The sequence below is a fragment of the Coregonus clupeaformis genome, chromosome 3 (assembly GCF_020615455.1).
Source record: "Coregonus clupeaformis isolate EN_2021a chromosome 3, ASM2061545v1, whole genome shotgun sequence".
Taxonomy (NCBI): Eukaryota; Metazoa; Chordata; class Actinopteri; order Salmoniformes; family Salmonidae; genus Coregonus; species Coregonus clupeaformis.
The window spans coordinates 24497562-24561187 of NC_059194.1; the positions used below are offsets into that span (position 1 = coordinate 24497562).

The window sequence follows — 63626 nt, forward strand, 5'->3', positions numbered from 1 at the left end:
AAAAAAGGCTTTTCATTGATGATCAGATACTTCAGTTACTGGTTCTGTTGTGCAACATTTTTACAGTTAATAGACAACTTTAGCACTCTTCCAAACTCAGACTATCCTCTTTTTTAACAATAGCCTGTATAGAAATCAAAACCTCTCTGGTGCTACATCATATGCTCATTCGTTGTTATGCTCTGTTGTGGTATAAAAAAATATTCTGCTTGTCTGCAGTCATGTAAAATGACGTAGAATTGCATGGAAAGCGTTCATAAAAGGCTATTTTTCTCGGAGCGGAAATAAGATGATAGATTCATGCAGTGCTTTTATTATAATGGTGAGGGGAGGGTCACTTTTTCTTTTAAGTGTTCAGTGAGGGTCGGTAAAAATATTTTTTACTGAAGGGAGGACCATCCATTTGTATTTCAGAGTGGTCAGATTGTTTCCAGGTATCCCTCATTATAAATAACATACAGTCCCTTACCTACCAGTCCATGAGAAAGGTGGCCATTTAGACTTCACTCTTCCACCTTTCAAAATGGATTCCAATGTTTATCTGGTTTCTGGATTGGTCATTAGTAGTCTTTTTCTTGCTACTTTTTCCCTTTTGGGGTCGAGTTGATTCAGATCCAAGAACCGAGAATGACGCTTGATAATCTTGTCCCCGCTACCAGGACACTGACAGTATCTGCAAATAAGTTAGCAAGCTAGCTAGCTTTTTGGCTTCGTCTGCTCTGTGTTTGTTTCTGGTGGCTGTAACTTTAGCTTGTAAGTACCTTTCACTTCCTTTCTAGCTCCAGGGCAGCAGGCAGCAGGGTCATTAGAGTAGGAGGGATTAGCACAAAGACATACACCTTGCCTAGAAGGCCAGCCCAAGGCGGCTCAGGGCTCAACCCCCTTGTTTTGTTCAAAGTGAAAACACTTCACAAGAAGTGGGGCGGTATAGGGGTGCCCACGACCTGCGGATTCATGCTTTAAATAAAAACAGAAAGAACAAGCGCTGCCATGTGCTTAAGGGCACTCTTCTCCATTCTCCTCCTCTTCTCTCATCACTCCCACCCCTCGCTTTTTTACTGTACACTTCAGTCCACTCCACTCTCACTTCCAGTAAAAAAAAATGAAAGATGATATAAAAAGAGTAAGGTTATGGCTCTCTCTCCCGCTCTCTCTCTTTACCTCTCTCTTGGGCCCTGAGGGATCAATGCAATTCACTTACCTTTGAACCGCTCTTTTGTTACATCAAAAACAACACCAAATGTAAAAGCTCTTGGTTTTATACAAGTGTTAGACGAGTGGGATCGATGTTTACAGAAGAGAAACCTGTGATTAGACCTGGGTATTTTACTTAAGCCTCTGATTTCGCTGGACTATATCTGCAGGCCCAAGTAGGGATATGGCTGGATTCAATATCATAGCAGGCGCTCTCATCCACAGAACTACAACCAGCAACCCCAAGGGTAGATTAGAAGTGGATAAAACTAAACAAATATGGGAAATACTATTTGTTTTCTTTTTCCTTTTGGCTTTTCCGGTTTCAATTGTGAGTGCTACAATTGTGAGTGTGTGGAAGAATATATTTGAAGAAGGCAAAGCCTCTGTCAACATCACATTAGCTTGCACAGGGGTTAAAGCAACTAATAAAATCCCATCACTGAAACTTAAGTCGATCTCAGATCGGTTGTCTTGGGCCAAGTTTATTTCACCTTTATTTAACCAGGTAAGCCAGTTGAGAACAAGTTCTCATTTACAACTGCGACCTGGCCAAGATAAAGCAAAGCAGTGCAATAAAAGCAACAACAACACAGAGTTACATATGGAATAAACAAAAACGTACAGTCAATAACACAATAGAAAATAGAAAATATATATACAGTGTGTGCAAATGTAGTAAGTTATGGAGGTAAGGCAATAAATAGGCCATAGTGCAAAATAATTACAATTTAGTATTAACACTGGAGTGATAGATGTGCAGAATATGATGTGCAAATAGAGATATTGGGGTGCAAATGAGCAAAATAAATAACAATGTAAATAACAATATGGGGATGAGGTAGTTGGGTGGGCTAATTACAGATGGGCTGTGTACAGGTACAGCGATCGTTAAGCTGCTCTGACAACTGATGCTTAAAGTTAATGAGGGAGATAAGTGTCTCTAGCTTCAGAGATTTTTGCAGTTCGTTCCAGTCATTTGCAGCAGAGAACTGGAAGGAATGGTGGCCAAAGGAGGTGTTGGCTTTGGGGATGACCAGTGAGATATACCTGCTGGCGCACATACTACGGGTGGGTGTTGCTATGGTGACCAATGAGCTAAGATAAGGTGGGGATTTGCCTAGAAGTGATTTATAGATGACCTGGAGCCAGTGGGTTTGGCAACGAATATGTAGTGAGGGCCAGCCAACGAGAGCGTACAGGTCACAATGGTGGGTAGTATATGGGGCTTTGGTGACAAAACGGATGGCACTGTGATAGACTACATCCAATTTGCTGAGTTGAGTGTTGGAAGCTATTTTGTAAATGACATCGCCGAAGTCAAGGATCGGTAGGATAGTCAGTTTTACGAGAGCATGTTTAGCAGCATGAGTGAAGGAGGCTTTGTTGCGAAATAGGAAGCCGATTCTAGATTTAACTTTGGATTGGAGATGCTTAATGTGAGTCTGGAAGGAGAGTTTATGGTCTAACCAGGCACCTAGGTATTTGTAGTTGTCCATATATTCTAAGTCAGACCCGCCGAGAGTAGTGATTCTAGTCGGGTGGGCGGGTGCAAGCAGTGTTCGATTGAATAGCATGCAGTTAGTTTTACTAGCGTTTAAGAGCAGTTGGAGGCCACAGAAGGAGTGTTGTATGGCATTGAAGCTCGTTTGGAGGTTTGTTAACACAGTGACCAATGAAGGGCCAGATGTATACAAAATGGTGTCATCTGCATAGAGGTGGATTTGAGAGTCACCAGCAGCAAGAGCGACATCATTGATATACACAGAGAATAGAGTCGGCCCGAGAATTGAACCTTGTGGCACCCCCATAGAGACTGCCAGAGGTCCAGACAACAAGCCCTCCAATTTGACACATTGAACTCTATCTGAAAAGTAGTTGGTGAACCAGGCGAGGAAGTCAGTTGAGAAACCAAGGCTATTTACATTTTAGTCATTTAGCAGACGCTCTTATCCAGAGTGACTTACAGTTAGTGAGTGCATACATTTTCATACTGGCACCCCGTGGGAATCGAACCCACAACCCTGGCATTGCAAGCGCCATACTCTACCAACTGAGCTACACAGGGCCATTTAGTCTGCCAATAAGAATGCGGTGATTGACAGAGTCAAAAGCCTTGGCCATGTCGATGAAGACGGCTGCACAGTACTGTCTATTATCAATCACGGTTATTATATCGTTTAGGACCTTGAGCGTGGCTGAGGTGCACCCATGACCAGCTCGGAAACCAGATTGCATAGCGGAGAAGGTACAGTGGGATTCGAAGTGGTCGGTGATCTGTTTGTGAACTTGGCCTTCAAATACTTTCGAAAGGCAGGGTAGGATGGATATAGGTCTGTAACAGTTTGGATCTAGAGTGTCACCCCCTTTGAAGAGGGGGATGACCGCGGCAGCTTTCCAATCTCTGGGGATCTCAGACGATACGAAAGAGAGGTTGAACAGGGGGGCATGGGCAAGTTGCAGCGGAGGGTGCAGAGCTGGTGGCCGGGGTAGGGGTAGCCAGGTGGAAAGCATGGCCAGCCGTAGCAAAATGCTTATTGAAACTCTCGATTATCATAGATTTATCGGTGGTGACAGTGTTTCCTAGCCTCAGTGCAGTGGGTAGCTGGGAGGAGGTGCTTTTATTGTCCATGGACTTTACAATGTCCCAAAACTGTTTGGAGTTAGTGCTACAGGATGCACATTTCTGTCGACACTAGGAGGTCCCGTCCGGTTGACAGAGAGGTGGATAGCCGGGAGATGGGCCTGGCTCGAGGCTAGCTCAAGGCTAACTGGTGCTAGCTTTGGGACAAGTGGTGATTAGTGGTGATTAGCCAACAACATCATCCATTCGGTTGCAGCTAGCTAGTTGTGATGATCCGGTGTTAAGGTCCAGTGATTCAGTGATTCCGGCAGAAATCCGAAATGCTCTGGGTCGATTGCACGCTTTGCAGACTGGCCGATAATTGTCCAGGCTAGAGCTGGCTGGTAGATAGTGCAGGCCACGGACAGTGGTGAAGACCGCTAACGGTGGCTAATAGCAATAGCTAATAGCAAGTAGCTAGTTAGCTTGCTAGCTGGCTAGTTTAAGCCGTGGGTTTTTGATAAAAGGTATGAAGAAATAATAGAATACGTTCCACATTGGGTGAGGCGGGTTGCAGGAAAGTATATTTAGTTAAGGATGGAACGTGAGATAGAGAAATATATACAAAAAAATACAAAGAAACAGGCTATTTACACGAGGACATAATCCACGACCACATTGCTATGCCATCTTGGAATCAAAGTTAACCTCCCCTTTCATTTAAAAAAGTCATGACCATCATGCTTTTAGGGAAAGAGAATAATTTTGTACATGTATTAAACTGAGAGTTTGACCAATTCCAGTCCCTTTCGTTAGGGGGTCCGGGGTCCTCCCCGGGATCATTTTTATGTAGAAGGACTGAGAAGCTCAGTTCTGGTAACTTTTTAAAAAGCCATTCTACTAAATGTAAGAAAACAAAATGATGCTAACACCATCTAAAACATAATTTCCACTTCCAGAAATGGGCCCAATAACATATTAGTAAAAATTCTGTTAAAATGATTTTAACATATTGGACCATGCATATAGCCTATGCAGAGTAGTAATACGAATTATCATCTGTAGCCCAACTGATGAAGCATAGTGACTATAAAATGTACATAGGCTGAAGCATGGGGTTTGTCCATCTGCATTTACCCCATTGGACACAAAATCCTGATTGTTATTATTATTTATAATAATAATAATTGTATTATAAATATGAATATATAAATAATGTGTTCCTATTACAAAGTATGTCATTGCCCTTTTAAGATGACATTGCCCCTTTAATAGCTCTGTTGAGCAGATTTGCCTAAACCATGGTTGAAACTCTGGTTGTAAAACTGCATTTGTAAAATGATGACGTGAGCAATTAAAGGAGTAGAGAAATAAATGTGGTAGCAATGTAAAACTAGGATCCCCCTCTTATTTTTAACAAACTAATTTCAAAACAAATTTGTCAAAACTGCTTTCAAAAATGTTTTCCCCTGATTGCATGAAGAATTGTTGTGCATTGACTGCTTGTCAGAATACATGTTTCCTTCCTATGGCTCTCGCAACTTCAATGTGCCTCGAGAGAAATATTTATGTTGCATAGAACACATAACAACGAGCTGACTAGGTAAATAGGTAAACTATTCCACTATGGGATTGTCTGATTTTGTTTTAATAACAACGTTACATGGAAAATATTTGTAGCACTGGAAAGTTCCATCCTGAGCGATAAAGTATAGGCTTTGAATTACTTTACCAGCAGCTACAGTAGGCTACACACCACTGTCTGAGTTGGGTGCTGCTGTAGTGTGTATTTCATTCCTTTTATCTGAACATCAGAGTGTCATCAACAATCACGCATGTCAGTTCAGTGCACACAGCATAACAGAGAAAATAAAATATTTGAGAATACATTTATTTGGGAATATATTTTGTAGAACAGACATGCTTCTGTCTGTATTAGGCTGTGTCATTGCCAAACCATCCCACCAAGATTTTAATTTCAGATCTCAAAAATGACCTTTCCAGAATCCATATTAAGGAAATCCGTCGCAGTGATTGAGAACTTTAACCTCTGCTTCCATCTTCCATCTGATGTTTTTGCCTTCCAGAGGGTTGATAATAAATGTTTAGAGATCCCCGCGTCTGTGCTTATTCTACAAAACATGAACGAGAAGACATTATGATGGAAAGCTATTTTCCCGGATTGTAACGCCTTGCAGATACGAATATATTCACCAATATACTGGAAAGCCGTTCCTCTCTTTTTTCCAGCACACAGATCCTAATCTCGGAGGAATGGTTCTGCAAACGCTTTATTCACGTTGTGTCTACCGCTGGAAGACGAGCTTGGCCAGCCCGGCCTGCAGCGGTCGATAACAGGGTGGTAACGCGATTCGGCTGCCCTCGTCTCTCCTTGTGCCGCCCCCCTGTACCCCTCCTGTGCGTTATTCGAGAACACATCAATTTTTATAAGACATAATACCCCAGCAGCTGGGAGCTGGCATCAGGAGGGCCCCTGGGGGACGAGGAGCCGACACAACAGGGTTCTACTGGCCGTCCATAATGAAACTGTAGACCAATCATCTGAGTTCACAGTAGGCCAATCATCCAATTGTCTGTGTTCACTAGAGGGCAACTGTGGGCGGTGTGGGTAACTTGATTTAGGAGTGGTACCAGGCAATGACACAGATAGTAGTTTTGGATTAATTCCGACATGGACCTTAAAACCGGTACTTACCTGTGCCTAAAGGTAGTAAGACATTAGTTAATGTGGTGTCTAACGACCTACTACAAAATCTGATGCTGTAGACTCGAGGTCTTTGAGTTCAACACATCAATCACAAGGACTACATACACACACACAGTCTCTCTATATCTTTTACTCTCACACTCTCTCACAAACACTGTCTCGCACACACACACACACTCACGCAAATGCAAGTCAATTACCCTAGCGTCTCTCTCTCAGAGTGGGGCAGTGTGGGTGTACTCCTGTAATCACACTCCTGAAAAAAGTTAGAACCTTAAGATTTACTATGCCACCAAATCACATTTTGTGTATGCTCTTTCTTTATTTTCAGCATTTTTCTCTCTCCTTTTGTATAGAAAACTTCAAGAAGTGAGAACTCTTTCAGTGAAAGATCGTTGTCTATCACGGAAAATATGACATAATTCTCTGTAATCTAAGGGGGTAAAAAAACATTCAAAATTCTTGTAAAATCACAAATTGCCTTTCCTTTATTTTGATATTGTCAGATGGGTGAGCATGAGAAGAGAACTATTCATAGACGTCAGTGTTCTGAATGAAGGAGCCGAAGGACACCCGTCTGATAGAAATAATGTTTGCATGGATAAAACAAAAACATGATGAGAAGGAAGGAGAGAAAGACCAGTTGAAGAGAGAGGGAGAGAAGGGATTGAGAAGGAGGGAGAGAGAAAGAGAGAGAGGGAGAAAGAGAGAAAAAAATAGATTTAGAAATTGCCTCTGCTTATTATATTTCACATCTTATTATGCGCCAAGGTTTTTGGAGAAGGCTGTTTGTCAACGAATGTGCCCGGAATAGTAATGATGCCTTTCCTCAGTCAGTCATTCATGTTCATTTGCAGGGCTTAGAAGAAAGAAACAGTGTATTGTTACAACAGTTGTACATCCATGCATACTGTAGAAACCGACACAGACACAAGGCCTCATGGCTCAGTATGAGCTTAAATAATATTACTTTATTACCTTTATTTAATTTCCATATTTATTAATGTGTCCCATGATCATTCCTTTCCTTTCCCTAAACATGCTGTTCTGTATCTTAACATCATGTCTGTATGTTGGTGTGTGATAAACAGTGATAAACATCAGATCCATCTCTCTACAGATGGTGACTTCTTCCTGTCTGAACCACAGGTCAACTGAATAACCTGGAGGTGAGTGATTGACAGGTGCACCTGAGTGACAGGTGTACAAAAGAAGAGCGGAGCGTCAAGGTGAAGAGAGGCGGGGTGTTTCCATGGTAACAGGATCGGTTGAGTGAATGAAGTTGAGTTATGAACTTTTATGTAATGTGGGAGGGAGTCTAGCAGCTGTCATTCATTGACTGATGAAAGTAGAACACTATGGGGGCGTTTTTACTTTCCTCTGCCAAGCATTCTGGTTTAGGATTGAAGTCACTGACCATATGAACTTATTGCCAGTGGCTTGTATTCATGGTTGCCAAGGGAAGCCAGGCTTCCCAAAAATATTCATAATTTTCCTTCAATTCGCAAGAGACTGAATGTATCTCACCGGAGAAAGCATACGATCGAGCGAAACAGCACCCCTCTGTCCCTGTACGTGTAGACCATCTATCTGATGCTGTCTGGTCCAAAAGAGTATGACATTGTTGCTGCCCATAGCATTGAATGCGAGGGAAGCAAGCAAGCATTTGGCCTCTCTTGATAAAAAAATTATAAAATAATAGCCAATCAGCAATGAGCTAAACTGAGCGAGCTCAACTGTAAATGGTCCTGGCAAATCAAAAAAATGTGTCACGGGAAGCCAGTTTTGATTTAGCTTCTCTCCAATCACATTGCATCGGGAGCATAAGTCATTGACAGAAACAACTTGAATTGTTACATCTCATTATGTTGTTGTCCACCGGTGGTTAGCTAGCTAGCTAAAATTGTCCCTTTCCTAAATTAGCCATGGATGGAGATAGGGATTTGGACTTGTGGTTTTACTTAATTCTCCGTACTGGACAATGATTATAACACTGATTCTGATCCAACCATAAATGTATACATTGTGCCCCTGGCCTAAGAGGATGGAAGTTAAATATGTAGCTAGATGTAGAAGGCTAATGTTAACTAGCTTACGTTGCCCATGAAATGAAGATAGGCTAGTGAGCAAGTATTTTAGCCAGGTAGCAGGACAACAAAAAATAAAAGCGTGTACTGTATGATGGAGTGATAGACCGTTTTGTCAACATGAAAGAGAGGACGATCATGGCATTGGCTTTTCTCTACAAGTAGGGTGAGTCAACATATTTTTTCTACTTGCACACACGCACACGCACGCAGGCACATACACACATACACACATACACACACGCAGAAATCAGAACCATGGACAGCCACATCATATTTAGCTTACGTTGATTGTACTAAATCGTTTTTGGTATCTTTTAGTTGTCACTGTATTACACTAAGCAGAGGTGATTTAATGATGTTTCAATGTTGAAGTTGAAATGATGCTGGAATAGTAGAGGCAGCTCCTGTTTTCTTTACGACTTGCCGTAACTCTCCATGGTTCTAAAACAATAGTTGTTTATTGGCCTGAAAATATCGGAAAAATTAACTTGCTTGACCATGCTGTAGGTCATGTAACTGTTTGTGAAAATGTATGCACTCACTAACTGTAAGTCGCTCTGGATAAGAGTGTCTGCTAAATGACAAACATTTAAATGTAAAATGTTACATGCAATATGCTTTGTGGACTTCACCGGACATCGGTTTCTCTCTGGTTTTGTGATCAAACAAATGTGTGGTTTAATTTATTCTGCCATTGTGTCTTCTTATTGTCTCGGCCTTAGGCCTATATATCACGGTCACAAGGCATATGAACTAACAGGTTATAGAGCAAACAACGCAATTATCACAACACATAGGTTGTAATATGGCTTTTTTTTTCTGGCTTGGCTTCCTCTGTGATTTTACCCACGCACCGCTACTGCTTATTGCATTGTCAAATGCGAGCCTCCTTTCACGCCTCGTTGCTCTCTAATTTGACGAAGACTCACTGAATCGTCCTCGCAGCCTCAAGTTACTACGGTTCAAAGAACTGTTCTGGATGTGGTTGTCAGTGCAGCTTAGTTTCCCAAAGTAAAACTTCACAGAAACCTTCTGTGATTACCGTAATAACCTGACATCCTTACAGTGACAAATAGCCCTGTATTGTCAACTTTACTGGTTCTTCCCTGTCAGACAAACTGCCAGCAAAACCAGCCCCAATTCTAACCATACATCTACTGCAGCAGTAATCACCAAATCACCTTATGGAGCTGCAGTCTTCCATCGTTGAGATTCAGGCAGAATGGTTGACAGCCACAGGTAGACCTATGACACAGTACTGCAGCACTGTAATAGACCTGGTCTGAAGCACTGTGGTTCAACTGTGTAGAGACCAGCACATTATAACAGGAGAAAATAGCATCCCAGATGTTCCCTTTTCACTTTCAACCCTAGGCTCAGCACTTTTTCATTGAGTTATGAGCGACCAACGACCAACCCATTGCATAGAGAGGCAAATGCAAGCTAGCCCCCACCACCACCCCCTTCTGCTCAAGTAGGACATTATAGAGAGCCATAACAATAGGGAGGAGGGGTAGCCATTTTGAAAAGTGCTTACAGTCCAAAGCCCAGAATCATAATCCAGAGTGTTGTAGCTCTCTACCCTGAGGAGTGGACGATTGTCTGAGAGAGAGTCTCTCCGAAGCTGTGAGGAGATTTTTTCTCTCTCTACAACGCTGAACTATCCCACTTGGCACAAACTGGTTGAATCAACATTGTTTCAACGTAATTTGTCAACATATTGTGATGTGAAATACATATGTGGAAAATATATTGGATTTGAAAAAATACATTTCAACCACAAGATTATGACATCATGGTAACCAAATTTCAACATAGACAAACCTTGTATAAAATATGTTGAATTTGTACCTTTAGATCAATGTCAGATCTTCAACATTATATGCAATATCAGAAAAAAAAGCAATAGGCTGGGCAGCACCTCCTACTGGAGAATGTATCTATCTATAGCTATCCTTTAGAGATCTCCCATTCAGGGTTTTTTACCAAGCCCTGCTTAGCTGTGATGTTTGTCACTGACTATTACCAATGTGCTATCGTGAGAATGATTGTTGAGAGATCTCCACTTAAATAGATTCACTGTTGCTATCAAGGTCATTCCAAAGGGTAGGTTTAACAGAGTAAATGAAATGTGACCATACTTTATCAATCATTTATCATCAGTGATGCTATTTAGGCATATACAGCATTTGCAAAGTCATCAACAGCTATTGTATCAATTCAACCCAGAATTCAACTAAAAATAGACAATACAAGAGGGTTTTAAGCACTGATTGATTTCAAATGTAAAGTTATTTAGTGATACTGAATTGTGTTTGGTTGTCAACACAACCAAATATCAACATTTGAAGGAGATGTATCTTCTGTTTGGATAGTTCTATCTGTGCCACCAACTTAGTCTGTCTTTAATTCTAGTTTGTCTACAAATTAATAATTGATATGTTGGATTCACATCTCCATCTCAACCAAAGATCTAAGTTAAAGAATAGGACTAAATCAAATCAAACTAGATTTAAAGTGCATTTAAAATTTGATTTGACTTGATGTAGTAATATTCTTTAATCTCAACTGCAATACAGGTTATTTGGTTCTGCTGTTAGATTAGTGATATACACATTATTCTGTTGTATAAACGCACAAAATATCTAACATTGTATTCCCATTTGAACTTTGCTGTGCTTTTAAATAGTTGAAAGCGCAGTGATATACATTTGGGTGACAACTAAACCAAAAATCAGACATAGGATCAAGGATTTATTTTCCATTGGAAATTGGTTGTGCTTTTTGATGGTCGAAATCACAGCGACAACACATTGGAAATTCAACACATTTTTGGCTGTCTTTTTGAGTGGGTGAATAAAGGATGTAATCTCATTGATCAGTGTCTCAACTAAATATTACCCAACCATCCACTTTGAAATTACATTGTGCGCCCAGTGGGACTTTAGTCTCTGCAGTAGCATTCATTAATCACCACTATAGCCATTTACTGCCAGAGAAGGAGGGAGGAAGGAGGGAGGGAGGGAGGAGGGAGGAGGGAGGAGGGAGGAGGGAGGAGGGAGGGAGGGAGGGAGGGAGGGAGGGAGGGAGGGAGGGAGGGAGGAAGGAAGGAGGGAGGAAGGAGGGAGGGAGGAGGGAGGAAGGAGGGAGGAAGGAGTAAAGTAGGGAAGAGGAGGGGAGGGTCTGTCCCTGTCCCAAAATATGCCAGGATTGATCATAGGGGACTGAGGAGGCTATTCTATTAGGGCGAGGAGATGTGTAAAGCATTAAGCCCTCATAATGCTTAACAATATCAAGGATTTATTTTCCTGCCCACCAAAACGGCTCCCTAAGGTAGGCGCTTAGATAATGCCAGTGAAGGAATTGCAAAATCAATAATTCTGAACTGCCACCGGGTAGCGTACTGTACCTCAATTTGCCGTGGCACTCCCCTCAATAGTTTAATAAAGTCTACCCCACTCCCTCTGTGTGGCCTATGGACATATTTTAAGGGATGAGGGCAGTGGATCATCTTCATAAGTAAAAGTGATGAAACATGATCAGTTTTGCCTCTAAGATCATCATGAATAAGATTATATGGACAGGGGGAACCTACTCTAAGATGCTTTATGAATATGAGCCCAGTGTAGATTAGTAACTATAACATAGAGATACTCTTACTGTATAATACACCAGAGTGACAATGTTCTTTCTAGTGTTCTAATTCTATTTCTGTGGACAGGAAATATGGACTACAAAGGCTGAATAGCATGGAACCATGTATAGCAGGTCAAGGTTGCTGTGGTTGTTGTAGGTGGTTGTTGTGGTTGTGGTGGTGGTGGTAGTGTTGGTGTTGGTGGTGGTGGTGGTGGTGGTGATGGTGATGATGGAGGTGGTGGTGGTGGTTGTAGTGTTGGTGGTGGTGGTGGTGGTGATAATGGTGGTGGTGGTGATGATGGTGGTGGTGGTGGTGGTGGTAGTGGTGGTGGTGGTGATGGTGATGATGGTGGTGGTGGTGGTGGTTGTAGTAGTGTTGGTGGTGGTGGTGTTGGTGGTGATAATGGTGGTGGTGGTGTTGATGGTGGTGGTGGTGGTGGTGGTGGTGGTGGTAGTGGTGGTGGTGGTGGTGGTGATGGTGGTGGTGGTGGTAGTGTTGGTGGTGGTGGTGTTGGTGGTTGTGCTATCTTGCCTTGTTCATAGTTAATCAAATAATACTAATTCTGCCCCCTCAAAAAGAGAATCAATAACAAATAATAAAAAATAAAAAATAAAATAATGTCACATGCTTCATAAACAACAGGTGTAGACAAACAGTGGAATGCTTACTTATGGGTCCTTTTCCAACAATGCAGAGTTAAAGATAAAACAAAAAAAAATAGTGGCATGAGGAATAGATACACAGTCAATAACGAATAACAATAACGAGTAAAAATAACATGGATATATGCAGGGAGTACCAGTACCGATTCTATGTGCAGCGGTATGAGGTAATTGAGGTAGCTACAGTGTAATTACATATAGGTAGGATTTAAGTGAGTAGGCAACAGGATAGATAATAGACAGTAGCAGCAGCAAGTTGCCATTTGATTAGCTATTTAGCTATCTTGTTTAGCAGTCTCATGGCTTGGGGATTCAGGGTCCTGTTGGTTCCAGACTTGGTGCACTGGTACAGCTTGCCGTGCGGTAGCAGAGAGAACAGTCTATGGCTTGGGTGGCTGGAGTCTTTGACAATTTTTTGGCCTTCCTCTGACACCACCTGGTATAGAGGTCCTGGAAGGCAGGGAGCTCGGCCCCAGTGATGTACTGGGCCGTACTCACCACCCTCTGTAGCGCCTTGCGGTCGGGTGCCTTGCAGTTGCCGTGCCAAGCGGTGACGCAGCCAGTCAAGATGGTCTCAATGATGCAGCTGTAAAACTTTTTGAGGATCTGATGGCCCATGCCAAATCTTTCCAGCCTCCTGATGGGAAAGAGGCACTGTCCTGCCCTCTTTACGACTGTGTGGGTGTGTGTGAGACATGTTAATTCCTTAGTGATGTTGACACCGAGGAACTTGATCTCTCGACCCGCTCCACTACAGCCCCATCGATATGGATGGGGGCGTGCTCGCCCCTCCTTCCTGTAGTTCATGATCAGCTCTTTGTCTTGCTGACATTGAGGGAGAGGTTGTTGTCCTGGCACCACACTGATCAGTCCTACCACCATCGTGTCGTCAGCAAACTTGGTGGTTTTGGAGTCGTGCACGGCCACGCAGTCGTGGGGGAACAAGGAGTACAGGAGGGGACTAAGTACACACCCCTGAGGGCCCCCGTCTTGATGGTCAGCGTGGCAGGTGTGTTGTTCCCTACCATCACCGCCTGGGTGCGGCCCGTCAGGAAGTTCAGGATCTAGTTGCAGAGGAAGGTGTTCTGTCCCTGATTCCTAAGCTTGGTGATGAGCTTGGAGGGGACTATGGTGTTGAATGCTGAGCTGTAGTCAATGAACAGCATTCTTACATAGGTATTCCTTTTGTCCAAGTGGGTGAGGGCAGTGTGGAGTGCAATAGAGATTGCATCATCTGTGGATCTGTGGGGCAGTTTTTGAAATGGAGTGGATCCAGGGTGTCTTTCAAAGCATTTCATGGCTATAGATGTGAGTGCAAAAACTTGAGACTTTAACATTAGAGATCACACACCAGCTGTTGGTAACAAAGAGACACACCCCTCCTCCCTTCGTCATACCCGAGTCTGCCGTTCAGTCTCCTGCCTCTCTTTTGCTGCCGCTTCCTCTTTCGAGTCCCGGAGATTAGAGCCTGGTCCGGAGGAAGCAGAATGTCCAGAGCTGCCAACTCGTTGAAGTATACATTTTCGTCCAAATCGAGATTAGTGATCGCTGTTCTGATGTCCAGAAGCTGTTTTTGGTCATAGGAAATTATGGCGAAGACATTATGTACACAAAAATGTAAGATCACACAAAATAGCAGAATTGGTCAGGAGCCCTTAAGACGGCTGCTATCCACTGCAGCGCCATCTTAAATGACTTCTTCTTGCCATCTTCTTAAATGGCAAGAAGGGAGCTTGAATTAGTGCAGCCAGAACAATCATAATAACCTGAATAGACAAAAGAGGCTACACTTGACTACCTCCTCTCAACTGTAAGAAACAAGATGGATTCTGTCTTGACTAGAAGAGATTCTTAGTTAAGAGGCAATCAATGCACTTGGCTTTCATTGTAATGAGAAACATTTATTGAACGTTTGTGTTTTGGGACAGATGCTGTGTCTCTATAGGATAGGGAGCATAATCAAAGACTGAACTGATTACAGTTTGAGGAGTATTAGTGCTAGCTAGCTGCAAGGCTCAAAGTGGTTGTGTTGTGTAGCCTAGTGCAGGAAGAGGAGCAGCAGCATATTATATTTTAAAACACAATGTGGCGTTACACTAGAGAATATTGAGGAAGGATAATGAGGAAGGATAATGCTGCTGTAATCCATCCCAACTTTGATTATTGATTACAGTTGTCACAAAGTGCTGTACAGAAACCCAGCCTAAACCCCCAATTGAGAGAGAGAGATTGCAGAAAACACTGATTTTCTTAATGTAAATGAACTAGCATAGCCGGTTGTAATACATTGGAGCATAATGAAATTATATGGCAGGGTCATCGACGAGCTCGGGCGTATTAGATGTGGTGCTTAATGCGAGCAGGCAAATTCAATCGCTCCTATTGATCCGCCACTTTATGTTCTGTGCTGTGGCTCCCTGCACCTGACCTCCATTCGCCGGGCAGAATTTAGTGTGGCTGCAGGCTATCCCATGATACATACAGAAGAGGAGGAGGAGGAAGAAAATAAGGACTAAGGAGAAAAGGTACAGTTGAAGTCGGAAGTTTACATACATTTAGGTTGGAGTCATTAAAACTCGTTTTTCAACCACTCCACACATTTCTTGTTAACAAACTATAGTTTTGGCAAGTCGGTTAGGACATTTACTTTGTGCATGACACAAGCAATTTTTCCAACAATTGTTTACAGACAGGTTATTTAACTTATAATTCCCTGTATCACAATTCCAGTGGGTCAGAAGTTTACATACACTAAGTTAACTGTGCCTTTAAACAGCTTGGAAAATTCCAGAAAATTATGTCATGGCTTTAGAAGCTTCTGGTAGGCTAATTGACATCATTTGAGTCAATTGGAGGTGTCCTGTGGATGTATTTCAAGGCCTACCTTCAAACTCAGTGACTCTTTGCTTGACATCATGGGAAAATCAAATGAAATCAGCCAAGACCTCCACAAGTCTGGTTCATCCTTGGGAGCAATTTCCAAACGCCTTAAGGTACCACGTTCATCTGTACAAACAATGGTACAAAAGTATAAACACCATGGGACCACGCAGCCGTCATACCGCTCAGGAAGGAGACGCGTTCTGTCTCCTGGAGATAAACGTACTTTGGTGCAAAAAGTGCAAATCAATCCAAGAACAACAGCAAAGGACCTTGTGAAGATGCTGGAGGAAACAGGTACAAAAGTATCTATATCCACAGTAAAACAAGTCCTATATCGACATAACCTGAAAGGCCGCTCCTCAAGGAAGAAGCCACTGCTCCAAAACCGCAATAAAAAAGCCAGACTACAGTTTGCAATTGCATATGGGGACAAAGATCTTACTTTTTGGAGAAATGTCCTCTGGTCTGATGAAACAAAAATAGAACTGTTTGGCCATAAAGATAGGCCCATTAACCATTCAGTTTAGGATTGCCTCGGGAGGGCAGTGGCCCAGCCCAGACCAGACAGTGAACATGCATAATCAATAGGATCGGAGCAGAATATCAATATGTCTGTGGGTGGACAGAAGAACCTTACACAAGAGAACACTCTCCACGATAAAGCTTTCTGTTTTTCATTGCTGGTGGACGTGGTACAGACAAGAAGTAGCCACAGGAATACATATATCCACATGGGGGAAAACTGCATCACTAGGTCTACAAGTGTCCAGTTCATTTAAGCCCTTACACCTGGGGAGCTAGAGGGGAAATGGCAATGCAATCTTCTGTTGTCTATTTGAGGACAAGAACCTTCCCTCAGCAACAAAGGAAGACCAGTAGATGAGCAGGAAGCAAATGCTTTTACACTGTCCTCTACTGTTGTGCTATTGCTTTTCCACTGTCCTCTACTGTTGTGCTATTGCTTTTACACTGTCCTCTACTGTTGTTCCAATGCTTTTACACTCACTTCTACTGTTGCTGCAGTATTGCTCTTTTGAGGGATCAGCCCATTGCTCTGAGGAGAAGAAGGGAAGGAACCAAAACTGCTAGAGATAAAGGCAAACAGCTTAGGAGACATGGCCAGGTGGAGAGAGAGAGAGAGAGAGAGAGAGAGAGAGAGAGAGAGAGAGAGAGAGAGAGAGAGAGAGAGAGAGAGAGAGAGAGAGAGAGAGAGAGTGGGAACCAGCAAACAGAAGAGCAGAGGAGGATAGCCAAACAAAACAATCAATCAATCAAATGTATTTGTTTATTTAGAGCCCCATTAGCTTTTGCAGAAGCAGCAGCTACTCTTCCTGGGGTCCACAAAAAACACACAACATGACAAGTAACAAAACCCTGATACACTGATAGACAAGGACAGTCACACAAACTGAAAATACAACGATATACAAACAATGCAACAAAAAAATGATATAAACAATAATAATGTATTTTATAAAGCCCTTTTTACGTAAGCAGTTGTCACAAAGTGCTATACAGAAACCCAGCCTAAAACCCCAATTGAAGCAGACAGGACCAGCGGGCGAGAAGGTGGATGAGACGTTGACCAAACAAATAACCAAATCAGAGAGGCTGGCCAACCCTGTAAAAGAAGGAGGAAAGGGAGAGAAGAGAGGGTTACCAGAGGTGTACCAGAGACGTCAGGTTGGTGGTCTCAGACAAGAAGACAATGACTGGCCATAACTAGGTCCTTGATATAACGTAAACACAATAACTACATTTAAACTGAGAATTTAGGCTGGTCTGAGGCCAAAAAATATATAACAAATCACATGTGCACCACAAGGCCTTACTTCAACCATGCTCTACCAAGGTTTTACAGCACACAGCTTTGCTACAGTAGCTATGTGGGTCTACTGTACTTCAAACAACATGTTGCATGATTCAAACCTTCTAACTTCAAACCAACTATCGAGATAGAGTAAGACAGACAGACTGAGAGAGAGGGGGAAAGAAAGAGTAAAAGGGAGTGATGTATAGAATATGAAGACGAGGGATGGCCTCTGGATCAATGTGAAAGGTCAGATTCCACAGAAACTGTTTATGCGTATGGGTGTATGGATGTGTGTGAATGCATGTGCATGTGTAAATGCGTGTGTATGTGCATGTGTGTGAACGCATGTGCTGTCCCCTTATGAACGCCTTGTACAGGCAGAACTAAACTGTATATTACAAGTGGTCATTGGACGCAGTCCCCATAATTCATCACAGATATTTCCCTTCATGCAAGATGAATATCCCTTTAAAGGCTTCCACTATGAAAGGTTATGAATGGACTTTAATATTAACTAGCTTTGCCTTGAGGATAGGAATCTTATTCTAGTTAGTATACGTTCTCATTCCTCTCTCTACCTCTTTCATTTTTCTCTCCATTTTTCTTGCACTATTTCTCTATCACTTTCTCTCTCGTTCTCTCTCTCTCTTTTCTTTCTATTTCTCTCTCTCTCTCCTCTCCTCCTTCACGGCATGCATCGTAAGCGTGGTACGTGTTCACATAATGGAAGGCGATAACACATCAGAATTATACTGTGGAAAAAGTGCTTTCATTTGTCTAACACTCACAGAGCGTGCACTCTGAAATGGGGCTTGGGTGGAAATAAAAGGGATTCTTCACTTGAAGAATTGATCATTATGGAAATTCATGCGTAGCATTTCGGTCATGCTAGATTTATAATTTCATGTCCATGTCCTCTCAGCTGCTAGTGCTTCAAATCCGGACAGAAAGAGGAAACGTAGTGCGTGGGGAATTGTTAGTGTACAGAACGTTGCTGATTTAGAAAATGTGTTATGTGGTTGTCTATTTCTCCACACTTGGAGGGGCAACCTGTTTAATTTTAGCATGCACCAAATGAAGTGTTTCTAATGTTTTTTTGCTGAGTGTAAAAACAGAACCGGTTAATAAACTGAGTTTTGACATTCATCTCTCTAGACAAAAGACGTATGTTCCCTCTATCTGCATATGTACCCTCTATATGCATATGTACCCTCTATATGCATATGTACCCTCTATATGCATACGTACCCTCTCTGTCTGAAAAATAAGTAGAAGAGAAAATGAACTTACCATGTGTTTCATCACTCTTCATGCTCTCTCTCTCTATCTATTTGGCTACAGTCCCAGAGACATATATATCGGGAGTGTTTTATGACACGGTTCAGGAACAAGAAGAGAGGAGGATGGAGTGAAATATCCCTCATTGCGTGTGTGTGTCTGTGTGTGTGTGTGTGTGTGTGTGAATGTGTGTGTATGTGTGTGTGTGTGTGTGTGTGTGTGTGTGTGTGTGTGTGTGTGTGTGTGTGTGTGTGTGTGTGTGTGTGTGTGTGTGTGTGTGTGTGTGTGTGTGTGTGTGTGTGTGTGTGTGTGTGTGAGGGAGGCTACTTGGGGATTCTACTGTCTCTAGTCTATCAGAATATGGCTGTGGGGGTGATTCTACTGTCTCTATTCTAGCAGAATATTGCTGTGGGGGTGATTCTACTGTCTAGGCTATCCCACTACCTCTCAGCAGCTAACACACTCAATACGTCAACATTATGAGGTCATTGCATCTCATCAGTGTAGTAAACCTGTTTCCTTCTCATTTTTCAAGCCAATTGAGCCAATGGAAAGCAGTAGTCATTCCACCCGCCTGCGATACGTTAGCAGCCAGCCTGCCCGCCACACTCCCGGGCCTGGCCTAGCCTCGTCAGCAGAACAGTTGGATAACAGAGAGGTCCGTTAGCAAGGCGGGATGCAGCCTGCCTGAACCCTAATAGAGCACTGTGAATGCACATGTTAAAGACCCGAGGCTAGCGCCATGAGGATGAATAGATCAGGATCCATTCAGCTAGATTTAGAGTCGGGAGACGTCAGTCAGTCAGTCAGTCAGCCGGGCAGGGATACTCACGGCTGGGGTGGGCTAGGCGTTGGCAGAGGTGGTGGTGGGGTGAGTAACCGCCCTGCTTCCCTGACTATGTAAGTACCAGCGTGGTCCGGTGAAGGGAGTGAGGGGGCTACGTGGCCTCGGCGGCTCTCTCTCCCTCCACCCACCACCACAGCTCAATAATCAATGGGAGCCATTTGACTGGTGGTCAGCGCAGGGCTGAGATCTCTCCCCTGCCGTTGTTATTAAAATCCATCACGCCACAGCGGAGTCCGACCGAGATGCATAATCGATAGGGGTTTATGAGAGAGAGCTGCCGGTTGAACATGGATCTCCCATCGAGCCGGATTCACCTCTCCATGACCCTTGCTTGACCTCTGACCTCTATCACTCAGGGCAAATGAGGTCAGAGGGACCGGTGTTAATACAGTGGATAAGAGTATAAATCAAATGTGGCTCTTTATCAAGAGGATGACATTTCCTCTCAGTTCTATTTCCGTATTGATGTGATGTTTCTGGCCGTGGCAACCAGGGATGGTTACAGCCAGTAGAAACAGAGACACAGGTGGCTGATCTAGCATGCAGAGAGTTGGAGCAATCACTGAGCCATATCGGAAAATAAACAGACACCGCACACACTCACACACACTGTACAGAGGACACAGAGGTCAACGGTTCTTTCTTTATCTTTCTGGTGTCAACGGGGTCACAGAGAAACACAGTCAGGGGTCAGACCCCTTTGAACTTTGAACATTTTATGGTTACAGACAATTTGTTACACTGTGTGTACATCTGCAGGCGTGTGTGTGTTTGAGAGAGAGTGTATCTTGACAAAATCATTAAAAGGCAATGGAAGCTACAGGCAAACACACTATTTGAATCTGATGCTGAGAGTCTTATGGTGATTTGTAAATTGCAAGGGTAACCTTGCTATGAAATGATTCATATTCTCAACTTCTCCGTCTAACTTTATTTTTCTCTTTGATGAGGAGGAACACCTCATGGTGCAAAGAGATATTGAGAGATGAGCGAACTGACATTATCAAATATTTTCAGAACTCTTCCTCTGCTAAAGCAGTAGCTCAAATTAATTGATTTTGGTCTGTGTCTCTCTGCCTGGCGCTCAGTGGAGGTGGAATGGATAATATATGTGCCAGTGGAGACTAGAGATTCATTACGCTCTGTTCTGTTCTGTTCTGGCAGTGAGAAGCAATCAGTTCTGATACACTGAGTGAGAGATAGACACCCTGCAATAATGGAGGAGACCTACAATACAAGCAGCTAACATTCCACAGGGGGAAGAGACAAAATAACTATGTTTCTTATTCCATTTCAGATCCATTTTTTTATTTTGTTTCTTAACCCCTGGGTCAGATCTCTAGAGATGGTAAACGTTAATTGATTGGCAATGTTAATGTAAAACCTATGTTGTTGATGTTAAGTTTTCATATTCACTCACAATGAGAATAAACTGGTGTTGAATGTAGGGAACAGAAACAGTGCCATCTAGTGGAGGAAAGGATAAGCACAAACACAAGCGCACACATACTGTACGCAGTTCCACACACATACTTTCACGTGCACACATACACAAACAAACACAAAGACATGCACAGAGAGGATGGTGACTACGGCAACAGCATACAATCTAATTGAAATACTCAGGGAATACAATACGTAAACAAACAATAAATTGCACAGATATTTCTGAAATGTTATTCTCAATAGTCATTGTAAAGGTAGTGAACTCCCAAGTTCAAAAACAAACACAAACAAACAAACACACACACACACACACTCCTGAATAAAGTATAGGCCTCCACAGAGAGTTCACCGTGTTGTTTTTAATAGAGTGAAACCATTAGTCTTGGGCCCACAGGTGCCAGCCAGGGTTATGGTGGTATACTTAGAGAGAGAGGCATTCTAGCAGCCCATTAATCTCCTGCTCTGATCCCCCACCCCACGCCAACATATTTACCCTAATTAAACAAGACAAACGAGAGAGAGCCAAACACTCTTAAATCTCCCTGATAAACATCTCAGCGACTGGCTGCAATATGGAAAATGTTGGAAGACATCACCGTTTCACCTTGTCTAATTACCCAGAGATCTTCATTAATATGCAAGGCTCCCCTTCGTTTCGGATGAAGCAATCAATCCCAATGTACATTTATGTATTTCTTTGGCAGGGGGAATGAGACTATTTATTTTCTGACTGATTGTAAATAAAAGCTGCTGATGTGATTAATATTAGCGCAGCTAGATGTACATTAGTAGGTTACGGATACACTGAAACAGGTGTTAAATATTTTAGAATGGATTAAAGTGTGTTACACACACACACACACACACACACACACACACACACACACACACACACACACACACAACACACACACGGGTGCATGCCCATACACATACACACACACACAGACAGACACACACACAACCCAGTGCTCTCATTGATGTAGCAGACCAGACACCATGACTAATGACTTAACCATTTCCATCTCCATGACAGTAGACTCCTCTTTAACTGTTAGGTATCAGCCACTGTTGACTCTGTTTACTGCAACCCAGATGTTGAGAAGACGGTCTGTTTACAGTAATTACACAGAACCATACAGGAGGCCTACTGGGAATGTCATAGATAATCATTATAATTGTAGAAAAAAAAATATATATAGCCAATTTGAGGTTACTTGTCATTCACAAACTACCAATCTTTGTCTAACAGACTTACTTGACTTATTTAGTTCCACTCAGTTCCGGTTTTCTTGACCTCATTCCAGGTGGTTCCTGCCATCTTCATCTCTTCCTCATTCGTCCTTCTTCAGGTCTTCTTTGGGTGGCCTCTAACAGAAGCACAATCAAATTGTTAGACACACCAACCAAACACCCACACAACTGCAGGCACATGCACACATTATTTTATTTTTACATTTTAGTCATTTTTAGCAGACGCTCTTATCCAGAGCGAATTACAGTTAGTGAGTGCATACATTATACTTTTTTAGAATAGTTTTTTTTTTTTTTTTTTTTTTTATACTGGCCCCCCGTGGGAATCGAACCCACAACCCTGGCGTTGCAAACGCCATAATCTACCAACTGAGCTACCTCCCTGCCAGCCATTCCCTCCCCTACCCTGGACGACGCTGAGCCAATTGTGCGCCGCCCCATGGGTCTCCCGGTCGCGGCCGGCTACGACAGAGCCTGGATTCGAACCAGGATCTCTAGTGGCACAGCTAGCACTGCGATGCTGTGCCCATCACACCCAGACACAGTGTAATATTGGCCAGCATCTGGGCTAAATGGCTACACATGCTCTGGCGTTTCCACAGATACAGTAAACCCAGGAAGCACCGTCCAGCAAGGTGTTTACAGACATGCAAGGGGATTACACTGGACTAATACCGCTAACACTGCCCCCAGAGTACACTCTCTTAGAAATAAAGGTGTTAAGTAGAACCATACAGGGTTTTTTGGTTTGTCCCAATAGGGGAACCCTTTTTGGTACTGGGTAGAACCCTTTACAGAGGGTTCTATCTAGAACCCTCTATGTAGGGTTCTTCATAGAACCCCCTGTATATGTTTCTACCTAGAACCCTTTATGAAGGGTTCTGCCTAGAACCCTCTATAAATGGTTCCACCCGCCTTATTAGCCTTTACCATTTTATTATCTATGACAATACATTACATATACAGCTGTGGAAAAAATTAAGAGACCACTGCAAATGTTTCTTAAATCAGCATCTCTACATGTATGACAGCCATTCCATTCCAGTGTCTGTTGAATTCCAACACAGGCACACCTGTGAACCACATGAACCAAATCTTATTTAACGAGGAAAAGTATAAAAACCACTGCTGTGGTCATCACTATCCTCTTGCAATAGGACCAGCTGGATGGCAAAAACAGTGCTAATAATACCTTAAAAGTAATATTAATCAAAAAATAACTATTGACCATGCCAAAAGAGTTGAAAAGGAAAGTTTTGAGTTAGGAAAAGAAGGGTTCAATTCTGGCTTTACTGGCAGAGGGATACAGTGAGCGTCAGGTTGCTTCCATCCTTAAAAATTCAAAGATGGAGGTTCATAAGAACAAGGTCATGCAGCAGACATTGGAGACAACAAAGCTACAGACCGGCAGAGGGCGAAAACGACTCTCTACTGACCGAGATGACCGCCAACTCATTCGAATGTCATTCAACAACCATAGGATGACATCAAGTGACCTGCAAAAATAATGGCAAACGGCAGCTGGGGTGAAGTGCATGGCGAGGACGGTTCGAAACAGGCTCCTAGGGGCAGGGCTGAAGTCGTACAAAGCTAGAAAAAAGCCCATCATCAATGAGAAGCAAAGAAGAGCTAGACTGAGGTTTGCAAAAGACCATAAGGATTGGACCGTAGAGGACTGGAGTAAGGTCATCTTCTCTGATGAGTCCAATTTTCAGCTTTGCCCAACACCTGGTCGTCTAATGGTTAGACGGAGACCTGGAGAGGCCTACAAGCCACAATGTCTCACACCCACTGTGAAATTTGGTGGAGGATCAGTGATGATCTGGGGGTGCAAATCGGGCAGATTTGTCTTTGTGAAGGACGCATGAATCAAGCCACGTACAAGGTTGTCCTGGAAGAAAACTTGCTTCCTTTTGCTCTGACATTGTTCCCCAACTCTGAAGATTGGTTTTTCCAGCAGGACAATGTGCCATGCCACACAGTCAGGTCAATCAAGGTGTGGATGGAGGACCACCAGATCAAGACCCTGTCATGGCCAGCCCAATCTCCAGACTTGAACCCCATTTTTTTTTTTTTTTGACCAGTTGTCATTTTCTGCAAATAAATGCTCTAAATGACAATATTTTTATTTGGAATTTGGGAGAAATGTTGTCAGTAGTTTATAGAATAAAACAAAAATGTTATTTTTACCCAAACACATACAGTGCGGAGAACAAGTATTTGATACACTGCCGATTTTGCAGGTTTTCCTACTTACAAAGCATGTAGAGGTCTGTAATATTTATCATAGGTACACTTCAACTGTGAGAGACGGAATCTAAAACAAAAATCCAGAAAATCACATTGTATGATTTTTAAGTAATTCATTTGCATTTTATTGCATGACATAAGTATTTGATACATCAGAAAAGCAGAACTTAATATTTGGTACAGAAACCTTTGTTTGCAATTACAGAGATCATATGTTTCCTGTAGGTCTTGACCAGGTTTGCACACACTGCAGCAGGGATTTTGGCCCACTCCTCCATGTAGACCTTCTCCAGATCCTTCAGGTTTCGGGGCTGTCGCTGGGCAATAAGGACTTTCAGCTCCCTCCAAAGATTTTCTATTGGGTTCAGGTCTGGACACTGGCTAGGCCACTCCAGGACCTTGAGATGCTTCTTACGGAGCCACTCCTTAGTTGCCCTGGCTGTGTGTTTCGGGTCGTTGTCATGCTGGAAAACCCAGCCACGACCCATCTTCAATGCTCTTACTGAGGGAAGGAGGTTGTTGGCCAAGATCTCGCGATACATGGCCCCATCCATCCTCCTCTCAATACGGTGCAGTCGTCCTGTCCCATTTGCAGAAAAGCATCCCCAAAGAATTATGTTTCCACCTCCATGCTTCACTGTTGGGATGGTGTTATTGGGGTTGTACTCATCCTTCTTCTTCCTCCAAACACGGCGAGTGGAGTTTAGACCAAAAAGCTCTATTTTTGTCTCATCAGACCACATGACCTTCTCCCATTCCTCCTCTGGATCATCCAGATGGTCATTGGCAAACTTCAGACGGACCTGGATATGCGCTGGCTTGAGCAGGGGGACCTTGCGTGTGCTGCAGGATTTTAATGCATGACGGTGTAGTGTGTTACTAATGGTTTTCTTTGAGACTGTGGTCCCAGCTCTCTTCAGGTCATTGACCAGGTCCTGCCGTGTAGTTCTGGGCTGATCCCTCACCTTCCTCATGATCATTGATGCCCCACGAGGTGAGATCTTGCATGGAGCCCCAGACCGAGGGTGATTGACCGTCATCTTGAACTTCTTCCATTTTCTAATAATTGCGCCAACAGTTGTTGCCTTCTCACCAAGCTGCTTCCCTATTGTCCTGTAGCCCATCCCAGCCTTGTGCGGGTCTACAATTTTATTCCTGATGTCCTTACACAGCTCTCTGGTCTTGGCCATTGTGGAGAGGTTGGAGTCTGTTTGATTGAGTGTGTGGACAGGTGTCTTTTATACAGGTAACGAGTTTAAACAGGTGCAGTTAATACAGGTAATGAGTGGAGAACAGGAGGGCTTCTTAAAGACAAACTAACAGGCCTGTGAGAGCCGGAATTCTTACTGGTTGATAGGTGATCAAATACTTATGTCATGCAATAAAATGCAAATTAATTACTTAAAAATCATTCAATGTGATTTTCTGGATTTTTGTTTTAGATTCCGTCTCTCACAGTTGAAGGGTACATATGATAAAAATGACAGACCTCTACATGCTTTGTAAGTAGGAAAACCTGCAAAATCGGCAGTGTATCAAATACTTGTTCTCCCCACTGTACCTATAAATAGTAAAACCAGAGAAACTGATAATTTTGCGGTGGTCTCTTAATTTTTTCTGCAGCTGTATAAGGCCTTTCTTTAAGGGCCTAGTTATACCCTAACACAGGTGTGTTAGGAATCTCATGGTTTACAGTAGTGATGTTACGTTTGATACCGGAGCTCCGAGGCATGCATCGAAATCGTTAAGCAGCTAATACCCGATGTCCATCAGATGCATACAAGTTTTGTTTTGCCTGCATTTTTGTACGTGACGCACATGTGCTTCGCTTTTCAACCAGCTAAAAGCTAGCTAGTTGGAGTCTGTGTTTGTACTTCCGTTTGTACCACCGCACAGTAAAGCAATGCACGAGTTGAAATGACTGAATGCATGCGGTACACAGACTGCACTGCAGCCTAGTATGGCAGCCCCAACTTAGCGTTGCGGACTGCTACATTGACAATGAATGACTTCCACTAGAACGTAAAGAGTTTGATGTCTGGTGGACATGAGGTGTAAGAGCCAATTTATGCATGATCTAGCAATGCGATCCGGAGGCTCCATATGTAAGGTGTGACACAATTGCGGCGCCTCCGGAGGCTTGCGAAGGCCAAATCTAGCTCCGTACGGCGATGCTGCGTGCCTCCCAAATGTTGTAACAATGTGCAGGTCTCCGTACAGCTCCGCATTGACATGATTGGTTGGCGATAGGTGGGGGCGGGAGGTCCTGTATAAACACAAACTCACTTCCTTGACAACTTCCTTCACAACAGCTCTGCTCTGTTGATCACATGTTTTTTCAAACCGTGTGTTGCTAAATGTGAGATCCCACTAATTTCGTCGTGGTTCCAGTGCTTTCTCTGATTCTAAGCTGCTTTCGAACACCGACCTCTACTGGACGCCGTACTTACAAATATAGTTAGGATTTTGTACAGGTAGTTTCACCTGACTGGTAGCTTGGCAGGTAGAATAGGGAACTATGGAACATTCAGGGATGTGAGGGTATGCGGTCGAATCTCATTGAAAGCACACTTTTGAAAATTGTTTTATGTGAAACCACACTATCTGCATTGTTGTTCAAATAATTTGTTTTATTTAGTATAGTATAAGCTTTTGTCTTTATCATTCTAAATAACGGCATAGTTTTTGAAAAATAGTAAACTTTAAGGCAAAAAGGGGAAGCATGATGTAAGATGCAAATCCGGCATTCCAACTGATTATTGGCTACTAAAGCCAACGACATACAGTTGCACCACGAAGGTTTGATGAAAACATTGGAGGGAAAAAAATGTCTATCTGATAATCACACGCTTCTATTTATTGCTGACTACCAGATGTCACTAATGTGCATTGTGAACCGAGTAATGAACCGTTTTTCTGCACAATCTGGTGAAACCTCCAAAGCATTCAGAAAGCCTCGGTATCCCATCACTAGTTTAAAGGCCCATCAGGCCTGCAAGTCACATTATGCTGGCTTGCAAAGTGATGTGTAATTCCGATTGGAATCCAGCCAGAGTTAGGATATCCAACAAGAGGAATTTGTAATCACCTGCAACCTGCATTCAGAATGACCGCTAGGGTAGGGAAGATTGAAGAAATCCAATTACTAACAGATTGGATTAGTTAAGAAAACGGTATGTTATTTATCTTTGTGTAGCATAATATTTATCAACCAATCAATTCAAAAACACAGATATTACAGTAAAACAAACAATTCAGAAAATCTCCCTGCAATAGAGCATGCTGGGAAATATTATATAAGGTTCTATGTAGAACCCTTCTTGTCTTCCAAACAATACTTTTTTTCTTCTAAAGAATCATCAAAGAATCCTTTCTTCCAAAACGGTTCTTAGGATGTCAAAGGTTCTAGGTTGAACCCTTTGCCTTACAAAGAACCCTTGTCTTCCAAAAAGGATTATTCTGATCAAATCGGTTCTTGGTAGAAACCTATCCTTCCACAAAGAACCCTTTTGGAACCCTTTTTTCTACGAGTGTACCTACCACACACACACACACACACACACACACACACACACAAACACACATACAGTGATGGTGGCAGGCTAGCCTCCTGTACATTGGACTCCCGTCGCTCAACATTATATTGCTTACTCGTACCCTGCAGAATATTTAGGAGCCCTCTGGCTCCGAAAACTTTTGCAACACCAAATGCATAATCTGGAATTCCTTGGCTGCTTGGCGGGTTGTAATATGTGTGAACTGCTGTAAAATAAACATAGGCCTAAAATAAATGTTTTCAAAATGACCAATAAAATAAATACATTTTCTGTAAAACTGCCTTTTTTAAAAAGGTATTGTTAGTATTTTTGCATGGCTAAACATCTGTCCTTTTGGGAATTTGTTTGGGAATGCAAAAATTCTGAGCAGCAGACATCCAGCAGAATTGTTTTTAACTGCATTGCCAAAGATAAGGCCGGGAAAAAGGCCTACAGTTATTCATTTTTATTCATGCTATGGCTAATTCTCTGCTTAACTAATATTCTCCTGCTAAACTGCTAAATGGCTCTGTCATTTCTTTAGTTTGTGCATTTATTTTGAGTGCTTACTTTGTGTTTGTCTTGTGTTGTCGTATCTCGAAGCACCGCTCATACAGTGGGGGAAAAAAGTATTTAGTCAGCCACCAATTGTGCAAGTTCTTCCACTTAAAAAGATGAGAGAGGCCTGTAATTTTCATCATAGGTACACGTCAACTATGACAGACAAAATGAGAAAAGAAAATCCAGAAAATCACATTGTAGGATTTTTAATGAATTTATTTGCAAATTATGGTGGAAAATAAGTATTTGGTCAATAACAAAAGTTTCTCAATACTTTGTTATATACCCTTTGTTGGCAATGACACAGGTCAAACGTTTTCTGTAAGTCTTCACAAGGTTTTCACACACTGTTGCTGGTATTTTGGCCCATTCCTCCATGCAGATCTCCTCTAGAGCAGTGATGTTTTGGGGCTGTCGCTGGGCAACACAGACTTTCAACTCCCTCCAAAGATTTTCTATGGGGTTGAGATCTGGAGACTGGCTAGGCCACTCCAGGACCTTGAAATGCTTCTTATGAAGCCACTCCTGCGTTGCCCGGGCGGTGTGTTTGGGATCATTGTCATGCTGAAAGACCCAGCCACGTTTCATCTTCAATGCCCTTGCTGATGGAAGGAGGTTTTCACTCAAAATCTCACGATACATGGCCCCATTCATTCTTTCCTTTACACGGATCAGTCCTCCTGGTCCCTTTGCAGAAAAACAGCCCCAAAGCATGATGTTTCCACCCCCATGCTTCACAGTAGGTATGGTGTTCTTTGGATGCAACTCAGCATTCTTTGTCCTCCAAACACGACGAGTTGGTTTGGTTTCATCTGACCATATGACATTCTCCCAATCCTCTTCTGGATCATCCAAATGCACTCTAGCAAACTTCAGACGGGCCTGGACATGTACTGGCTTAAGCAGGGGGACACGTCTGGCACTGCAGGATTTGAGTCCCTGGTGGCGTAGTGTGTTACTGATGGTAGGCTTTGTTACTTTGGTCCCAGCTCTCTGCAGGTCATTCACTAGGTCCCCCTGTGTGGTTCTGGGATTTTTGCTCACCTTTCTTGTGATCATTTTGACCCCACGGGGTGAGATCTTGCGTGGAGCCCCAGATCGAGGGAGATTATCAGTGGTCTTGTATGTCTTCCATTTCCTAATAATTGCTCCCACAGTTGATTTCTTCAAACCAAGCTGCTTACCTATTGCAGATTCAGTCTTCCCAGCCTGGTGCAGGTCTACAATTTTGTTTCTGGTGTCCTTTGACAGCTCTTTTGTCTTGGCCATAGTGGAGTTTGGAGTGTGACTGTTTGAGGTTGTGGACAGGTGTCTTTTATACTGATAACAAGTTCAAACAGGTGCCATTAATACAGGTAACGAGTGGAGGACAGAGGAGCCTCTTAAAGAAGAAGTTACAGGTCTGTGAGAGCCAGAAATCTTGCTTGTTTGTAGGTGACCAAATACTTATTTTCCACCATAACTTGCAAATAAATTCATAAAAAATCCTACAATGTGATTTTCTGGAATTTTTTCTCTCTCAATTTGTCTGTCATAGTTGACGTGTACCTATGATGAAAATTACAGGCCTCTCTCATCTTTTTAAGTGGGAGAACTTGCACAATTGGTGGCTGACTAAATACTTTTTTTCCCCACTGTACATGTCCGTGCTCTACAATGAGGCGTGCCCTCTGACGTGTGCGTGTATACTCACAATGCTCGAGAAGCAAAGAAAGCACCCTTTTTCCCCATGGGTTCTGTTACTGTGTGATTGTGCACCACTGCTAATTGTGGCTATGGTTTAGCCCAGAAAGGGGCTCTAGGTAGTTCTACCTGTCTTTTTTTGCTAGTGTTTTGTAAACTCTGATGGGGAGAGTGTCCATGTGAGGGTATGCAGAATTTTGTCTCAACTGTAAGTTACCCCTAGACTGTTTGGTAAGGCCAAATCCAATTTTGTATTGAGTAAATTTGACTTTTTATTATTCTAAGACATTTTTGGGGTTTATCGTTTGTTTTTGCATATTTCTGCCAACATTATAATTTATTCTAACCACTGACATTATTTTGAGAATGAAATCACCACTTTTTGCTTCTTATACTTTGCTGCCTGCCTGCCCTTAAGATCGCAAGATACCTTTTCACAACCCACCTCCGTCAGAGAGATGTTGGTGATGAGAAGGGCTGGCTGGCTGCTTAGTGGAGGTTTAGGATCCATCAGCAGCAAAATAAACAGTGATAGTGTCTCTGGAGGGTCTCTCACGTGTCCATATTCCAATGCTCCTATCCACAGCTCTTGGCACACAGCATGGCTCTCCTACAACTGGCTAGGCCTGCTGTGGAAACACAGGAGGTTGGAGACACCTTAATTGGGGAGGTTGGGCTCATGGTGATGGGCATTGTGTTCTCTGTAAGACTTTAATCAGTCAGTTTCTGTCATATGTGTGTTATTTTGTGAAATCAATACAAATGTGGGTGCCATTGAAAAGACAGATCAGTCCCAACAAAACCTCACAGAAAACCTATCTCTCCACATTTAGTGCAGCTGGACCTTGACAGTATTGAGTGGAGTTGAGAGTATGCGGTTCTGTTAGACTGGGTATATTGCTGGGTACAGTCGTCTTCAGGGGGGAGATAGAAGGTGAGAGAGGAAGGAGGGGATGTAGTCAGAGAGGATATGTTAAGCAGCATTCAGGAGAAACGGCTGACGACATGAAAAGCCAAACACTGGCTTCCTTTTTCACAACAGACTCCGGTGTTCAGCTCTGTGTTCTCCTAACAATACCCCCTGGCTTTTCCTCTCGTTATCCCTCCCTCTCTCTTTATCCCTCCCCCTCTCTCTCGCTATGTGTTTCTCTATCATTCTTTCTCTCCATCCCGCTACCTCTATCTCTCCCTCTGTTTCTCTATTCTCACTCTCTCTGAACTCCATACCTCTTTCTCTCTATCCTTCCTTCTCTCTCTGTAATTCTCTCCGTCCTCTCCCGCTACCTCTCCTCTCGCTCCCTCCCGCTAGCACCTCCTTGTTCTCTCCTGCTACCTCTCCCTCCCTCTATCACTCCCTCTCCCACCAGAAAAAAAGACTCTAATGGTAGCTACCTCACTATCAACCTAGCTGATATAAACAGACTCATGTGTAAAGGCTCAAATGAGGGAAGCTAGGAACACAGGAAACAATGAGATGTTGATAACAGCTCTAGTGTTTTTTTCTATCTCAGAGTGTCTTTGCAGGAAAGGAGTGAGTGCCTATACCAGGTTATGGGCTCAGTGTGGGAAAGGCACAATACATGTGTGATGGGTAAAATACTGAGACATCTGGGATGAGCCTAATACAGACTCACAAAGGTGCACATACACACCAAATGTTTGCACGTACCATACGGTTAGCCTCATCTGGTTTATTTAGACATACTGAATGACTGACTGACTGACTGACTGACATACTGACTGACTGACTGACTAACTGACTGACATACTGACTGACTGACTGACTGACATACTGACTGGCTGACTGACTGACTGACTGACTAACTGACTGACATACTGACTGACTGACTGACTGACATACTGACATACTGACTGACTGACTGACTGACTAACTGACTGACTGACATACTGACTGACTGACTGACATACTGACTGACTGACTAACTGACTGACTGACATACTGACTGACATACTGACTGACATACTGACTGGCTGACTGACTGACTGACATACTGACTGACTGACTGACTGACTGACTGACATACTGACTGGACATACTGACTGACTGACTGACTGACTGACATACTGACTGACTGGCTGACATACTGACTGACTGACTAACTGACTGACTGGCTGACATACTGACTGACTGGCTGACATACTGACTGACTGACTAACTGACTGACTGACATACTGACTGACATACTGACTGGCTGACTGACTGACTGACATACTGACTGACTGACTGACTGACTGACTGACATACTGACTGACATACTGACTGACTGACTGACTGACTGACTGACATACTGACTGACATACTGACTGACTGACTGACTGACATACTGACTGACTGACATACTGACTAACTGACTGATATTATTGGTTTGTAGCTATCTCCGTGGTTGAATGTGTGATTTATTTGGACTACAGGGTTGAGAGCACCAAGTGAATTCAGCTCCAGCTGCTTGCAACTGCTGCTTATGGCTGATGAAGAGGAGGAACCTGCTCCTGCAACAATTCAATCCGGCCTCCAGGGGGCTCTGTTCTGTTTCAAACTGAGCCTCAGACCTTCAGATGGGTAAAGTCATCTGAAGAACCAACTTGGGAAGCAGTAGTAAGTGGTGATGATAGAACCAATGTTTTTCAGTGCGCTGGTAACATCTGTAGGTTTTGTGTAAGCCATCGACCAAGAAGAAAATAGGAAGCAACACTATACTGGCATGAACAGCCTCCTTCCAATTATCTAGGACTTGAATAGGAGAAGCTCTGACTGTTACATCCCAGAGCAGTGTGCTGGAGTAGACCTGAGGTACGTGCTATCTGGGGTCCTTGGGATGTCCCTACCACATTGAAGTTGACATTTAAAATGGTTAAGGTAAGGGTTAAGGTTAGGGTTAGGTAAGGATTATGGTTATGGTTATGGTTATGGTTATGGTTAAGGTTAGGGTAAGGGTAGGGGTTAAGCTTAAGATTAAGATTAGGCTTTAGGGTAGGGACGTCCCAAGGATACAGGTTTGCACTGACCGTAGTAGACCTGACCGCCATTGGACCAATAGTGAGCTCTTTTGACCAATAGGGGGAGCTCAAATGGAACTCTTCTCATAGAAATGTAGACAACAGTTCAATGTTGTGCTATCAGCACCTCTTTGTAGAATTATGTATGCCAAATGTTGGAGATCTGTGAAGGTTCTTAACCTCCTATGGAACCATTTAATTTAGTAAATAAACTAAAGTCTCTGACTTCGTTCTTCTAATACAATGACAACATTAGTCAAAGATGAAACATCGAGACGAACTCATATTAGTTCTGTGTCTTTCCACTTTTATTTGTGTTTCCCCCCAAGTTCCCACAATACACCACAAAGACTTCTGTCCAATAATTAATATAGTAATGTATACATATAATAATAGTGACATAAAAAAACATTTCACAATACAAAAGACAATATTAAATATGTAGATTTTAAGTTGCATGTCAAAATCTTGATTATTTTTTTCTTAATTTAACATGCATTCAATATATAAAAATAGAATTCTGATTGATTAAGTTTATATACATTTTTTTTATATAAATATAATAATACAAATGTATTTTTAAAATACAAAGATAAATACAGTCACATTGTGTACATTGTGTACCAAACAAGAAAATACAAACATTATTTGGATATTTAGCATTCACAAAACACAAATACGTTAGAAATGCAACTTTAACGACAATTGCAGGTCTATGTCTTTCGTTCGTTTCTCTTTTCTTTTTTCCTACCCAGACTCCTCAGCTCCCCCTCCATAGACATGGCAGGACTCCTGACAGGAAGACAGGAAGTTGGAGGTCAGAGTTCAAAGGTGGAGGGTATTTAGGGATGTCTAGCTCTGCCGGACGTCCTGTAACAATTTGTTGATCTCAGCCACCAGCTCGCTGGCGTCCATCAGCTCATGGCGGCTGTCGCTCCTCTTCCCCTGCAGGTGTCCCAGCTGCCCCAGCACCGAGTCAAACTCATCCTCCTCAAAGTTCTCTGGGATTTCCTCCATGGCTGGGAGCCACTTACCGCACGGCCCCGGGAGGGGGACAGGGATGGGGGCCGGTGCCAGGAAGGGTGCCACCAGGGTGGGGCTGACCAGGGCAGTGAGGAGAGGGCTGTTCTTGGGGGTGGGGTGGCCGTGTCCGTTCTGAGGGCTGTTTTTAGTGACGGCCTGGTTCTGGTGGTTGTTCTGGGGGCTGAGCTTGGTGTTGGGTTTGAGGGTGTGGTAGCTGCCATTCTGGGGGTGTGGGTGGCCTGAGGGCCCGATGCTAGATCCGGGGTTCTGGAAGTGGGTGTTGGCGGCCCACGCTGCAACACCTTGCTGGTGGGCGGCAGCACTGGGCTTACCTGGCAGATGACCCCTCCTCCTGTCCAGTGACCCTGTCATGGGAACACCTACACCTCCCATACTCGTCCCTCCCTTTTGGGTCTCGCTGACCTGGACGTAGGAGTCCAGCGATGGGGGGAGGAGCTTCTGGAACATGCTGCTCATCTCTGACAACAGGGACGTGGTTCCACACAGGTCCTCCTCCCCCTCCTCTCCCCCCTCTCCCTCCTCGGCTCCCTCCTGGCTGTCCTTGCCAAAGGTGGAGAAGCTCTGGTTGTTGCGCTGGGCATGAGGGTGGGCAGGGTCGGAGGGCTGGGGGGGCTCCTGGGGGTCGCTGGCCTGGCGGGGGTCCTCTCCTGGGATGAAGAGGTTGCTGCGGTAGTCAGAGGAGGCTGGGGAGGGCAGGGGAGGCATCCAGCACTGGTCAGAGTGACCCAGGACACGACACTCCTCAGTGCACAGTCTCATCGCTACAGCGAGAGAGGGAGAGAGACATGGTCAGGGATACAGAGTCAAAAGGCACTGCACAGGGAGATGAAATACATGGTAGGTGGGCCCCATATGGCCATGCATTTCTACATACACAGACCATAGATTGTTCTTGGTATTACTGTTCTTTTGTTGATAGACTTGTGATGAGGGGAGATGGTGATGAGTAGGTATAGAACTGGGAGTGGTTTTGAAGGGAGGAGATGAAAGATTGTCTTTCATACAGTCTTTTAACATCAAACATTTGATGTCCATTCATCTTTAAACACAGTTGTATGATCTGGGTACAAACATAGGTGGAAATCTAAGCTAATTAGATAGCACATCACTCTGCAGGGGTACCATGTAATTAACATATCAGGACAATTCACTGGGCCAGATCAATGGCTACTTTTACTCATTCAAAAGAATCTGCTTAAAAACCTGCATTTTTCCCTTTCAAGTCGTGTCTATTCAATATTAAATCTTCAAATGAAAAATCTCTGAAGAATAAATTATACAAATCAAATATGCCAAGTTAAAGCCTTCATTAAAGACCGCTGGCTAGTCACTCATGCTATTCAGGGACTTCATTACCCTCTCATTACCATGAAAAGACCATTTATAATACATCTTAGAGCTGATGAAGGAAGAGTGCATTGGGGAGCATTGGAAAAACAGCAGCTGCAGCCATGCAGGCCGGCAGCATATTGCCTCCCCCGCTGATGAAAGGCAAAAATAAAAGATGAACCAGACTGATTTATAAAAACAGCCTTTCAAAGCTGTCAAAAAACCCACTCCAACCGCCTCTGTCTGCCTGCCGAACTGCCCAGCTGTCTGCATGGCTGCCTGATCGCACTCTGAAATAATTGTGTTGTGGAGGAGATGAGAGCTTTTTCTCATCAGAGAAACAGGTGATAATTCTACCTCTTTTCTCCCTCCACAGTCCCATCCAGTCCCAGTCACCGTGCTGATAAGCAGCTGGGGAGTGGATCTCTCAGAGGTGTTGGGGATGAGGGGTGATTGATAGTTCTGGTGAGAGGTGAGGTGGTGTGATAATGTGTGTTGTGATGGGGCATAGCTCAGAGGAGGCCTGTAGTGTAGGGTAAGGGCTAAGATGGGTGAGAGGAGTGATATGGTGAAAGGGGTGAGGATGGTATACCTGCATGCAGTCATTGTTGGTATAGTTCAGTAAAGAACAGGGGTATAGGGTAAGAGTCTGATATGTAGAGGGGAGAGTGTTGTAGGCTGAAGGGGGAGCGTTTTGAGTTGAGAGGGGTGAGAGGGGTGATGAGGTGAGGGGTGTATACCTGCATGCGGATGCTGTGGATGTGGTCTGTGTTGGCCGTCATGGGGGTATAGCTCATTAAAGGCCTCACCCAGGAGCCTGTCGATGGGAGACTCTCGTCCCGCCTCGTAGTCACTGTCCCCAGCCTCACTGTCACCACGACCACTGTCCTTCAGACTAAACTTGTCCATGTCGTTCAGAGCATACCTGGAGCCGGAGAGAGGAAATTATGGTTACACTTTCATAGAAAACAACATTGGAGGATGGTTCAAGGCTTATGCATATCAAAACGAAGTGCAGTGAATTCTCAAGTGGCGAAGGTTTTTGCATACAATTATCAAGTGTTATTAAGGTTGAGTCCTAAAATAGAACAAAGCAAATATAGGCCTACGAGGGAATACAGCCAAAAGCTTTTTAGGAAAATGTAAAGTATTGTAGAATAGTCCTTAGAGCCTTACTGAGTTATGCACACATGTACATTCTGATTCCCTTCAGGTGTGTTTATTTTAAGGTGCAGTTAGATGGTGTTATTACCTGTAGCTCCTGGTGTATTTGTTGCCACGGAAACTGGGTCTTGGCTGGTACTGGCCCTGATGGAGCATGGACAGAAGCTGTGAGACTTGCTACAATCAAAAAAGAAAATGTAAAAAAAAGAATGAAAGGATAAATGAATAAATGAATACTGATGGGAGCAGACAGGCACAAGGTCACAAGAGGTGGATGAACGTTGATATGACGTGGCGTGTTCTAAAACATGAGATGATCACTGGATAGAACTGAACATACCACAACATGGTGGACAAATTCAGAACAAATACTGAATATAAAATATAAAATGCAAAAATCATAATAGTAAACATTGTTCAATTTCTATATCACCATAATATAAAGCAAAGCCAAAACTCAAACATTCTTTATTCTATAGATATGTTGATGGTGGTCTATTTTAATACAAAGGCATTTAGGTGATTCAAAGACTACCATTAGCAGATAACATATTCATAAACCCTCTACTGATACAGTACTAAGGACATGAAATTCAACATCCTCTCTCTCTCTCTCTCTCTCTCTCTCCTCTTACTTCGACAGGGGGCGTGGCATTGGCCAGTTCCAGAGCAAAGTTCTCTGCGACGTGATTGGAGGAGATGGTGACCAGGCTGTTGAGCGACTGGCGGCTGTGGTGGCTCTGCCGGCTACCCATGGTGCCCCTCTCTGGGGCGGGTGAGGCAGAAGGTGAGTGTGGGTGTGCCCGTACAGGCAGGGTGCCATTGATGGTGGGGACCAGGGTGATGTCTCCCTTGTGGATCTGCCTAGAGGGCTTCTTGGGGTGGTTCTGGTACGTGTTCTCAGCCACCCTGCAGTTGTACGAGTTGTGGGGGTCCTTTTTCTCTCTGTTGCAGCGTGCCGTGGCGAACATCACCATGACCACCAGCAGCAGGGCACACACGGCCCCCAGGGAGATTATGATGATGAGGGAGAGGTCCAGGAGGGGCTGGCTGTGGCCTGTGGGGAGGCCTGGGGGCAAGAAGTCCATATTCTCCTGGAGGGAGAGGCGGAGCAGGGCCCCGGTGGACAGGCGGGTGGTGCCCCTATCCTGCACCTCCACCCTGATCTCCAGCACGTCCTTGGGAACCCCCTCCAGACTGCTGTTTGTCCGCAGCTCGCACTGCCGCGCATCCATCACAAACAGGCCCTCCTCGTTGCCACCGACAATAGAGCAGCTCAGCTCACTGTTGGCACCGGTGTCACGGTCAGTGGCCTTGACAATTGTGACCAGCTGACCGGCGGAGGCGTGTCTCCAGAGGAGGAGGTCGGCGGTGTGGTTCCGTAGGAGCGGGGACTGGATGACAGGCGGATTGTCGTTGTCATCTAGCACGGTCAGGAGGACGGTGGCGTTGGAGGAGAGGGCGGTATTCCCTCCATCGCGTGCCTGGACGGTGAAGGAGATGCGGCTGACATCCTCGTGGTCGAAGCTCCGTAGGGCGTAAATGGCGCCGTTGGATGGGTCGATGGTGACGTAGGTGGAGATGGGGCTTCCCTGGACCAGAGTGTCCACCACTGTGTAGGTCACCTGACCGTTGGTGCCCAGGTCAGGGTCAGACGCCACCACTGTCATCAGGTAGGCCCCGGGAGAGTTGTTCTCTGACTTGTAGACCTCGTAGCGACTCTTCTCAAAGCGGGGCGGGTTATCATTTTCATCCAACACCTGCACCGTGAAGTGTTTGATGGTGGAAAGGCTTGGAGAGCCGCGGTCCTCAGCTATGAAAGTCAAACTGTACTCTGACCTCTTCTCTCTGTCCAGAGACACGTTGGTCAGGATCATGTAATTCTTCTCGTAGGTCTTCTGCAGCCGGAAGTGCCCGTGGCCGTGCAGGCGGCACACCACGTCGCCGTTGAGCCCTGCGTCACTGTCGTCCACACGCACCAAAGCAATGAAGGTGTCCACCGGCGCGCCCTCTGAGATGTAGGCCACTTCCTCCTTACCAGGAGTCATCAGATTAATGTTGATCTCCGGTTTGTTGTCATTCACATCCACCACTTTGATGACAATTTTACAAAGTCCTGGGATTGAGTTGGGACCCAGGTCCTGAGCCTGAACATCCAGCTCATAAGAAGACGTAGTTTCATAGTCCACTTTTTTAATCAGTGTAATTTGGCCATTTTCAGGGTTCATTTTAAACGTCTCCAGTATTTTGGGAGAGACATGACTGCTGAAAGAGTAAACTATTTTACCGTTAGTGCCCTCATCCGGATCTGTGGCGTTCAAATCAATCAGTGGAGTCCCAAGTGGTGAGTTTTCCAGGAGATTAATAACGTACACCTGCTCATCAAAAGCCGGACTGTTGTCATTAGAGTCTGAGATGCTTATCTTGAGCAGAGTGGAGCCGGACTTCGGGGGGACTCCATTGTCCGAGGCCGTTAGCTGCAGCTGGTAGCTGGACTGCACCTCCCTGTCCAGCTCTTTCACCACCACCAGCTCTGCGTATTTGGCACCGTCGGTTCTGGTCCTTATGTCGATTTTGAAAAAGTTATTCGGTGTCAGAGAGTAAGAGGAAAGGGAGTTATCTCCCACGTCAGGGTCCGTGGCGCTGTCCAGAGGGATGCGGTTGCCCACAGACGCGCTCTCGGAGATCTCAATGGGAATGATGGCACGGGAGAACTGTGGCGAGTTATCGTTTATATCTAAGACTTCCACCTCGACGTGGAAAAGCTGGAGGTATTCAGTGGGCAGAGTGACAACGTCAAATTCGATAGAACAGTTTAGGTTCTTTTCACAAAGCTTCTCCCGGTCAATCTTGGTCCCTATGGTGATTTCACCGTCCTCCTCCCGAACCGACAGAAACGGAGTGCTCCCCCGCTGCATAGCACGGAACCGAAAGGACACTGAACTTGGTAATTTAGACAGAACATCAGCCACGTCCTCCTTTAGCCTTGCAATCACCGTGCCCACTTTTTGCTCTTCATAAACTTTATATTTCAAAGTCTTACCAGAAACGTCCTGCATAATTGCAACCAAAAATAATAATAGTGCAGTGGAAAATACTGTATTCCCTTTGGGTGTATTCATTTTGGCACCCATCTTCAGCACCCGGGATGGGGCTACACTACCATGGAGGAGCAAGGTTTGAAAAAAAGATGCTCTCTCAAAAGTATAGCATGTTAAATCCCTTCAGTAAGTCACCTTCGGTGAAAAGTCGTGCAAATCGACTGGACGATGAAGATTTGAGAACCCAAAATCAAACGGGTCGGAGTTTTCTTTTGGCTCCGATTTTACACCAAAAACACCAACTCAAATGCAGTGTTTTTCTTCCTCTCGTGATCAGTTGCAACATCCACTTACGCCGTCTGTGTGTGGAGTGTGTGTCTGGAAATCTGAGCGGTGAGAAAAGGCGTAGCTCCGCTTGGTTGCTGTGCGCTCTGCTCTGTCGAGCGCTCCTGCCGTCTGTCTCATCTACAGACTGGCCCTCATAGCCCGCCCCTCACCCAAACTGCGTCTTTTTCCTTAGCTCACACAAAAACGTTTCCCCAGCCCCCCTCCCCTCTCCTTTACACCCCCTCCCTAAATCAAGTGCTGCCCCTTCGCTGCCTCCAGGGTGTCCATTCACAACACAGAGGGGCCCTTGATTTCCGAAGCCGGGAGGACCAGCCCAAAGATGTAGTTTTAAAGTGTGCCACAACAATAAGGGGGATTATTCAGGGAGAACTTTAAACATATCCAAATTGACCCAGGGCTGCCTCGGCACTCGCATATTGTCATAGCTGCATTTCACAAACGTGTGCCACTGTCAGATTGAATATGCTAAAAAATAATCTTGACACTCTATTCCTACATTAAATATGATAAAGAACTTAAACGTTCCGTATAATCTCCCTTGGTATGAGATAAACCTCAAAATAGCCCTGCTTGAGTTTTACGTGCTGGTTATGAGCATCTGTTATGGCAGTAAAAAAATCAAAATGTATTTTGAGGTGAATATCATATGTGGTTGTTTCATATATTTAGCCTAACTGGAAAACATTGGACACAATATATATAATGGGGTATTTAAGTTGGTTAAAGTGGATACAATTTGGTTACCAAATTCATGTTCCTAAAGTCGTGGTGATCAAAAGGTTGCATAGCCTCACATTTGATCTTTCAAGCCATCAAAGTGGAGAGAAAAATATAAGAAGGTAAAGAGTGAATGTTTGTGGATCCAAGTCTTGCACTTTACTGAGTGAGAAGACCTCTGCGCGCCCTCATGGCGCGTGTGGCGAATTTCTGAAAGGATTCCCTCCAGCTAAATGTGTCTCGCGGCGGGTCACGCCGGTGGACACTTTTCTCCCCTGTATAATATTGTTTTACAACCTCCCATCCCTGATCCGGCTGAATTAGCATCCTCAAACTCGCGCTCAGAGTGCAAACACGAGCAACTGGAGCTTTAAGAAGGCACCAGGCCATCTGGCGCGAGGTTCAGACAACCCAAACCCATAGTCAGTTCAGGCCCCGCGAGCCTCCCGATAGAAACACTCCCAGAGAATTGACGCCCTTTCAGGTGCGATTCAGAAAAAATGCAATACCGTTTCCTCGCGCCTTGCCTTGATAAATCTCTCCAAAACATTTTTCTAGACTCCACCGGTTGGCCCCATTCAGCGCACAATTAGACATGTGACAAAGGAATGAATTCCCACCAAGCTATATTTGATGTGGTAACCCGGAGCACTAAGGTATTCTATATCACTGATGGTGATTTTAGCCCATTGGACAAAACCACTTATTTTTTATTCTCTCTGTAAAGTAGGATAGAGCATATTTACTGAGGTTCCCTGGCTGCATTTAAATTCCTGGAGTGACTCGTGGGAAAAAGCATCAGAGGAGATGCGCTCGCTCTCTCCGCCATCTGTCTCCATGCACACACATGGACATTGATTCAGCAGAGATGCAAATCAATATAGCCCTCTCCCTAGTGATTCAACACATACTAGGCAATTACCAGCTAATGAACACATTTATGTGTTTGATTTGGGGATTGTTTTTTATAAGATCCCCACATACTGTAGGATGTGGCATTAGAACAATATAAATGTGACCCAAATATGTGTTTTTAGATGCGTAAAAAGGTCCTAAACGCAGCATCCAAAACAAGCGCTCAAACTTTCAATGAAATAACTGGTGCCAAATTATTATGGGTGGTCGCTGGGAATGGAAGAGCAACCATGTAGACTGTTCTCTCACGAGGGCAGGGAGCCGGGTGAAAAGGCCCCGCTAACGTTTAACAAAGTTAGCCACGGGCCGGTGCCTCGATTCTCTCCATCTCACCCGGCTCTGAGAAAACCCCGGGCGAGCTTGCAGTGCCCTAAAATCATTACTGCAGTGGGGAATGCAGGCTAATCACATTTCCACCACAAAGAAGACAAACACATCGTGAGTTTAAACAAGAACGGGTTTAATTCGAATAAAACCAATGGAAACACAAAATCAAGGCCGAAAGCAGATGCAAACTCAGTACATTTAGATACGCACTTCTCTATACTAATATGTGTTAAGAACTCTTTAAAATATATATATACCAAGTCTATGTTATCCTTATGTTGGGCTTAGATGGCAGGTGCAGCGACAAAACAGTTTCAAACCCGAATTGTCTCATGCCACAGTGGGCAAGAACATACAGTTATAAGAACTATGCTATACGGGAATTAGAGTAGGCCAAACCCATATATTTACGTTTCAGTGTTGATATGTAAAATAATCAGATGCAGATCTCAAAACAATGTATTTGTATAATGCAATTAGCTAGACTATAGCTCGCCAATAGCTTCCCTACATAATGATCTCAAATACAAAATCAACATTTAACACAACTCAAAATGCAATGCTAAGACGCTGTGTTGGTTTCAATCATAGGGCTGCCTATATTAATTCAGAAAATGTTCCATTGTGTTAATTTTGGCGACAGTCTGGCCTGCTCATATGGCGGTCTCTGTGGATGGAGAGGGGGTGCAGTGATTCAGCCCACTGGGGCCGTAAAGTTACTACTGGGAGCCTGGAGAGAGGGGAGAGCTGTGGGAGGGGAGAGCTGCACTTTGTCATTGAAATGAAGGAGATCCCGATGACAAAAGCGCTTAGCAGGTGGAACTAGGCCGCCCCGGGGTCCTCCGAAAACCGTCGGGGGAGCTGCCGGCGCGCCACTCACGAAAGGGAAAGTTTCTCCCCCCCAGTTCCTTGCGCCAGGCGGCGGAATGCTCCTGATCCTGCGCGCGCCGGGGTCGCGTGCGTTTGTAAAGGCATGCGAGCATCTGCCGCCTTCCTCTCTCATTATCGTTCTTTTAGCTCGGCTCTCTCATGAGGAAAGGAAATGCTTGGGGAGAGAGCTGGGTGAGTAGGGAAGAAGCACGGGTCTCTTCCGTGTGGCCTCGTGACAATGCTTGTTGTTATTCATCCGCAGCCAGAATCGCAGTGGTAACTAGGGGGGGTATTGCCATAAGACACGTGCAGCAGGGCGTGTATATGTCTCACACGAAGATGGACACGGTTGTATAAATAGTTACAATGGTTTCCTCTGTCATTCAAGGTGGACCATGCAGAGTTTACAACAACTTGTATCAACATTTACATCAGGCAGGCTTTCTTTTAAGACATTCCCATGATTTGTTTCAAACGAATGGCAAGTAGTTAGTTGAGTCTTTCATCATCCCCCGATATAAAGGTTTTACATATGCATTACTTCACCTAGGCCTATTATTTACCAAGAATTACAGTTTGAAAATAAACCTATCCAGATTATGCGAACAACACAATGCATACCCACAATTTCATTAATGATGTCATGTTATAGTGTAGGGCCTTCCACATATGGAAATCATAAATGTAGAATCATTTTTGAATGTATATATCTGAGTAGAGTCACACAGCCTACATAAACATAGGCCCTATGTGTTTTAATCTCTGCCAAGGTGTCCTTTCCTTGGTCCCTATAGGATCACCAGTCTGGAGACAAGGCAGAAGGGCCCACACAGATAACCCTATCTGGTAGTGTTTTATGTCTGTGTGGGCTACTGCTTGTCCTTCCTTTATAATACCACTGCACCCTCTCACACACTCTTTCTCTCTTCTCACCCTCATTCTATCTCTCAGACCTTAGCCCTCTGAGAGGACAGTCATCATACCATGACTGTATATACTGTCTACTCTTCTTTACAGTGTCCTGTGCGCCATCTCTGTGAGCAGAGAGATTGAGAGAAAGAAATACCAACAACCACTCTGAGAAATGCAGTACTACGGAGACCACTGATGCTCTTCTCCAAAAATAACATGCACGTAAGTACAGGGACCAGTAGAAATGAAGGTATTGCTTCATAGATATTAATTGACACTACACTCTTTCCAAAATAGCTATGCTGCTGTCCCCATAGGATAACACGTTTTGGTTCCAGGTAGAACCCTTTTTGGTTTCAGGTAGAACCTTTTTGGGTTCCATGTACAACCCTCTGTGGAAAGGGTTCTACATGGAACCCAAAGGGTTTTACCTGTAACCAAAAGGATTCTACCTAAAATCAAATCAAATCAAATTGTATTTGTCACATGCGCCGAATACAACAGGTTTAGACCTTACAGTGAAGTGCTTACTTACAAGCCCTTAATCAACAATGCCGTTTTAAGAAAAATAAGTGTTAAGAAAGTATTTACTAAATAAACTGAAGTAAACAAAAATGTAAATAAATTGAATAAAATATAGAAATAGCAAATAATTAAAGAGCAGCAGTAAAATAACAGTAAGGAGGCTATATACAGGGGTACCAGTACAGAGTCAATGTGAGGGGGCACAGGTTAGTTGAGGTAATTGAGGTAATATGTACATGCAGGTAGAGGAACCAATAGGGGTTATTCAAAGGGTTATCCTATGGGGACAGCTGAAGAAGCCTTTTAGGTTCTAGATAGCACCTTTTTTTCTGAGTGTAGTGGTGAATTATGTCGTGAGTCATAGTTGTTCAGTGGGGGATTCTAAATAACCAAATATCCCCACCACACCTCTGCTGAACCATGCGGCAGCTGGTAGCTGAGACACAGTAGCTGTGGTGTTTTTGTTCACCACTTGTCCCTTATCAGGCCCCATTGTCTTGGCTGTGATTACTGTCTCATCTGTTGGGTCCCTTTGCTACTGTGCTGTCACCCTGTAAAAGTCCCTTATAGGAGTTTATTCAACCTTTAGGACTGTCTGAAGGACCTCTTTGAGTCTGTCTGTTTCTCTGTGTAGTATATAGAGCAACATATGTGTAGTGTGGTGTGGTGTGGTGCACAGTTCTACAATGCTACCATTTTGGTCTCATATGCTCCTAAATATTTTGCTGTGCTATCTGGAATTTTAATTTGGGACCACCAGTGCCCCTAAAAAAACAACCCCAGATAACATTTAGTGGAAAAGTAAGAAAGGAAAAGGGATATCTTCTTCAGGAGATGAGCTTCAAAGGTAGCTAGGTTTCATATAGGCCCAAGGTAGGCTACATCTCAATCTTAAAAATCACATTTTCTGGTGCTCCTTAACCCTGTATTGCTGGCAATTCTTATCATTAATACATTTCATATTTTTCATTGTGCTCCTACATTTCTTAATGTGCTCCTACCTTTTTCAATTTAGGAGCACATGTGCTCCTTATAAAAACATGTCATCATAGAGCCCTGTGGTGTGGTGTGTAGTTAATGTTATGTGCCTGCTGTTGTTTACTTTCTTATTTTTTATTTATTCTTAACCTTAATTTAACTAGGCAAGTCAGTTAAGAACAAATTCTTATTTACAATGACGGCCTACACCGGCCAAACCCAGACGACGCTGTGCGCCGCCCTATGGGATTCCCAATCACGGCCGGTTGTGATACAGCCTGGAATCAAACCAGGGGGTCTGTAGTAACGCCTCAAGCACTGAGATGCAGTGCCTTAGACCGCTGCGCCACTCGGGAGCCCAATGTTTTCTCCTCATAGGTATGTATTTGAAACAAATACCATGCAAAAGATAAGTACTGAGATTCCCTCTCAGCACATCAACGACACGAATGACAGAAGTTTTCCGTGACCCTGTTGAGAAAGAGAATAGTGCTGTCAAATGCATAGCAAGTATCGGGATTCTAATGGCTTCTTTAGTCAAACACTACTTGACTCCTCCGGTCGCCAACAGAAGCCTATAGTAATATAAGTTTCATACATAGACAATATGATGAACATAGAAGGAGATTACATCTGGGGTTCCACCCTGCATTCATGTTGTGACAGAGCAAAGCCCCGCTCCCTGGTCTACACACATCTGGCATATGCTGTGCTGTTACCCAATCACTTGTTTTTGAAGCGATACAATATCTCACACCCGCTTTTCATATCGCAGACAAAGATATCCTGTGTCAGCCAGAGGTGCCCCAGTTTAATAACTGGGGATCTTCTCTTCCCACATCCCTCTGTTTTTCTCTCTGCCACTCTCTCTGTCTATCTTCAGAGCAACATTTCTGAGGATTTCCAACAGTTGTGGAACAAAGGGAACATTTTGTTTTTCCTAATAGAAAGAATGATCTCATTTAAAATCGGCTTTCTGTGCTTGCTTTCGCTATTAAGTTACAAATAAGTGAAGAGAAATTGACTTTCCCTTTCAAAATGAATGTTAATTAAGTATAATACATGTCTAACAATAAAGTGTATAACGTGATAAAATCAGATTGCCACGTTTCCGTAAATTCCTCCGTAGACGGTGCTGTTAAATCCTTGATAGCTTGACAACTATCTAGATGGAAGTGTGCCATCTCAATAGATTACAACACAATACCCCTATTTAAAGTGTCTCAAAGGTGGGGGATCGACGCATGCAGCCAGGACAAAGAAACAACAGCCAACAGCCACAATGTAGTTTTTCTTTGCTGACCCATGCTGCATGAGTTTGAGAAGAGAAAGACTGAACAATAGCCCTCCTATGTGGGTTGTGTTGAATGTTCCTCACATGCAGGGTCTTGGGGTGACATATTTTGGGGGTTGTTCATTCATTAGGGAAAATATTTATTACCCCCCCGTCCCCCCAAACCTTCCCCCCTCTATTTGTCTTGGCAGATGTGAAGCAGGCGAGGCACAGACTCTTTTTGGGGGGTGCTGCTGCTGCCTCGTCGTCGGGCTGTGTTGCAGGGGCCAACGCCACGTGTTCCTAATTTTGGGCCATTTCCGTGGAAACTTTTATGGAGCAGAAATATCCCCTTCTGTTGTTCTACGAGGTTTAGGGTGGTGTGAGCCATAGCCTGGGACCCATTTATCTTTAAGGGTGACGTCTAGCCACAACCATTGCTCTTTAACTTCAGTTTGTAGTCTATTCCTGCAAGACAGGAAGAGATCCTAGCACTAACACATTCGACTGTGAAACAATGATTTCTGGACTGAAAGTGAACTGCTGCAGTCTGTTTGAAGCCCACTGGATAGATTTGATGTATTAAAGATGTTTATTTCCGCACCACATGATATCCTTTTTGAGTTCAGACAAGCCAAGTCAAAACTCATAAACCATTTACTTGTTTAAATCAAATATACCAACTATTGTGTGCTTAAAAGGAGCACGCACTAAGAAAGTGCTTCAAATCGGCAGCTCTGTTTAAGGTCACTAGCATCCTCAAAGTATCTAGCAGTACTGTCTTCAGAAGGAACTACACAGTCACAGCCACTACAGTGTACCACTCTCCTATAAAGCTAGTAAGCTGGTGGGGCTCTATTAGTTATCACTGCAGGATCTTACTTTATGACCGCAATTAAGCGGGCCAGACAGTAAAAACAGGATTTGTGTTTATTATCCGTCCTGGTGGTGTGGAAGGGATAGGGTATTACACGCCTCTATGACTACAGGAGCATAATGGCTTCCAGACCAGGGCTTTATCTAAAAACTCTGCCTGCTCAGGTTTGTTGGGGTTGAAGGAACAGAGGTGGTTTGTATGTGTGTGTGTGAATGTGTGTGAGTGTTTGAGCCACTTGACAAACCCTGATCGCTCCGGAATTTACCGGCTTGGTTATCCCCAGGGTGTATTTGACATCCTTCAGTAGTGAGATCCAGGGAGGAAATTAGAGTGTCTTTTTACAGTCAGTAAAGTCAGGGAAAGGTTTTAATCAAACACCATTAAGGAGAGGGAGGCCGTCGGTGCGTTGGTGCGTGTTTGGCTCCACGCCAACTCTGCCATTTTACCTCAGGGTTCCGCAGAGTTTAGGTTCCCCCTTTAAAACAACAACTGAAAGTCATATTTACTTCTAGTCCAGACCTTGACTGCTCTCATAAGTCACTCCAGATAAGTAAATTAACACATAAAGGAAAAGCAGATACATGTTTTGAATAGAGTGTGTACACCGGGAGTGAGTACACTGTAAACAAGAGTTCTGACAGCCAGAGTCTCGAGCATCAACAGAAACGTGTGTGTTACAGAAACTTGTGTTTTCTACAAACCCTCTGAGGGGAAGAGCATTAGAAGCCCCTGTGTTAATGCTTAATATCGATGTAGCTGCTGAAAAGCAGGAGCAGAAATATAGTGGTAACGTCACTCTGATGAGAGAACATTAAAAGCAGTACAGATACACATTATAGCTGCAAACCCTTAGCATTGGAATAACTGATGAATCATTCATAAGCATCCCGCTGTATGACTTCTTAGTCTGAGAGAAGGAGAGAGAGATTTAGCAAATTTGCATTAAACAAAAGTTGAAATGTCAAACTACTAAGCGTTGCTTTATTGGTGAGGACTTGCAAACCCTTTCCCTGTGTACGAAGGAAAGAGCTGGAATGCGTATGCTAAATGATTGTCTAATGGGCTATTAATTCAAATCAGAGCTCGCACCGGATAAATAAAAATAACTTTCAAAACACGCTAATGATCTGATTTTGCTGGCCCGCTCTCCTTGTAAGTTTTCCTCGACGCAAACTCAAGGCACATATGCACACACACACACATAGCCTAGTCCCAAGAGCCTCATCGGAACACTCTCTGAGAGAGAAAGAGTAAAAAGAGAGGGAGCGAGAAAGAAGAGAAAAGCAACAGAAGAGGCTGGTTTGCATAGACATGTTTCAGCTAATAAAAGACAACACTAATTACACTGCTAGTGTTCATATCCATTAGACAGTTCTACTCATCAGTCATTACACCTTATTCATAAATATTGTCTTCTTCCTCTTTTCCCTCATCCTACTCTTCCCTCCATCTCATTCTCCTCTTTCTGTCTCCCATCTCTCCCCCTGCTGCTGCTTCCTCCTCCTCCCCCTTGCGGCATGGAGGTTGAGGATATCCTAATACTGGTATACCAGTCCTGTTTATTATACAGTACATGCAGTAGATATGTTCTACTTGTTTGGCTAGCCACTCATTGACTCTGCAGACAGAGACAGACATGCATTTGTCGCTGTCTATGACAGCGTTGATGCATGTCAACGCACGGCCCTACATTTCCACTCAGAATCAATGAATTACCATGATTGGATGCAAGGGGAATGCATTTGAATCTCAGTAGAGCACTCAGCTGTTGGATTGCTACAGATGGATGGCTACCAATGCAGATGGATTTCTACAGATGTCTAACATGGTCTACCATCCCCTTCTCTCCTCATCCTCTTCTCTCTCCCAGGCCTCTTCAGGCCTCTCTCCCCTCCTGCTGAGGGATAAGTTACACTCTGTCTCTCTCCATGGTGTCCAGATGCTGATCCATCATTGTTAATGCCAGGCCAGGGACTATGGTAATAAGTGACTCTCCCCCTACCCCAGCCCCCATCCCAACACAAGCACTGACTTTTGTGACGGCTTGGGTCCTTTGTCAGGCCGCTGCTGACCCCCTGACCCCTCGGCCCTCCTCCTATGGGAACAGGAGGAGAGGAGACAACAGGGGTCTGGCACATAGTCACACACACACATACACACATACGCAGACACACACACATATGCGCACACACAGGCATACGCACACACACACACACACACACACACACACCGAGACAGAAGTTCACTCACACACACAGAGATTCACACACACCGACTCACTCACTCGGACACACACACAAACACACACACACACACACACAAACACTGACACAGAGGATTACACTCACACACACAGACACACTTTCACACAAAGACACTTGTTTGCTGACACACTCCCTCATCTCGTTCATTCTCCCTCCTCCTTTCTTTCTGTCGTTTTATTTTTTTTGTGGGGGGTAAGATCCCTCCAAGTCATTAGCAAGCAGAGTGTGTTGAGCATGAGATTAAGAGAGACTCTTTTTAATTAAAAGCCAGAGAAAGAGAGACGGGGCGAGATAGCAGACAGACAGAAAGAGAGAAGAGGGAGAGAAAGAGAGACGGAGACATACCATTAAACTCATTTAACTCTGGGCTCAGTCAACTGAATACCTCTCACACAACTCAATTTATCCTTCAATCAGTCTAAGTATATCTGTCTATCTTCTTATTGTTGATGTCTGTGAGAAAGAAAATCCTGGGCAACAACATTGCATTCTCAACTGATTAACATTTGAAGAGGCCTCAGAGCCAACATTACACATTAACTCTCTCTGTCAACGACAAACCTGGCAAGTTCTCTCCCTCTGCTATTTGTTTTTTAGCGGAGAAGGTTGAACATGTGGCCTTGATCTTTTACTCTAGATAGCCACATTCCTAAATAGAATATGAGTGTTAAACATCTTAGAGTTAGAGAATGCTTTAAGAAAATGAATCAGAGGGATTATAGCCTATATTCCACTTGGATTGACTCCAAGTGGAATATAGGAGGAGAAAAGAGGGGGATCAGAAATAATGAAAAAAATAAGGGTATTGACGTAGAGCCTATTTAAAATCACCCTACTTTTCATCAAAACAACATCAAAACAACCAGCACAACACTGACCTCCTTTCTACCTTTCTGTTCTTCCTGTTTTTGTATTTTTGTATATAAAAAAAAAAAGTGAAAGTATGCATCACTTTGTCTGGGTTGGAAATTACCGTCCAGAATTCTGTTTTTACAAGGGTTAGCTAATGAGATGGATATTTTAGAGGGAAATTTAGCTTGGTTTCCTCAGCATTGTCAGATTAACGATACGGGTTCATTTGTAGGATAGTTACAGTGCCTTCAGACAGTATTCATACCCCTTGACTTATTCCTCATGTTGTTGTGTTACAGCCTGAATTCAAAATGGATTAAATATATTTTTTCTCTCACCCGTCTACACACAATACCCCATAATGACAAAGTGAAAACATGTTCTTAGAAATCTTAGCAAATGTATTGAAAATTAAATATAGAAATATTTACATAAGTATTCACACCCCTGAGTCAATGCATGTTAGAATCACCTTTGGCAGTGATTACAGCTGTGAGTCTTTCTGGGTAAGTCTCTAAGAGCTTTGCACACCTGGATTGTACAATATTTGTACATTATTCTTTTTAAATTCTTCAAGCTCTGTCGAGTTGGTTGTTGATCATTGCAAACAGCCATTTTGAAGTCTTGCCAAAGATTTTCAAGCCGATTTAAGTCAAAACTGTAACTAGGCCACTCAGGAACATTCAATGTTGTCTTGGTAAGCAACTCCAGTGTACATTTGGCCTTGTGTTTTGGTTACTGTCCTGCTGAAACGTGAATTTGTCTCCCAGTGACTGTTGGAAAGCAGACTGAACCAGGTTGTCTTCTAGGATTTTGCCTGTGCTTAGCTCTATTCCGTTTCTTTTTATTCTAAAAAACTCCCTAGTCCTTGCCGATGACCACATGATGCAGCCACCGCCATGCTTGAAAATATGAAGAGTGATACTCAGTAATGTGTGTTGATGGATTTGCCCCAAACATAACGCTTTGTATTCAGGACATAAAATTAATTTCTTTAGCACATTTTTGGCAGTATTACTTTAGTGCCTTATTGCAAACAGGATGCATGTTTTGAAATGTTTTATCCTGTACACATTTACATTACATTTACGTCATTTAGCAGACGCTCTTATCCAGAGCGACTTACAAACACGCTTCCTTTTTTTTACTCTGTCATTTAGGTTAGTATCGTGGAGTAACTACAATGTTGTTGATCCTTCCTCAGTTTTCACCTATCACAGCCATTAAACTATGTAACTGTTTTAAAGTCACCATTGACCTCATGGTGAAATCCCTGAGCAGTTTCCTTCCTCTCTGGCAACTGAGTTAGGAAGGACACCTGTATCTTTGTATTGACTGGGTGTATTGATACACCATCCAAAGTGTAATTAATAGTTTCACCATGCGCTAAGGGATATTCAATGTCTACTTTTCATTTTCTTTTACCCATCTACCAAAAGGTGCTCTTCTTTTCGAGGCATTGGAAAACCTCCCTGGTCTTTGTGGTTGATTCTGTGTTTGAAATTCACTGCTCGACGGAGGGACCTTACAGACAATTGTATGTGTGGGGTACAGAGATGAGGTAGTCATTCAAAAATCATGTTAAACACTATTATTTCACACAGAGTGAGTCCATGCAACTTAATATGTGACTTGTTAAGCACATTTTTACTCCTAAACCTGTTTGGGCTTGCCATAACAAAGAGGTTGAATACTTATCGACTCAAGACATTTCAACTTTTCAATTGTTAAAATTTGTAAAAATGTCTAAAAACATAATTCCACTTTGACATTATGGGGTATTGTGTGTAGGCCAGTGACACAACATCTCAATTTAATCTATTTTAAAGGCTTTAACACAACTAAATGTGGAAAAAGTCAAAGGGTGTAAATACTTTCTAAGTCTTATTGGTCTCTATTTGTGCGAAATCATGCAGACCTGTCTCACTACTGCATCACTGGAAATATAAGATAATCTACCATGAAGAGATAGAATGCTTGGGGGAGACTTGGGAAAACCTTTGTTCAACTCTAATCATTGAATACTTTATGTTAGAGAGAGAGAGAGAGAGAGAGAGAGAGAGAGAGAGAGAGAGAGAGAGAGAGAGAGAGAGAGAGAGAGAGAGAGAGAGAAAGAGAGAGAGAGAGAGAGAGGTCCTATATCCATACAAACAGGTCTAGTAGTAGTAATAAATTATGTCCTCTCACGTTTTCGTGTTGTGATGTCATGTACTCTGATGAGAAATGGGTTGAAGAAACGGTAGGATAGGAGAGTTGGATCTTATCTGGGTAGACTGAACTGGGTCAGGGACAGGGTCTGGACTGGAGAGGATGTTCAGTACAGGACAGGTCCCAGTTACTGTCTTCCCATTGTCTTGCTGAAGTACAGGCTCTATGGAGTTTGGTTTAATTTGGACCTTACTTCATGCAAATGAGGGTGTGAGTGGGAGTGATAGTATGACAAAGCATCTGATGTTATTGAAGCTGCACATATAATCATCTTTGCCTGTGTTCTACAACAAGATGAGATGTCGACAACAGACATAGATTGGTAGGGACGTTGTACAAAGCAATGGTAACTGTAGAGCTGAAACCTCTTTAAGCCTTCTACATGCTTCGGTTTGGCTGGCGGCTAGCGGAACTTGGCTAGGCGAACCGAACGAGTGTGCTCGTATACAGTACTCCCTTAAAAGACCATCGCTTGAAATACGATAACGAAATGGCAATAGTACTGTTTGTCCATTCTGAGATGCTATAGCCAGCATACACTTCCTCAAAATAGTCAGAATTAATCTAAGATAACTCAAGAAATCTGTCATTCATTTTGATGTTTTTGTTTAGGAGATCTTAGTCACGCAATTTCACATCTAACTATGACGTTTGGTGCAGTATTTCTTAGTCAGGGGCTAATTTGAAATAAAATAAACAGGAAAGGGTTCAGCATCGCCCTGCAGCAGACAACCTTACACAGCGGCCAGAGAGATAGGGAGGGAGAGAGGGAGAGAGGAGGGGGAGCAGAGAGTGAGGGATTGAGAGGGGAGGGAGAGCATAGAGGGAGGGAGGGAGGGAGAGAGGAGGGGAAGAAGAGAAAGAGAGATGGAGAGAGGAGGGGGAGCAGAGAGAGAGGGAGGGGGAGCAGAGAGAGAGGGAGGGAGAGAGGAGGGAGAGCAGAGATAGAGGGAGGGAGAGAGGAGGGGGAGCAGAGAGAGAGGGAGGGGGATAGGAGGGGGAGCAGAGAGAGAGGGAGGGAGAGGGGAGGGGGAGCAGAGAGAGAGGGAGGGAGAGAGGAGGGGGAGCATAGAGAGAGGGAGGGAGAGAGGAGGGGGAACAAAGAGAGAGGGAGGGAGAGAGGAGGGGGAGCAGAGAGAGAGGGAGGGAGAGCAGAGAGGGAGACAGAAAGAGAGCAGAGAGGGAGGGAGAGAGGAGGGAGAGCAGAGAGAGAGGGAGGGAGAAAGGAGGGGGAGCAGAGCGAGAGGGAGGGAGAGAAGAGGGGAAGCAGAGAGAGAGAGGGAGGGAGAGAGTAGGGAGAGCAGAGAGAGAGGGAGGGAGAGAGGAGGGAGAGCAGAGAGAGCGGGAGGGAGATAGGAGGGAGAGCAGAGAGGGAGACAGAAAGAGAGCAGAGAGGGAGGTAGGGAGAGAGAAGGGAGAGCAGAGAGAGAGGGAGGGAGAGATGAGGGGAAGCAGAGAGAGAGGGAGGGGGAGAGGAGGGGGAGCATAGAGAGAGGGAGGGAGAGAGGAGGGCGAGCAGAGAGAGAGGGAAGGAGAGGGGAGGAGAGCAGAGAGAGGGAGGGAGAGAGAGGGAGAGCAGAGAGAGGGAGGGAGAGAGGGAGGGAGAGAGGAGGGGGAGCAGAGAGAGAGGGAGGGAGAGAGGAGGGGGAGCAGAGAGGGAGACAAAAAGAGAGCAGAGAGGGAGACAGAAAGAGAGCAGAGAGGGAGGGAGAGAGGAGGGGGAGCAGAGAGAGAGGGAGGGAGAGCAGAGAGAGAGTGAGTGAGGGAGAGAGGAGGAGGAGCAGAGAGAGAGGGAGGGAGAGAGGAGGGAGAGCAGAGAGAGAGGGAGGGAGAGAGGAGGGAGAGCAGAGAGAGGGAGGGAGGGAGAGAGGAGGGGAGCAGAGAGAGAGGAGGGGGAGCAGAGAGAGAGGGAGGGAGAGAAGAGGGGGAGCAGAGGGAGAGGGAGGGAGAGAGGAGGGGGAGCAGAGATCGAGGGAGGGAGAGAGGAGGGAGAGCAGAGAGAGAGGGAGGGAGGGAGGAGGGAGAGCAGAGAGAGGGAGGGAGAGAGTAGGGGGAGCAGAGAGAGAGGGAGGGAGAGAGTAGGGGGAGCAGAGAGAGAGGGAGGGAGAGAGGAGGGAGACAGAAAGAGAGCAGAGAGCGAGAGAGAAAGAGAAAGAGAGCAGAGAGGGAGACAGAGAAAAGGAGAGCAGGGATCTGAAGTGCTGATCAGTAATTAGAGTGTGCAGTCTCTCTCTTTATCTAACCGAGCAGCGCTAGTCAGCTAATCAGCTCAGCAATCAGCCTATGTGTGTTAGCACTACAATTCATTCCACTCCATTTGCCCCTCGCTCCCCAACCCTCCTTTCACATTCTGTCCCTCCCTTTCTTCTCCTCCCCTGTCTCTGGAAGGAGACACCCCGTGAACAGGCTGTCGGCTTGGAGCTCACAGAAAGGGGGTTATATTTCAAGGCGACCAACACCACACAGTGGGGGGGGGCTTACACACATATACGCACACACACTCACACATGCACACATACACGTGCACAAATGCACACACAAACATATATACACACACGCGCATGCACACAAGCACACACACACACTCACACCATCTGAGCACTTAACCCCCCACCTCTTTCTCTTTTTCCCTCACTGTAAAAATAAATACATCTCATCTGTAGCCTCTAAGGCGCTCTGGCTCTCTCTTTCTTTCTCTCATTCCATCTCTTTTTCCCCTCCTCTTTCACACACACACACACACACACACACACTTCGGGGAGTTAGCTGTTCGAACAACATTTTAAGTTCCATTACTCTGTATGTATGTAGAAAAGTTTAAGTTCCATTACTCAGAATAAAGGAATGGTGTTTGTAATTTCCCGTCTACCCTCCCCTCCCCCCCTCCTCTCTCTCTCTCTCTCTCTCTCTCTCTCTGTCCCTCCCTCCAGATTGACGGTCAGAGAACATGCAGCATGCTGACAGTGAGTAAGCCAAATGGTTATCCACAGACAGAGGCTCTCTCTGCCCTCTCTCTCTCTCTCCCTCTCTCTCTCTCCCTCTCTCTCTCTCTCTCTCTCAATCTCTCTCTCTCTCTCTCTCTCTCTCTCTCTCTCTCTCTCTCTCTCTCTCTCTCTCTCTCTCTCTCTCTCTCTCTCTCTCTCTCTCTCTCTCTCTCTCTCTCTCTCTCTCTCTCTCTCTCTCTCTCTCTCGCTCTCTCTCTCTCTTTCTCTCTCTCTCTCTCTTTCTCTCTCTCTCTCCTTATTTCTCTCCCTGGGCTGGGTTGTGGTCCCAGGGCCTGGCCTGCCATATGTCAGGTGGTAGAGCAGGCTGGCTGGGGCGTGATATGAGGTTTCACCCGGGGACAAAGGCAGGCCTGGTGCTCAATGATCTCTATGAATGCATGGGGTCACAGTGACAGAGCTGGGAACGGGGGAGGAGGTAGGGGTGAGGCAGGAGGAGGTAGGTCAGTGTGTTGTCCCGATTTGGGGAGTGGGGGATTCTACGTCAGCCTCAGGGATGACAAGGTGGATGACCCCGTCCCCCCCCGTCCCATCAGCCCTACCTCTCACTGGCCCTCTGTCTGTCTCTTTCTCCATCACTCTCTCTCTCTCTCTCTCTCTCTCTCTCTCTCTCTCTCTCTCTATACACACCCCTTCACTGACTCTGTTTCTTCCACACCCATTATTTTCTCTATATTCACATGGCTATCTCCTTTTGTCCTAAAATAGTTAAGTCCAAAAGTGTGGTGCAGGGTGATAGAGGGAGGTGGCAATTGCAATGTGCGCATGTGTGCGTGAACATGCGTGATGGCAAGGTTGGGTAGGTTACTTTCCAAATGTAATCCGTTACAGTTACTAGTTACCGGTCCAAAATTGTAATCAGTAACGTAACTTTTGGATTAGCCAAACTCAGTAACGTAATTTGATTACTTGAAGTTACTTTTGGATAACTTTCCCTTTAAGAGGTATTATAAGAAGACAGAACGGATCCATCAAACACATTTAGTGTGTCATCATAGTGGTATCTGACTTGTGGTCAGACTCAGGTGGAAACTTAAACTTGCACCTTTTTTCAACACTGAATTGAATGTCATTGAGAAAACAGAAAGCTGTCATAATGTATTTTCTTCCGCAAACATCCTCTATGAATTTAAAAGTAATCCAAGAAGTAATCATCTAGTTTTGTGTGTGTGTGTGTGTGTGTTTGTGTGTGTGTGTGTGTGTGTGTGAACGTGTGTGTGTGAACGTGTGAACGTGTGAACGTGTGTGGCTGTTGCAGTGGGACAGAGGGGCACAAAGAAGCAGTGTAGAGTCCACCAGCTGGACAGATGATTTAACGCTCTTTAATAGTGTATGGAGACACGGTTAAAGCACACACACAAAGACACACACACACGCACACACACACACTCAAGCACACACATATGACACACGCCATTTCTCCTAATCTTTGAGTTTGAGCTGACCAGATTATTTTCCCATGTCCAAGCAGCTTCTCTGCATAAAGTTACTGATGTCCACTTCTCCTGTGTCTGTCTCCCTCAGGAACGACATCACGTAGACCCTATAAACCCAAGCAGGGGTCCCAGGCTGTTTATCTGTCCACTTTTTATGACTTCAGACTGACAGTTATTTGTCCTTTATGAGTTTCCACTGTTCTCTCTGTCTGGTTAGAGTATGAAATGGCATTATCCATGCAATAAGATGTTTTTTTTTTTTTTCCTTTATTACTTTCCAACCCTACCACCCCTTCCCTAATTGGAGTAAACTAGTGAACAACAACGCTTATGCCTCTACTTCCAGTTTATACATACTATATACATTTTATGGACAGAGTCAATTTGACAATAATTCTGTTTTGTTTGTTTTTACTCCTGAACTTCCTATACCCTCAACCTCTCCGATCATTTTCATGATGTCCATCCGGTTTGCTTCTATATGCCATATCTTTCTAACTGTGCTCTTTCACAAAAGCTCTCAACCTATAACCTATATACTTATTATGGACACAGTATGCTTACATTATTAGTTATCTTGTTATTATTTGTTGTTAGTTGTTATTAGTCCCATCCTTCAACTCCCTTCAACACCACCCATCTATCTCTTAACACCATCCATATTGGATTTCTATTTGCAATATATTTTTCAACTGTACTGTGATGTTTTACAAAAGTTCTGAACCTTTCTATTCTCATTGTTTCTACAGATTGTACATTGAAAATAAACATTTTTGCTAAAAGTATTATTATATTATATTATTGATCGATTGGATATGACTTTTCAGATCACACAGTAATGCTGCCTGTAGGGTTAGCTCCAGGTAAATATTGCAATCCTTTAGCCATTCCTGGACCTGTGTCCAAAAACAAGCTACAAATTGACAGTACCAAAACAATTGCAATAAGATATGTTTGCCTTATGAAAAGCATTGCAATCGCTTCATAAACAGCGCATACAGTGCCTTCAGAAAGTATTCACACCCCTTGACTTTTTCCACATTTTGTTGTGTTACAAAGTTGAATTAAAATGGATTTCATTGTCATTTTTTTGTCAGCGATCTACACAAAATACTCAGTAATGTCAAAGTGGAAGAAAAATTCTAACATTTGTAAAATGAAATATGAATAATAAAACACTAATATATCTTGATTAGATAAGTCGTAAACCCCCTGAGTCAATACATGTTAGAATCACCTTTGGCAGCAGTTACAGCTGTGAGTCTTTCTGGGTAAGTCTCTATGAGCTTTGCACACCTGGATTGTACAATATTTACACATTCTTCTTTTAAAAGTTCTTCAAGTTCTGTCGAGTTGGTTGTTGATCATTGCTAGACAGCCATTTTCAAGTTTTGCAATAGATTTTCAAGCCGATTTAAAATCAAAACTCTAACTAGGCCACTCAGGAACATTCAATGTCATCTTGGTAAGAAACTCGAGTGTATATTTGGCCTTGTGTTTTAGGTTGTTGTTCTGCTGAAACGTGAATTTGTCTCCCAGTGTCTGTTGGAAAGCAGACTGAAAAAAGTTTTCTTCTAGGATTTTGCTTGTGCTTAGCTCTATTCCGTTTCTTTTTATCCTAAAAAACTCCCTAGTCCTTGCCGATGACAAGCATACCCATAACATGATGCAGCTACCGCCATGCTTGTAAATATGAAGAGTGGTACTCAGTAATGTGTTGTGTTGGATTTGCCCCAAACATAACGCTTTGTATTCAGGACATAAAATTAACTTCTTTACCACATTTTTGGCAGTTTTACTTTAGTGCCTTGTTGCAAACAGGATGCATATTTTTATTCTATACAGGCTTCATTTTCACTCTATCAATTAGGTTAGTGTTGTGGAGTAACTACAATGCTGTTGATCCATCCTTAGTTTTCTCGTACCACAGCCATTAAATTCTGTAACTGTTTTAAAGTCACCATTGGCCTCATGGTGAAATCCCTGAGCGGTTTCCTTCCTCTCCGGCAACTGAGTTAAGAAGGATGCTTGTATCTTTGTAGTGACTGGGTGTATTGATACACCATCCAAAGTGTAATTAATAACGTAATTCAATGTCTGCTTTTTATTTTTACTCATCTACCAAAAGGTGCCCTTCTTTGTGAGGTATTGGAAAACTTCCCTGGTCTTTGTGGTTGAATCTGTGTTTGAAATTCATTGCTCGACTGAGGGACCTTACAGATAATTAAATGTGTGGAGTACAGAGATGAGGTAGCCATTCAAAAATAATGTTAACACTATTATTGCACACAGAGTGAGTCCATGATACTTATTATGTGACTTGTTAAGCACATTTCTAGTCCTGAACTTATTTTGGCTTGCCATAAGAAAGGGGTGGAATACTTATTTACTCAAGACATTTCAGCTTTTCATTTTTAATTAGTTTAAATTTCAAAAAAAATATTTCCACTTTGACATTATGGGGTGTTGTGTGTAGGCCAATGACAACAATCTCAATTTAATCCATTTTAAATTAAGGCTGTAACACAACAAAATGTGGAAGAATTCAAGGGGTGTGAATACGTAGGCACTGTATCAATGGCCAAGGACTTCATTCAGTTTGTTTAAGTTAGACTAGATAATAGTTAGACTAGATGATAGTTAGACTAGATGATAGTTAGACTAGATGATAGTTAGACTAGATGGTCAAGAAAGACATATAGACTATGATCTAAACAGCTATCCTCTCTCTTATGTTTTATTTAAAGTACTGAACAAGCCCTACTGTAAGCCCTGCTGTAAGCCCTGCGGTAAGCCCTGCTGTAATAGCTTGTTATTTGCTGTTATATCCCTATTAACTTCTCTGTCTTTGGATTCTTTGTCTGAGTTTTAATGTGGAGACACATCTGGATAGAGTTGGAGAGACAGAGAGAGGGAGAAAGAAGGAGAGGGAGAGAGAGAAAGCGAGAGGGAGAGAGAGAGAAAGAGGGAGAGAAAGAGAAGTGTTGATTTAACTGAAGCAACATAATTCTTTTTTAAGAGACTGTTGGAGCTGGGTTTGGTTTAGTGGGACTGGGAACGGGGGTGGAACAGAGGGGTGGGAATATTTGAGAATATATCCTTCGGAAACTGTTGAAGCCTTACGCTGTCTGGTAGCCACAGCAGCAGTCGCCCCCCATCCAACCAAAATGGACCATTCCACTTAATCTAAAACAGACCCCCCCCTTCTATCTTCTCTTTTCTCTCTATGCCTACCTCGCTCCCCCTCTCTTGTGGAGAGCTGGGCAGAAGCAAAACAATGAGCCCTTTCATCCTCCTCCCCTAGCTCTCTCTCATCTGTTTAGATGGCCTCTGCTTACCACTCCAGCCCCCCAACCCCCACTCCCCCCTCTGTCCCCCTTCCCAACCCAAAGACTGAAGAAGGTCCAGCTCTCTCCATTTGTGTTACTCCTCAAAGACTCTGTAGTGGCCAAACACACCCACAGATACAAACTGCAACCGCCACCTCCCTCTATTCCCAAATGCCACACACTAGAACCTTAATTCCAACAGTTGTGGTCTCTGGCTCAGGAAGAATTCTCTGCCCACACTAAAGTAAACTTCCTCGACGCATGTAAGATAAAAATTTTACATTTTAAGTCATTTAGCAGACGCTCTTATCCAGAGCGACTTAAAGTTAGTGAGTGCATACATTATTTTATTTTTCATACCCCCCGTGGGAATCGAACCCACAACCCTGGCGTTGCAAACGCCATGCTCTACCAACTGAGCTACATCCCTGCCGGTCATTCCCTCCCCTACCCTGGGCCAATTGTGCGCCGCCCCATGGGTCTCCCAGTCGCGGCCGGCTACAACAGAGCCTGGATTAGAACCAGAATCTCTAGTGGCACAGCGATGCAGTGCCTTAGACCACTGTGCCACTCGGGAGATCACTTTATTGTTCAATTGCACACAAGGTCCAAATGAAATTTGACTTCCACTTTTAACTCAACCCCTCCGAAAGACACACATAGGTTTTGGAGAGGTGCAGGGGGCTGCCCCACTGGGCGCCCAGAGAGCTGTTGTTGTGGGAGATTAAGTGCCTTGCTCAAGGGCACAACATCATGCAATGGCATTTAGGATTTGATACGCCCGCTACATTTTCCCCCGTCGGATCCGGGATTCGAACTGGCATCCCTCTGGTTGCTGGCTTGCCTCTCTAATAGTTTGGCTACCTGTGTGTTTGTATGTATGTGTGTGTGTGTGTGCGTGCGTGCGTGCATGTGTGCGCATACATACATCTGTGTGTGTGTGTGCATGCGCTTACGTGTGTGTGTGTGTGTGTGTATATGTGTGTGTGTGTGTGTGTGTGGTGCGTGTGTGTAGAGTGGGAGGCTTTTGTTTTCATAAAGAGTGTGTTTTCAGAAGCAGCAGGGCTAGGGTCCAGTTGACTGACAGCCCACCCTGCATATGGACTTCTCCTTTCCCAGCCTTCCTTCCCACCAACCCTGCTGGCCTGAAACCCCTGGTCTGCCTCTGTAGACATAACACTCAGTCTCTGCATGGAAACCCAAATGAAATGATAACTAAAATGTTCTGGCTGCGTCCTAAATGACACTATTCTCTATATAGTGCAATACTTATGACCAGGGCCCAATGAGTTCTGGTCAAATGTAGTGCATTATGAAGGGGATCGGGTGCCATTTGGGATGCAGACCTGGACAACCAGAACACACTTGCACTAAGCCACACACTCATGTGTACATTTAGCTTTTTCTCTCAACTCTCATATTCTATCAACATTTGATTTCCTTTTTATAAAACCACAAAAATCTTCATAGGAAGTTCCCCTGAATGTTCAGATGTGTAAGGATCAGTATGTTGTGAAAAGAAACAACTATATTTATTCACTGTCCTACCTCAGTGTCTTCTGTCACTGACGTAGGATGGTTAGTTCTGATTGGTCAGCATCATGTAAAGAAATAATGCACCCCAATGCCTCCCCCACCACCACTAACCAACACACACACACTCCTCTGCACCACTTCTGAGACAGAGCAGAGGAGATAAATGAAGATGAATGGAGAGCATCTGATATTAACAGGATTAAGCTGAGGAGAGGAGGAGAGGAGGAGAGGCAGACTCAGACCTCTTTATCCTTCCTGTAACACAAGTGTGTCTATTTCCATTTTAAAACGACTTCAACTCGGGTATTTGAACATGCAAAGGATGTTCAGTTCAACTTCTGATTTGAAATGGAACTGATTGGTTCTGACTCTGCTAGTCTTTGCACCATGCACAGCTTCCACCTGGCTAGTACTGTTTGTGTGTGTGTGTGTGTGTGTGTGTGTGTGTGTGTGTGTGTGTGTGTGTGTGTGTGTGTGTGTGTGTGTGTGCGTGCGTGCGTGCGTGCGTGCGTGCGTGCGTGCGTGCGTGCGTGCGTGCGTGCGTGCGTGCGTGCGAGAATCTGAATGGTTTCCCGGCAGGTCCTTCATGTCTCAGAACCCAGCACCATGTTGATTATGGTTTCTCAGTGTGTCCATGTGTGTGTGCCATGAACAATCCTGACATCACTTAAAATAAATATTTGAAAAGTAACTGTCACCAAGCTCCAGCTCTGTGGTTTTTAAAGAATCTGCCATTTGAGAATAGCATGGAGCCAGATAGAGTCCTACCGCACCCCTCTCTCTCTCTCTATTTCCCCTCCTCCCTCCCTTCATCTCCCCCATATTTATTTTTTCTGCAACTCTTTTTGTCTGGAGCTCAGGATACAGTGGTTTTCTGCTGAATGTGGCGTAAAACCATGAACTTTATAAACGTGTGTGTGTGTGTGTGTGTTTTTATTGGAAGGCCCGTGTCGAGGTCTGTGGTTTGAAAGAGTCCCTCTAGAACTAGGAGTGAGTGAGAGAGAGAGGAAACGAGGGAGAGAAAAAGGAAAGGGAGAGAAAGGGAGAGAGAGAAAGGGAAAGAGAGAAAGGGAGAGAGAGAAAGGGAGAGAGAGAAAGGGAGAGAGAGAAGGGGAGAGAGAGAAGGGGAGAGAGAGAAAGTGAGAGAGAGAAGGGGAGAGAGAGAAAGGGAGAGAGAGAAAGAAAGGGAGAGGGAGCTTCATGATGAAAGTGATCAAGCTATGGACTCTGTCCCAG

The 63626-nt window shown here is 44.0% G+C and overlaps 1 protein-coding gene across 3 annotated transcripts; it reads right to left on the minus strand.

Moving 5' to 3' along the window:
- Positions 1-33724: 33724 nt before the first annotated feature.
- Positions 33725-40470, minus strand: LOC121542524 (protocadherin-18). Of its 3 annotated transcripts, none has more exons than XM_041851926.2 (4): positions 37616-40470; positions 37069-37124; positions 36557-36741; positions 33725-35248 (listed from the first exon to the last, which is right to left on the minus strand). In XM_041851926.2, exons 1-4 carry the CDS (start codon positions 40112-40114, stop codon positions 34296-34298), a joined length of 3693 nt encoding a protein of 1230 aa, XP_041707860.1. In that variant the 5' UTR covers positions 40115-40470; the 3' UTR covers positions 33725-34295. The 3 variants fall into 3 exon arrangements, with proteins under 3 accessions (XP_041707860.1, XP_041707867.1, XP_041707857.1); XM_041851933.2 differs by having other exon boundaries at positions 36626-36741; positions 37069-37157; XM_041851923.2 differs by having other exon boundaries at positions 37069-37157.
- Positions 40471-63626: the final 23156 nt, after the last annotated feature.

Excerpts from the sequence above, each read along its gene's own strand:
- LOC121542524 (XM_041851923.2), bottom strand. The coding sequence starts at position 40,114 with ATGGGTGCCAAAATGAATACACCCAAAGGGAATACAGTATTTTCCACT. Across the intron at positions 36,742-37,068 it reads AAATACACCAGGAGCTACAG|GTATGCTCTGAACGACATGG; the intron begins GTAATAACACCA and ends CTCCGGCTCCAG. Across the intron at positions 35,249-36,556 it reads TCCACAGCATCCGCATGCAG|CGATGAGACTGTGCACTGAG; the intron begins GTATACACCCCT and ends CTCTCGCTGTAG.